Consider the following 71,108-nt stretch of genomic DNA (forward strand, 5'->3'; position numbering starts at 1 on the left):
TGAGGACAGACACCTGCTCCTGTGCATGCCTTCTCCTTGCGCGGTCCCCTCACCGCTTCTGCCATTCAGTGCTGCCCATGCAGATCACAGCAGGTGATGGAAGCTTCTCTGGATCTTTATTGACAGATGATCCCAATGGAAGGACTTTTCCGGCTCCTCGGCAGCGTGCTGGGTTACGGCCCGACTGGCGTCCCAGGGGTGAGCAGTCTGTCTGTGCTGAACTCACAACCTCCGCCTTGTTTTTCTGTAATGTATTAATCTCACTTGTAACTGAATCTTGCTGCTAAGGTCTTCAAAGACCAATAAATGAAGTTGAAGAAGCAAAAACAACCCCAGAGCCATCAGAAGTCATGAAACAACTCCTGGACGAACTGCGCAGAACGCACGGTGGGTATACTTTACTCAGAATTAGCCGTGAGGTTCGGCATCCAAAGGTTTAGGTACTGGTCTGGACAGGCTGTACAGCAGGAAGGGATCAATCAGAGCCCCGCTGCATCAATGCTGGTGTCACACCTTGCAGCTGCCAGAGAGATGGTGCAGGATTTGTGTGGCCACTTGTGGTTCAAGCCAAGTGCCAGGGGCAGCTGCTGGGATGGGGCAAATGTGGCTGGTGCTGGTGCTTCCAGGAAGGGCAGGAGGGCCTTGCAGAGGAGTCTTCTCCAAAGGGCTGTTTCCCCAGCTGGCCTGGCTGCAGCTTCTTCCCGTTCTCTTTGAAGGACGGCGCTCAGCATCACCCAACATTTTGCCCACAATGTGCAATGCAAACCAGAAGGTCACGTGTGATTTCCTGGTGTCCCAGCAGGGCCAGACGTGGCTGTCGCTCGGAGCACTGCTAGGTGCAGCCCCAGAAGCCCAGCCCTGGTTTCTAAACCTTAGCCATGCCTTTGATACGTCTTGCCCTCCGAAGATACCAATCTCCCTCATGGGGAACGGTTCCATCTGATCCAGCCCTCCCTCTTCCTTTCTCAAGAGACGAACCGCGAGGCTGTGCAGAAGGAGGCGTTTCCAGAAGGAAGCCGCAGCTCCCTGCCAGGCTCTGGTGAAGCAGCAGAGGCGATGCCAGCCGCTGGTATGCCAGGTAATCACTGTCGCATGGTCAGGCAGTGTCACCCATCAGGATGGGTGTGTGTCAGCAGGCTCTTCCCCCAGTGCCTGCTCTTGCACGTCACCTCGCAGCCAAAACACAAAGTGCTTTGGGCTCGAGGCATCTGGGCCACGTTCTGCAGATGATAGGGAATGTGACTGTTGCACAAACGCACCTCCCGCTGTAGCTGCAGCCCAGAGCTTGCCCGGAGTCCCCAGAGGCTCAAGGCACAGGAGCAGCACCAAGCGGGATCCCAAAGGAGATCTGAGGTCCAGAGCGATGCCCTGACCGCCAGATCAGGCAGGGGCTTAGAGGGAACCTCCCCGTCCCCCTGCATCCTCTGTGCCTGAGCCGTGCTGAGGCTTTACCTCTCGTCTCTGCTTTCTGACAGGGCTGCCAAGGCCCGAGGGTTACCAGCCCAGCAGCGTAAATGAATTCCATAGGACGAACTCAGGTACTGAGCGGTCTTGGTGGGGTCCCTGAACAGGAGACATGTCCCAAAACCTGGGAGCGGCTGCAAGCAATGCCCACGCAGGAGAAAAGGCAGACGGGGACAGCAAGGCTCATGTCCCTCTTGAGAGGGCCAGACTCCGTCCCCTGCGCCTGTGGGAGCTGGACCGGGGGGCAGAGCTGGGGCTGGCAATGCCTGCTGCAGGGACGGCTTTTGTCCGTGTCCCTCAAAGGAGCGACTGGTCAAGCAGCTGTGCCCCCACCATGCTGTCCTTCTGGCCTTCTGGGTTTTGTTTGGTGGGACAACCTGTCTCAAAGGGTGGGATGGTGCCTCCAGGCAGCAGCACTGAGAGAAACCAGGAACTTGCTGGCCATATTGAACGTGCTGCAAGCTTAGCAGTGGTGCACAGGATGGACTAACATCTTGAATTTCTCCTCCAGATGTGGTCGGCGAGAGTACCACAGGTGCTCCCAATCCCCAGGGGAGTGCAAGTGTTTGCATCCCTGATGTTATGCGAAAATTCTACACTAAAATCAGGATAATAGCCGTGTTTACTGTGCCACTTCCATTTCTGTTGCTTTTCCTCATCGTCTGGGAATGCATGAAGGCAAAAAAGTGAGTTATTGCTTTTCCCCCCACTGCTTCCTTAGGTGGCTGCTTGTACCACAAAGAATTTCTAGTCAGGCTGCTGTGGAGTGGCCAGTTACTGGCTGGGCAAAGAACTCTGCTGAGGATTCTGCTGCTGTCAGATGCTTCAACTGGCCTCTTAATTCCTGGGCCGCCTTCCCAGGAGCCCGCTCTGACTGGGGCCAGGCTTAGCTCAAACTGACCCTGCCTGGGCAAGAGCAGCCCCAGGACTGGCAGGCACAGGCAAAGCCAGGGCAGGAGGAGAAGGAGCAGGGGATGAGATTGCCCAAGAAAGCCAGACACTCACTGTCACCTGCTCCTGAGCAGCGAACCTGCCCAGAGGAATCCCTGTGCTCGGTGGTGCCATGAGGTGCAGGGGTCCACCTCGGCCCAGGCCGGCCAGCAGCTCAGGCCGTGGTGCTGGGGAGCCTTGCCAGCTCTGGGCCGTGCTGCGGAGGAGAGGCCCTGTGTCCCGCCTGCAGCTGAGGCCTCAGCAGCCTCCTCTCTCCACAGGCTCCGCGGTGCAGATAGAGAAGCTGGGCGACAAAAAGGCGGCTGCCCCTTGTTTTGTGGCAGAAGGACCAGACGCTGCAGTTTCCCTGAGAGCTACATCCAACAGCAGCTGCCACTGTTTGATCCTGGAAATCTGGAGTGTCCACTGTCACCACAATCCTCACAGTCCTTCAGCCCATACCCAGCAGCACCGCAGTGGCAGGACCAGCCCAGTGGCCCCCAAGACCAGCTGGAATCAGAACCAGGGTGTCCGGCCTCTCCAGAATCACCACAGCCTCCAGAACCATCACTGGCTCCGCTGCAACAGCAGGATGAGAACAACGGGACACAAAAGACAGAGTCAAAATCTGTGCTCCCACCGTCACCGCTACCTGGATGCCTCCCCAACCTGTCCTCAGACGCCCCGCAGCAGCCGAAGAAGCCGAGTGTCCTCAAGCGCCTCTCGTGCTGCAAATGAGTTCGTCCACCATGTCCACAGCTCCCCAAATAAAGAGGGACTTAGGTGTTGAACATGTGTCCATGTGGTACCAAAATCAGACCCTGTGAGGCACCAGTGTTGGGTGAGCTCCAAGGCCTGGGCACAGCTCTGGATGCCCTCAGGGGCAAAAGGAGATGGGTACGGGGCCCCCCACACCAGCCATTTTGCTGCCGCAGGATGAGGTGACACAGTGCCAGACCCAGAAGTTGCTCGAGGAGTTGCCACACTCGAGGAGACTGTCCCATAGTCAATGACTGGATCTAAAACTCTCCTTCCCCCATCCTTGCTTACCCAATGAAAATTCTCAGTACCCTTAGAAACCCACCTTAGAATTTCATGTGGAAACCCACTGTAGAATTCACCTAGGCCCAGCCTGGGGGCAGAATCCAGGTGTTCCAACCCAGGCTGCCGAGGGTCCGTTTGCTCTTTGGGCAGTCACTTTTGCCTGTAACAGTTTGGAGAGTCAAACAGTTTTAACGCTTCTCACGGGAAGTGTGGGTGATGGTTGTTCCCTCCAGTGCTTTGCAAGGCTTCCTCTGCGTGCCGGAGCTCTCCCAGGAGGGAAACTTGGGCCAGTCCTCAAGCACCCCGTGGGGTACAGAGCAGTGCGTCCATCATCTCTATGGCTCCTGTGGCCTCTCAGCCCGTCCCCAGCAGCCCTGCAGTGGTGAACCAGCCCCATGGCCTCCAACACCAGCTGGAATCAAAACCAGAGCTTCCATCATCCCCACAGCTTTCATGTTCTCAAGCCCATCACCAGCTGCCCTGCAGTGGCAGGACTGGAACAAAAACTCCAGCAGACGTTGCAATCAACACCTGCGCACCCACCATCGCCACAACCTCCACATCCCCCCAGCCTGTTCCCAGCCCCCCTGCAGCAGCAGGACATGGATGATGGCCTTAAGCAACAGATGGAGGTCAAGCCAGCATGTCCAAGCTCCTCACCACCCCCAAGTCCCCCCAGCTCGTTCCCAGCCGCCCTGCAGCAGTGGAAGCTGCAGAAGCAGCCCAGTGTCTTAAGACCCCAAAGTGCTGGAGATGAGCGCATTCCACCCCACAGCTCCCCAAATAAAGAGGCACTGAGCTGTTCACAAGCGTTTGAGTGCTGCCAAAATCAAACCCCATGAGACAGCACTGCAGGTTGAGCTCCACACGAGGCTCAACCCTGGACGCCCTTGGGGTCGGTAGGAGCCAGGCATGGGGCTCCCCACAGCGGCAGTGGGGCCACCAGGCCATGGTGCTGGGGAGCCTTGCCAGCTCTGTGCCGTGCTGTGGAGGAGAGGCCCTGTGTCCCGCCTGCAGCTGAGGCCTCAGCAGCCTCCTCTCTCCACAGGCTCTGCCATGTAGAGGCAGCAGCCAGGCGGTCTGGAACATGGCAGCCACCCCTCATTTCAGAAAAGAAGACCAGGCAATGTGACACTTTTGAGAGGAATGCCCAAAACCAGCAGCTGCTGTCCCTGCTTGCAAAACTGGCACGTCCTCCATCCTTACAGCTCCTGTCTCCTCCCAGCACATCACCGGCTGTCGAGCAGCAGTGGGAGCACAACAACATCATCAAGAAACTTATGGACTTCAAGTCAGCTCGTCCGCACTCCTCTCCACCCCTGTGTCCTTTTGGCCCATCACCATCTGCTCTGCAGGGACAGGACCAGGATGGTGCTCTGCAGCACCAGATTGGCATCAAGGAAGCACGTTCAGCCTCGTCGCCACCCCAACGTTCCCAGAGCCCATTCTCTGCTGACCTGAAGCTATTGAAGCCATGGAAAAAGCCCAGTGTCATCCAGCTTCCATAGTGCTGCTGACAAGTGCCTCCACCATCCCCACAGTTTACCAAATAAAGGGGACTGATCTGTTGCACAAGTGTCTTGGTCGTACCAAAATCAACCTGCAGGCACAACCCTGCATCCCCTTGGGGTCAGCAGGAGCCGGGCGCTGGGCTCCCCCCACCAGCAGTGGGGACACCAGGGGTGGGGGATGGGCATGGCCTGAAACAGTCAGTGACACCAATGTGACCGACACACGGTGCGGGAGGTGGTGACAGGAGCCCAGCCTGGGCAGTCGCACGGAACGGTGAGGGGCTGTGGGTTGAAGCAGCGTTTGTTGCAGTGGGGTCATCTGGCCATGGACCTTGTCGAATGGGATACCCAGATAAAAAGGAGAAGCTGTCCAGAGCACCTCTACTCTGCTGGAGGCTGTCCTGGGGAGCCCTGTACCCCTGAGACCCCGGATGAAGCCAGGTCAATGGAGGAGTTTGCTTTAGTCGATGAGGACTGGGTTAGGGAGCAATTAAATAGTCTGGACATCCATGGGTCCAGATGGGATGCATCCGCGGGTGCTGAGGGAGCTGGCTGAAGTCATTGCTGGACCGCTCTCTATCATCTTTGCCAAGTCTTGGGAAACGGGAGAGGTGCCCGAGGATTGGAGGAAAGCAAATGTCACTCCAGTCTTCAAAAAGGGCAAGAAGGAGGACCCGGGTAATTATAGACCGGTCAACCTCACCTTTGTCACTGGGAAAGTAATGGAACAGCTTATCCTTGGTGCCATCTCAAGGGATATCAAGGATAAGAGGATTATTAGGGGCAGTCAGCATGGCTTTTCCAAGGGTAAGTCATGCTTGACCAACCTCATGGCCTTTTATGAGAATGTAACAAGGTGGATGGATGATGGCAGAGCAGTGGATGTGGTCTACCTTGACTTCAGTAAAGCCTTTGACACAGTCTCCCATAGCATCCTCACAGCTAAGTTGAGGAGGTGTGGTCTGGACAATAGAGTAGTGAGGTGGGTTGCAAACTGGCTTAAAGAGAGAAGCCAGAGAGCGGTGGTCAATGGTGCAGAGTCCAGTTGGAGGCCAGTATCTAGTGGAGTGCCTCAGGGGTCAGTACTGGGGCCAATATTATTCAATATATTCATTAACGATTTGGACGAGGGAATTGAGTGTACTATCAGCAAGTCTGCTGATGACACTAAGCTGGGAGGAGTGGCTGACACGCCAGAAGTCTGTGCTGCCATCCAGCAGGACCTGGACAGGCTGGAGAGTTGGGGGAGGAATAACCTGATGAAATTTAACAAGGGAAAGTGTAGAGTCCTGCATCTGGGCAGGAACAACCCCAGGTTCCAGTATAGGTTGGGAAATTACATATTAGAGAGCAGTGTAGGGGAAAGGTACCTGGGGGTCCTGGTGGACAACAGGATGACCATGAGCCAGCACTGGGCCCTTGTGGCCAGGAAGGCCAATGGCATCCTCGGGTGTATTACAAGGGGGGTGGTCAGTAGATCGAGAGAGGTCCTCCTTCCACTCTACTCCACCCTGGTGAGAGCCCATCTAGAATATTGTGTCCAGTTCTGGGCCCCTCAGTTCAAGGACAGGGAACTGCTGGAGAGGGTCCAGCGTAGGGCAACAAAGATGATTAAGGGAGTGGAGCACCTCACTTATGAAGAAAGGCTGAGGGAGCTGGGTCTCTTTAGTTTGGAGGAGACTGAGGGGTGACCTTATTAATGTTTATAAATATATAAAGGGTGAGTGCCACGAGGATGGAGCCAGGCTCTTCTTGGTGGCAAACAATGGTAGGACAAGGGGTAATGGGATCAAGCTGGAACACAAGAGGTTCCACTTAAATTTGAGAAAAAATTCTTCTCAGTGAGGGTGACAGGGCACTGGCCCAGGCTGCCCAGGGGGGTTGTGGAGTCTCCTACTCTGCAGACATTCAAAGCCCGCCTGGACACCTTCCTGTGTGACCTCACTTAGGCGTTCCTGCTCCAGCAGGGGGATTGGACTAGATGATCTTTTGAGGTCCCTTCCAATCCCAAACATACTGTGATACTGTGATATGAGCCTGACAAGCAAATGTACTTGGAGGCACAAAAAAGGCCCTCCCTAATTAATGAGTTGTTTCTTGTGGCCTGTACAGAGTGTGTCAGAGCAGCCAGAGCTGGCCAAGAGGTCACTGGCTCCTCCACCACTCACATCACTGCTGTAGATCACAGTGTCACAGGAGAGCACTCGGGGAATTGTCCCCTGCTCACCTTCCTCCCACCTGCCATCCTGGGCTTCACCCACAGGCCAGGGACCCTAGGCTGGACCAGCTATTGGTCTTGAAAATCTCCAGGGATGGGGCATCTACCACCTCTCTGGGGAACCTGGGCCAGTGTTTCACCATCATCCTCACAAAAATGTTTTCCTCATGTTCAGTCTGAATCTCCCCTCCTTTAGTTTAAAACCAATGAGATGGGGTGGCCAGTTTGGCCATATTTACAACTGCATTTGTCAGTCAACCAAAAAAAAAAAAACAAAAAAAAAGAGCCCAATTCTACAATATCCATTATTGGGACTGCAGGAAGGTAATTTTTCAAATGCTGACGTCTGACATTAGATCCATCTAGAATTATCTTTCTGAAGTTAATGATATGTGAAAGTCCTTGTTAATTATAATGATTTAAACGATCCTGAGCTGGCTTCTACACTCTGAGTGAATAACACCAGGAACTGGTGCTAGGTATTTGGAGCTAAATATTAGTCATTTACAGAAATGAATAAAAGTACTTGGAAAACAGACAGGTTCTTGTTTAACTAATTAAATATCTCAAACTGAACAAACTGTTTATCCTGCTATCTGGCATTCCGGTCTGAGTCCAAGGGCTGTAATCAAAAGGTGCAGATATGACAATAGCACGATTTGTCTTATTAGATAAAAATACCTCTATGATGTATATTGTAGATAGTAAGATTTTCATTGATTATTTTTTCAGTATTATTATTTTACATCTATTTATGCAAGTTTTCACTGAACATAAGTATGGACAGAATTATAACCTCATTAAGTTTTAATAATTACCTTCTCTCTTAAAGTAAGATAAGTTTAGCTAATAAGATAAAACTCTGCTCTTATTCAAAGCACTTTAAAAGCCACGATCAATTTTTGGTTAAAAACACTTTAAAGCTTCCTTAAACAAAAAAATATAAAATAAGGCATTGATAAGTTAATACACTTAATGTATTTCTCTACTGCAACATCTTTTAGAAACATGTTGGTGACAACTATTTAGGAGATCTAAAGGAAAAAATCATCTGTTGACAACAGTAGACCTCAAGATCCATCATTCATTATTACTCTTAGTCTTATTTTAAAATTTCTAAAAGAAAAAGGAGTTTAATAAGTTCAGTCAATATTTATTTTCTACAAGGTAAAATCAATTAACATTAATGTAAACACACTTAATACACAAATATTAACACAGTCCCTTAAACCTTTGTGTACCATGGCACTGAACTTATGGCAATCGTGTAACTTGGAAATAATGTTGCCTGCGGCTTCTAAATTAATAAATGCATTTGAAAACAAGAGAAGAGTTCACCAAATAAAAGCGTAGTACCTGAAACCAAATGCTACAGTACGGTCGCACAGGAGCTGTTCTTTAGAACCGTGTAGATAAACCAACTCTCACTACAACTCCATCTAAAAAAGTAAAATGCTTTGTTAATAACTACTGTTACTTAACGTTAGGTAAGTCATGCCAGATAGCGCAAAATACAGTAGCTGGAAAATGCAAAGTAATTTGGTAGGCCCGTCTAATTCTTCAGCACAGCTGTGCAGAAATCAAGCGGGACTCTCTGTTCCTTTGTCAAGCCTTTTCCTTTTTTCTTCCAGTGTTTGTTTAAATACTTTTTTCAGGGTACTGTAAACATACGGTCCATTATCAGAATCAAAGCTTGTCTAATAAAAGGAAGAAATTTAAAATTAGTTGTTACATGGACATCATACAGTGAAATGTAAAATAGACGACCAACATTTTTTTAAAAATCAGTTTTAAGATGTATCAAATAATGTGTTTCGTGATGGAGCACTTAATGCTAACTATGTCAATTTTACACTGACCAAACATCAAAAAATAGGAGAAATGTCATGACTGTTTTAACAGATGACCCAGCTGTAGATTTACAGGAGATTCAGAAGTAATATGACAAACATTCTGTGCAAATAATTTCACCTGCTGAACCTGAGAAGCAAACAGCTCTGAGCTGAGCAATAGTAAGCATAACCTGTCACTGTTATTAAATTGTTCCAAAAGCAAAAGTTATTTATCCATATCCTATATTAAGAGCCCAAAACACAACTGAATTGCAACATCATTTCAGAAAACTATTTAATCTGTTGGAAAAACTCCAACTAGTACAGAATCTGCCAAAGCCTTCAGTAAACTACTCCCAGTGATTAATGATTCTCAACAATTAAAAATTATCTTTTCCCTAATTTGAAGAAGTCCATGGCTTGGCAGTGATCCAGAAAGAGATAAATGAGACTAAAAGACCAAGGCTGTAGTGACAGAATTTAATTACATTTAGAATATTTCCTTCACTCTATGTGTGAAGCAATTACCGTGACTTCTGTCACAGAGGCCTGCTCTGTTGATCCACCCTTCATGATTTAAAACAAATAAATACGATGCCACGGACAAATGGTTACTTGCCTTAGTGAAAGCTCTAATAGCACGAGCAAGTAAGGCCTCCTCCACATCAGCTGGTAGCATTTGCAAGTTCACCACACAGTGTAAAATACAAAGGATGGTCTGACACTGCTCCTGGTGGGCAAGAGGAACAGCAGCTCATTAGAAGAAATATTTGCAAGAAAAACATTTAACTTTGAGTTTTTCTTAATTGCTGTTTCAATATAAGACTGTGCCCCCTCCCGTACTGAAACCTTCGGGTGTAGGAGTTGGGAAGGGAATTTTCACAAGCCTAAAGAGCCTCTACATAATTATTTCAGTCGTGATGGGAGAAACTCTTCTCTTGTCGTGTACCACAAGCTGTTCCAGAAATTTCTAGGAGGTCAGGCACGCAGCTGAAACTTATTTTTCAAGGTCCCCTACAGCAACAGCAGCATTCATAAGAACTGGCATAGAAAAAGCGAGATTTGATCTTTTCAGTCGAAAATTTGATCTTTTCAGTCCTTAACTAACATAGGATGATCTGCATCTCTCTCTGTCCTACCAACCCTCCTTCACCATTACAGGAAGCTCGCAGAAAGACACCTGGGCAGTGCTAGCGAGGATGCACAAAAGGGGCAAAAGTATCTTTGTGGCTGCTCGTTCCCATCCCATTTCCAGGGGAGACAGATCTCCGACTGGCAGGTCACTTAACAGTGAAAATTAAATTAAAACTTGAGGGATTTCTGGGAAGAGCAGCTAAATATGCACCACTACACCCAGGGGACTGACTGGCTGGAGAGCAGATCAGCAGGAAGGAATGTGGGTGTCCCAGCGCATACGAAGCTGAACGTGAGCTGCACAGGCTCTTGTGGTGAAGGCAGCTTAAGAGCATCTTGGGCTGCATGAGACAGTTGCCAGCAGGTTGATGTAGGTGACACATCTGGAGTGCTGGCACCAGCTCTGGGCTCCTTGGTACAAGGACACTGGCATACTAGAACTAGTCCAGGGAGGTGCCACAAAGGTGATTAAGGGACTGGAGCATCTGTTTGGAGCAGGGTGGCTGGACTAGAAGACAACCAGAGGCCAACTCAACTGTTCTGTGACTCTGATATAAGGTAAGATAAAATAAACATTTTAAATAAAACCCCCTATAATTATTATTCCTTTCCTATCTGTTTATAACAGGTGTCAAGCAATTATATTTTTATTTAATACAATCAGAGAGTTACAACTCTGACAGAATTGAAGATGCTTCAGGAACAAACATGATGTTTTCAGATGAACTTGGGAATTCTGAATGTTCTGTCATGAAGATGGGGACTGCACAGAAAGTTCTGACCACCTGATTAGAAGCTGTATTCTTGGATATCCAGAGGTTGTTAAAAGGGGCCCTATTTTCTTCATAAATATTTCAGAAACAAAGAATCCCTGAAAAATTAGGAAATTAATTTGTGTAATTAAGAGATCGAGAATAGAGAATTTTCTTTTTTCATTTACCTCACATCTAGCCCTTTGGGGAAAGCACAATTAAATAATTTGGATCAGAAGTACCTGTTTTTCCTAGAATTAAAGAATCATAGTATCACAGAATTACTTGAGTTGGAAAGGACCTTAAAGCCCATCTAGTTCCAACCCACTGCCATGGGCAGGGGCACCTTCCACTACACCTGGTCTTGAACCCTTCCAGGGATGGGACATCCACAGCTGCTCTGGGCAACCTGTTCCAGGGCCTCACCGCCCTCACAGTGAAGAACTTCTTCCTTACGTCTTATCTAAATCTCCCCTCTTTCCATTTAAAGCATTTATCCCTTGTTCTGTCACTCTGTGCCCATGTCCCTCTCCAGTTTTCTTTTAGGCACCGGAGGCTGCTCCAAGCTCTCCCCAGAGCCTTCCCTTCTCCAGGCTGAAGAACTCCAACTCTCTCCACCTGTCTCCATAGCAGAGGTGCTTTAGCTCTCAGATCATCTTCGTGGCCTCCCCTGGACCCTGTCCAACAGGTCCGTGTTCTTCTTATGTTGGGGGCTCCAGAGCTGGATGCAGCTGGACACCGTCGGCTTTCTGGGCTGCAGGCGCACACGGCCAGGTCACATTAAGCTTCTTGTCAACCGACACCCCTAAGTCCTTCTCCTCGGGGCTGCTCTCAATCCTGTCTCTGCCAAGCCTGTATTTGTGCTTGGAATTGCCCTGACCCAGATGCACGACCTTGCACTTGGCCTTGTTGAACCTCATGAGATCCACATGGGCCCACCTCTCCAGCCTGGCAAGGTCCCTCTGAATGGGTCCCTTCCCTTCAGCATGTTGACCACACCACTCAGCTTGGTGTCATCAGCAAACCTGCTGAGGGTGCACTGGATCCCACTGTCCTTGTCATAGAATCATAAAATCATAGAATCATTTCAGTTGGAAGAGACCCTCAGGATCATCGAGTCCAACCATAAACCAACTCTAGCACTAACCCATGTCCCTAAGAACCTAATCTAAATGCCTTTTAAACCTCTCTAGGGATGGTGACTCCAGCACTGCCCTGGGCAGCCTGTTCCAATGCCCCACAGCCCTTTGGGGAAGAAATTGTTCCCCAGATCCAACCTCAACCTCCCCTGGTGCAACTTGAGGCTGTTTCCTCTGCTCCTGGCGCTTGTTCCTGGGGAGCAGAGCCCGACGCCCCCTGGCTCCAAGCTCCTTTCAGGCAGTTCAGAGATCAGAAGGTCTCCCCTCAGCTCCTGTTCCAACTCCCCAGGTCTCTCAGCCACTCCCATCACACTTGTGCTCCAGGCCCCTGTTTCTAGTACCTCAATGTCCTTCTCACCAATAATGATGTTAAACAGTGCTCATCCCAATATCAACCCCTGAGGAACGTCATTTGTCACTGGTCTCCACTGGGACATCGAGCCATTGACCTCACCTCTTTGAGTGTGACCATCCAGCCAATTCCTTATCCACTGAGTGGCCCACCCATCAAATCCTTGTCTCTCCGATTTAGAGACAAAGATGTCACGTGGGACAGTGTTGAATGCTTTGCAGAGGGATTTCAGAATACAGAAGGCCTGACTTATGTAAAGGAATCTGGCCTGGCTTCTGAATCTTCAAAGTGGCAAATTCTTCCTGTTCCTTGCCCCAGCTCTTCCAAAGCTGATGGATTTGCACAGCAAGTGATGTTTGCATAGCAAATCTGACAAGCCTTAAGCACAGCTGCCAGATGTGACAGTAACAAAAGTCATACATCAACTCACAGAGAAAATGCTTCTCATCTTTGCCTCTGGATCTCAAACTGCAGAATTTGCAGGGAAATATGCTGAATTTGAGCTTCTACTGAATAGTGTGCAAAGACAGTATCTGGTATTTTTCTTATAATATTCATCATTATAATATTGATTAAAACAATCTTCATTTTGATCTTTAAAGAGATGAAAGTTGCTTTCTAAAACCGTGATTCTCTTGCCTAAAGGCCATAAATAAATAGTTTGACACAAATTAACAAAATATTCTTGGCAGTTAAAGAATAAACTGACATATATAATATCTACCTTTCTCAGTAAGTAAAGTGCATCCTGTGATTCTGTGCAGTTTTTTGCCAGCATGTCAACATCATCTGTGGATATAATAGGTTCTTTCAGTTGCTCTATCCAGGACCACATCAAGTTACAGAGGATAAAAGGATCTCTCTCGGTACAGATTTTATCCCAAGCTCCATCTCGAGAGTTCAGTTCTTTCTTAAAAAAACAAAACAAAACTGAAAATGCATCATCTATTCACTTTTGCTAACATTCCCTTTGATTACAGCAGTACTTGGCTGCTTATGTTCCAACAGAAAAAGATTTCAGAGTTACAAGAAATTATTTCTATTTTTTTCCCAAGCGTTAATACTACTCAGCAGTAATACAAGCAATTATTTTAAACAGAAGGATAACAGCGAAGCTCAGAACCTCCCAATTATCTACTAGAATACATAAAGCAGCTTTGGATTCCAACTTCAAGGCAAACATTGCTGGGAGGATTGGGTTTTGAGGATAAACAGTTAAGTTGCTACTAAATACTTTTACACACAGAATCCTCCGATCAGCACTGGCTGAAAACAACACAGCTCTACCTGAAAGTACGTAGCACTGTCATGCTTCCAGCAGCCAATCACAGATGATTGCATCCATTTTCATTAGTTAGCAAAATAAATGAACACAACCGGAAACAATGTTCTAACTTCCTCCTAGAGACCAAAATTTGTAGGTGCATTTTGCTTGCACTTGAAAGAACTGGCCCATAACTGACAAGTAAAATAATCTCCTGAAATAGAGCATAAACCCACGTCCAGATGTGCCATTTAAAGCGCACGGCGGCGTTTTTGCCATTTTAGGAATTAAAACTAGGTGAAATATGCAAAGCCCATAACATTGAATAGAGTTCAAAATTACCTGCCACATTTCTACCTTCTGCTTCACTTCATCCTCTTCCAGAAATTCATTTATGTCTGCAAGTGCTTTTGCTGCCAAAACTCTTCGGGCTTCCAAACTTAATTCTGACTGCAGAACAATGTGTGGAATTGCTTCTGACACATCTTTGCTGCCTTGGCTTTCATATCCAATGGAAAAGTTCACTTTAGAAGAAGAAGAAGAATCAGAGTCCTCAGAGACATAGACTCTTCTGCTATACATGTTAGTCTTGCGGTCTTTTCTATGACCAGTCTCATTGGTAAAATTATGCCCTGGCGTTTCAGGTTCCCTGGTATTGTGGATAGACGCTAGACCTGAAGAAAAGGTTCTACTGCGTTGTACTTCTTTGATGGAGTTCCTTCTGTTATAAAGTGAGGATCCATCTTTTTGTCCGTCCAAATTAAATTTACCTTGACTCCAGAACATACACGTATTACGCACTAACACTTCTTTGTTTAAATCCAGCTGCGGCTTTTGTTCGCTAGTGGCAGGACATTCCTCACCACTATTCTGCTTAAGTTTGTTGCACAGCAATATCTGAGCAGGTACTGTCCATGCAGTTTCTCCTTGTTCTAAGAGAAACTCAGTTCTCCTTAAATCTGACTCACTGTAGCTTAGACGTCTTCTCAGATGGGTAAGAGGCTGAAGGCATTCAGCATTCCTTTTTTTCCAGAGAGGATCACATTCGTGTCCCAGGGAGAAAAGAGAATCCTGTGTCTCAAAAGTGGAGGAGTGGGTGTGGGAGGACTCCGAGGTGTCACTGTCCTGCCTCGCCAGTTCTCTGTCGAGCTGCGTGGACACCAACTGAGAAACGGTCTTTTCGATTTCAGCTGAGAGATCTGGGATATCCAACAATTCTGCCTCGATCACTTGTCTGTTTTCAGCCAGGTCCAGCAACAATTTGCAAACGAGGTGAACAAGTTTTGGCACATGTTTGAGATGCCTGCTCTCGTAGCCGTGGAGCAGGTGTCTCTGACGGGTCAGGTACTGGGACAGCGTCACCGTGTGTGCCTTGGGCTCACAGCACGCAAATACGTTCCTCAGAGGAACCAAAAACTGGGTGAACTCCCTGATGCACAACAACTGCCCTCTAGTCTGAATAGAATTAGGCCTTTTTGCTCTGACAAAAAGAATTGCTTGATCAGCACTCATTCTTGTTGCAAAAACTAAGTAGCAAGCTATTAGAACACCTGGAAAATATTAAAACAAGCATTAGTCGAAGAACTATCAGACTAAAACAAATAGGTGGTGGAGCTATAGGATAAAAATATAGGCAAAGATCCAGGCCTTATATCCCCCATCACATGATGCTGTTAGGTAGGTACAGTTGCACAAAATGGTTCAACCTGTTTTCTCTACACTCCATGGAGAGCTGGTTCCTGACCGCAGCATCTCGAGGAGTTCCACCATTTGTGACCGCAGGAGCGATGGTGGCTTCTCCAGCAAGGACACAGGCACACAGGGCAGAAGTAAATGAAACTGCAGCCGCTCCACCAAATCTACCTGATCTGACAATGACTGGCAGGTTTGTAAATAAGTGGTAAATACTGGAAAATGAAAGTGTACCAGGCTAGTTTTTCCCAGCTGTTCCACTTGAATGTAACAGGGAATTATTATACAGATTCAAAAATTCTCTAACCTTACAGGTTACTGTTTTTAATACACTAAAACTGATCCCCTCCTGCCATTCAAATCATTTTCACAAATTCATTTAGTGTTTTTAACCATTTTATAGATGTACATCTTGCAACGGTATAGAACCTAAACAAATGATTGATAGTTTATAACCAGGGATTGTTTTGCATTTGTAGAAAAACCATTCTGCTGACCTCGCAGTCGAGCACATACCCGTCCGACCAAGTCCTGCATGGCAATGGACGGCGACCCTCCCTTCCTGCAGCGCGAAAGCCATGACTTTCACCATATCAAGTATGGTAGTGAGAGACGCCACCCCATAGTCCTTCCATCCAAAGTTATAAAAATAAACTGAAATAAAAGGGGTTAGAGTTATTTTCTGTCACACTGAATGTGAAATTTTCAGTCCTATATGCAGAGGAGAGATGACTAATAATAAATGATAGTACTAAAATTGCTTAATGATCTTGGAATCTGACTACATATTGTTTGCAAGGGACTATTTTTCCCATTTCAGAGTACGCTTGCTACTGAACTTTGATAAATACATGAAGGCAGCAAAGATTTGTCAAACTAAAGTTGAGCTAGAATGTAAAAGGTGTAACGAAACTGAGTGATTCATACAAAAATTACTGAGCTATATATAGGTAGAGGGTAATTTCTTTTTCCTTTTAGAAATAAAAGCACTTCTTCAGTCAAAAGCTGTTTCTTACAGAGAGGCGCTTTTTCTCATCTCACCATAATATAAAAATGCTGTCAATACATGTGCCCTCAAATGAAATAACCTTTTACAGTCTAAATAAGAAAACATGAACTGTACCAGAATGTGAAACATCATTTGCGTTTTATATATTTCTTATATAACTGCTTTTAACACACAAGAATTCAAGTGAAAATGCCTTTAAGTGCCAAAATCAATAATTAAAGAAGAACAGCAGGAGTGAACTTACTTCCAGCCTCCATGAAAGCTTCAGGAAGGTAGGTGAAGCCGCTTTCTTGTTCCAGCGGATTCCCACAGCTCGCGTGCTCCCCAGGACGCTGAAGGTTAATTATGGTTTTTATGTCACATCTTAGGGAAGGAATAGATGAGTCAAAGTATTATATTCAGCCAAGATCTAATTATCCCATATTTTCTGAAACGCATTTATTCTTAGTGGAGAATAAATCTTTACCTGTATATTATTAAAACATAAGGATCTTTATCAACAATCCAAATCAATGCTGAAAAAGAAAATGGATCAAGAATTACCTTAGTAATACCTACAAGATATAATGATTAAATTAGTTACCTTTCAAATTGTTCAATAATGTTGTATTTTTCAATTAATTCTGTTGAGGGTCGAGCCATAGCCAGTATGTTATCTGTTATCCTGAGAAATTAGAAAAGCAGATAATAATGTTGTTGTTAATAATTTCATGGATATGAACCTACCAAAATAAGAACATCATGTTATTTTCAAGAAAGACAGAAATACCTTGCTGATTAACTAGAACTGATTTTTCAACAAATTGTACTATCATATATTGCCACTAATAAATCCTGTTAAGCTGATGCAGATGTGTCATATCAAAAGACCATTACTGGAAGGGTTCAAAGGCCAGGTCAATGACATATTAAAAACATTCATTCAAATAGAAATCAAGACTCAGATCCCTGTTTGGCCAGTTAATGCTTCTGAATAGCATTTGCCACTACAAGAATATCAATAAAGTGAATATTACTGAATATAAATATGCTTTTGATTGCACACCTTTCACTATTTCACCTTCACTAAGTTATTTTACTTTTAAATTCTATCATGAACACATTTTGATACCTATTTTAACCTTAGTGAGAACTGTCTAGAACCCAGAAAAAGCTTTTTGTAATTCATGAGAGATAAATATTTATCCTTTTGGATGTGAACCAAACTTAAAAACCAAATAACAAGCAAACAGAATTCCCTCCTAAAATGTAGTGGGCTATGTACAATGGCTATTATGGTTTGCTGCTAAATTGTAACTCTGAATCAAACTATTATATTTTATACTTGACTCAGCGGTAGGCGAGTCAAAAAGAAAAGCTCATTATTTTACTTTGACTTCTCTCTTGAGATAAATACAACTGATGCAGCTGCATTTAGTGAGAGCAAATGCTGCTGATTACCAGGAGGAGTAGAGCCCTTTGATGGCTTGCTCCTGGTCGCTCCAGCGCGCCGGGTTCTCGTACTTGCACGCCCGCCCGCCGCAGGCCATGGAGCACTGCATGTGGCCGGGGATGACGTGGCGCAGCCGCTCCCCCACCTTCGTGTATTTTGCCGTTGGACGCCTCGAACTTCCTAGAAAACAGGCAAAAAAACAGATTTAGTAAGAAATTAATCTCCACCTTAAAAGTATCGGTTTGACCTTAAATCCATGAAGTTGCAAACAGCACAAATATATGGAATATGTATGGAAGGCTCGTTTTTCAACAAAGACTTGAAGAAAGGATTCTAAGGGAGAAAAATTGCAGGTTGTTTTTTCTCACTGCAATTGGGTTTTTCTGATGAAGCGAGAGGTGTGTGATAACAACAACAAAGTCACGATCCTCTTCCACCTGAAATCAAACATATATTAGCCATATACTTGTTGTTTGTGTGAATGTGTGCTTCTATTTTGTCTGTCTCTTATAACTGAGCTGTTACAGTGAAAAGCATGTATTTATCCTTGGATAAGGAATCACTGAGCAAAATATAAAATACAGGAAAAAAAAATAAACCCAGTATTTTATGCATATATACAAAATATAGTTAACAGAACAAAAGTATATTGATTAAATATCAATAAAATATCCAGAACTGCCAACAGCTTTAAGGAAAAGTACTTTACTTTTTTTATCAGGAAAAGTTGCATCCAGCTCCTCAGGGCTCAGCGACGATACCGCCACCATAACGCGGTGAGTCGACGATGAGAGCACCTCCACAGCCGAGCTCCGGCGCCTCTGGAGGATGCGGAGAAGCGGATCGGAGGAAGAATGTCTCCGACCCTGGAAAAAGTTGCTAAAAATGCTCACTGCTGAGCGCCGGCGGGGAGAGCCCTGCATGGCTGAGCACCCCGCGAGCAGCCGGGACGGGCGCCGCGGACGCGCTGCTGGCACGGCCAAGTTGCTCAGCGCGGAGTTGCGGCGAGCGCATCCTCCCGCGCATCCCTCAGCGATGCTGTCGCCATAGAAACGCGCGGGGAAGGCGCTGCCACCAGCCGTCTCCCCTGTGTGGGACAAACTGTGCCCGCTGCTGGATGCAAATAGTTGTGTTTCAAGCAGATAATTTCGAAAATAGAGAGGGAATGGCCCAAGCGGTTTCCGTAAACAATGTGAGTATTTAGGCGGCCGTCAATAAGGTGCATTCAGAACTCGCGCAGACGCAAAACACGAGATTCAAAAGAACAATCAAAATGTAGCTGGAGGCTCTGCTTCTTGAGAAATCTCTAAGTCAGAACATTATACTCCCCCACCTCTCCGTTTAACATTCCACAACCACCTCTCCTCCTCCACTTAGTTGCTCCAAAATGCATCATTAGCTCTATAATGATTGGGATTAGTGTGTTCCTGCTGCAAGGGTTCAGTACATGATGAATTGCAGACTGTTCGCTCTGGACCATTCATATCTTCCAACAAAACACAATTTGTTATTCAAAACAAAAGGCCTGTTTTTTTTTCAGGGTACAGCTTTTTTATTAAGCAAAGCTGTTAGCTCTACAGACTGAGATAAAGCAGATTATGGGGAGGAGAAGATGTATCAGTTGAGTGCTTTAGGCTTTTGAAGGTAGATATTAGGTGGCAAATTGCCTCCCACTTTGCTCCCAGCGCACTAAGGAGAATGAGCTGGCCAGAAAGCTTGCAACGCTCTCAAAAGCACAAAAATATGATGCAACTGTATGGAGAACAGACTATAGCAATGCTCAAAAAACTTTGTCATCCCACTGTCTGTGCATTAGACTGCATGTTAAAAAGAGAGAAACTTGGGATATTAAAAAACCTCGCCATAGGTTTATTCAATAAGCAAATTAATTGCATTGCATTTTCCTATGGATACCATCGTCGGTCGGTGTCTGATGTTTCTTTTCGTACCATGAAAACAGAAACTCTAACAGAGAAACTTGCATGAGAGAAAGTGCTCTTCTCATAAAAATTAATCAGGCAAAAATCTACTATTTCTTCTAGCTACTGAATAGGAACCGAGTGACTGAACTTTGAATCCTGCAGCCCAGGTCCTAGGGAGCCACAGGAAAGTTTGTGGTGGGTACCAGGCCTGAAAAATCAGTGGTGATGTCATATGAGAAAATGTTAAAGCTGATTAAGTCTATTAGAGAGCAGTGTAGGGGAAAGGGACCTGGAGGTCCTGGGGACAGCAGGGTGACCATGAGCCAGCACTGGGCCCTTGTGGCCAGGAAGGCCAATGGTACCTGGGGTGGATTAGAAGGGGGGTGGTCAGTAGGTCAGAGAGGTTCTCCTGCCCCTTTACTCTGCCCTGGGGAGACCACACCTGGAATATTGTGTCCAGTTGTGGCCCCTCAGTTCCAGAAGGACAGAGAGTCCAGCAGAGAGTTCAGCGCAGCCACCAAGATGCTGAAGGGAATGGAGCATCTGCCGTGTGAGGAAAGGCTGAGGGAGCTGGGGCTCTGGAGCTGGAGAAGAGGAGACTGAGGGGTGACCTCATTCATGGGGACCAATATGGAAAGGGTGAGTGTCAGGAGGATGGAGCCAGGCTCTTCTCGGTGACAACCAGTGATAGGACAAGAGGCAATGGGTGCAAACTGGAACACAGGAGGTTCCACTGAAAGATGAGAAGAAACTTCTTCATGGTGAGGGTGCCAGAGCCTGGCCCAGGCTGCCCAGGGAGGTTGTGGAGTCTCCCTCTCTGCAGACATTCAAACCCGCCTGGACACCTTCCTGTGGAACCTCATCTGGGTGTTCCTGCTCCGGCGGGGGGATTGCACTGGATGAGCTTTCCAGGTCCCTTCCAACCCCTGACATTCTGGGATTCTGGGATTCTCTTAGCTGTTGTCTCAAAACTCTGACTGTTCCAATTCAACAACAAAGCTGATATCAAGAGGTGAGGAAATATTTAAATGTGTATTTTAGGGGTTGGGTGGAAGAGAAAGGAAGGAGATGAAAAAGGCTATTTCAAGTCCTACCTATACCCAGCAAATATGAAAAATGTTTTCTAATTAATTACACTGCTTTCTTATATTTAATTATTTTTCCCTTTATTTTCACATAAGCTCTTCTTCAGTATATAACAAATTATAGTGGAGCCAAAAATGAGCAAAATAAAATGCTGCACACCATTATTTTCCTATTGAATCTAGCAAGATTAGCAAGTACTCAGCCAAAATAGTAAGAAAGAATTACATCCTATAAGGGTTTAAATACTGCATTAGAAAGGGGAGTTTGTTGAAAGCATGTGTTTTCAGAGAGCTGGGCAGTTTCTGAACACCAAAATCACATCATTCCTTCAGCTAAGTGCACTGACAATATGAAAATTACAGAAAAGCTCAACATATTAACGCATTGTGGTGGTGATAAAGCAGCGCAGCTTGGTTTTGTTATAGACATTTTATAACTGGGGATAATATTTCTGGGGTTTTTAATTTCCTATGGAAAACATTTTTTTCCCAGATTTTCTCTAAGCATTTTTTATGAATGGTGTATCAGAGAAAAATTATTACCTGAACTCATATTTGCAAGATACAGACTGCTCTTCAGCAACGAAGAATACGGCAGTTCATTCTGCAGCAAAACTCCTGCAGCCATTGCAGTACCTGTAGAAACAGTAATATGTTCATTGAACAGTTACAACAGAAGCTGAAAAATGCAAAATAAAGCTGAATATGTGGCTATAGAGTTGTCAAAGGCTTGAGATCTGGGAGTCAGACACGGATTGTGCTTTCTTTTTGCTGTGCAGTCATCTTAAAATTCAGCAGTTTCACTGCTTGTTCTAGCAATTTAAAAGTTTAGTTAATTGTGTGTTTCTGGCTCCAGAGTTCGGCTGATTATGTACTTTATGTGTTTTATATGGGCACGAATCACTCAACTAAAAGCATTTCATGTACTGCCGTCTTGATCTTCTCCAATCCTTAAAACTATAAACGTACGACATCTCGAACTGAAATCTTGCAAGAGGCAGTTGCAGCAAAGCTAACAATATCACAACAGCGCAATTTCCAGATCATCTCATTTATAATTTTAGTTGATACTTGCCAAACAGACCATCCACAAGTTATACGCTTTCTCTGCTCTCTTCTTTGCTTTTAGCCTGTTGGTAAGTTTGAAGTCGTGTATATGAAGATTCTCCTCTAACAAGAAAACTGAACACAAGAGTCTGTCTACGCATAAAAAAGGTTCTTCTCATGTTTTACTATAATTTCTGATACAAGGTAAGTCCTGTTCTGAAGACCTAAAAAGCTAAAGGAAAGCTGTGAATGTGAACCTATTAATCAGTCCCTGTGATATTTAAATAAACCATTTACAAGGATCTTGAGTGGAAATTCTTACCTGGCATATCACTCTGTTTTTCTTATCTATACAGGAAAATAGTTACAAGTATAACAAAAGAGCTTTTTTTTCCCACCAAACTAAATATGTCTCTGTTGCACATGTAACTGTTGAAACTTTTCTAAACAGACAAACCTTAGGTCCCAAATTCTGCAAAACCAATATCAGGATTCAGCAGCATAAATAGTGTTTGAAAAGACAGATCTGCTAAAAAAAAAAACCCACACAAAAATAGGCATGGTAAGGATTAGATGGTATAACCGTCCTGTGCTGTGTTGAAGTGTGGTGTTAACTGCTTGCTGTTCATTGTCCAGCTTTATAATTCTGCATAATTGTTTTAAAAATAGATATTTAAATAGGCTCAAATAGAATTTCATTCGTTCAGATATTACATTATCTACCACATACTTGCTTAAATTGAAATTATTCTTCCGACAAAGCTAGTGGAGTTTATTCTGCATCAGAGCCGCCTAGTGCAGCTCTGGCCTTTTCAAGGTGCTTAAAGCTGGGAGCAGAATACACACACACATTAATAACTCTTTAATAATGCAATATCACTCACCTCAAAAAGATGAGAATTACATTTGTTTGTGAAAGCCAAAAAGCCTTTTGAAACTTCAGTGATGCTCAGAAATGCACTTCTAATGTAATTATAGTAATAAGAATATGAATTAAAATGCATCTTAATAAAGATTAAAGGGTATTTGGAGCATTTTCTACTCAGCTACTTGACCATCTGACTCTGCAGATTTAAAAGTCAATTCCTTAATAAATAGACAGGAATACTTGTATATAATTGCAAGCTCCAAAATGTCTGGGTTTTTTTTCCAGTGGACTTTGAAATCAGTAAGGGAAATAACTTTATTTCATGCCCAGGAATTCTTTTTAGAGTTAATAGAGTTGAATTAACACAAATTGTTGGTTTCTATTTCTCAGAAAGTTATCCCAAAAGAGTCTGAATAATTTGCCCAGATAACATACAAACACTTGAAAAAAACATCTCATCACAGGGGCAGCAGAAGCATCACCACTAGGACTATTGAGTTCTCCTATTTCCTTGTAGTCAAGTGTTAGAAAACATGAAATATACATATATATATACATATATATATATATTTAACCAGAATTCAGGCTGACAGGGATTCTTAACTAAAAAGGGAAGAGATGGACATTAATGCAGAAGATAATATACCTACAGTATCACAAAACACTAAAATACTGGCAAGATTGTTTTGAATGCCAGAGGTGGACAATGTGTTCATTTGCTGTGTAACAAATTAGACCTCTCTTAATTTGATTTCAGAAGACACACCAAATCCATATTTCCTGTTCTCCATAACCAGGCAGTTCCAACCGACTTCAACATTTTGTCTGTGTAGCTTTCAGTTTGCTGCATTCACTTCTGACAGGTGTTTTAAATTCCAATGTGAGCAATTGCCTTATATTTATTTCCAAAAAAAGAGATGAGATGGTGGAAATAAATAACTTTACAATATTACACTCCCTCAAACAGCTGTAAAATGTTGTAGTTTAGGTTCAGGCAGCACTATTTCAGTGTTGATGTTACTAGAGAGGGGCATTCCATTCCTGCATAGATAAAAAGTGTTTAAAGCAAATATAGTGCTTGGGTAAGAGAAACAACTCTCTCCTGATTCTTCTTTGTACCATATATTCTTAGTTTTTAAAAGGTCCTCTTCAGCATTTTGTTCATTACAGGAACACTTGAGGGATGCTGGGGAAAAAACCAAGCCTGTCAAGTTATCTCGGGTCATGTTCGTTACCAGCTGTTGGAATCAGGTGCCCTGTGGGAACCGCGACCCCGCTTAACCAGACCCGCTCCCTTATCTGGGGCTGCATTTCTATTGCCATGACAGCAAAGATGCTGGTCTTCTAATCCCCGTTTCCCAATTGCAGAAGTGGAACAGTGTCTCAGGTGATGCTCTATCTCCTGTTCTATCACAGGAAGCAACGTCACTAAGCGTGGGCAAACAACGCAGCTAATGAAACCGCACTGTAGTAAAAATAATGCCCCTGATGCTGGTGGGCAGGAGTAAATGGCAGCAGCACATCACCCAATGAAACAAGGCTCTCTTGAAATCATGATGCACCATGTCAAGCACTAAGGGGGATGTTTCAGGAGTCCCCCTCCAGGTATGGATGTTGTACTTGTTTTGATATCTGCATGTATTTTTGAGGCGGGGGCGAGGGTCCACTTTTGAGCATACTGATTCCTAACAGAAAGGATATAGCATTTTTTGTTTCCTGTTGCTTGCACCATTCATTCACTTCTTGCATTTGGTAACAAGAAAGCGGCCAGGGAACTGCTGCAGAGAGTCCAGCGCAGCCACCAAGATGCTGAAGGGAGTGGAGCATCTCCCGTGTGAGGAAAGGCTGAGGGAGCTGGGGCTCTGGAGCTGGAGAAGAGGAGACTGAGGGGGGGCTCATTCATGGGGATCAATATGGAAAGGGGGAGTGTCAGGAGGATGGAGCCAGGCTCTTCTCGGTGACAATTAGTAATAGGACAAGGGGCAACGGGTGCAAACTGGAACACAGGATGTTCCACTTAAATACAAGAAGAAACTTCTTCCTGGTGAGGGTGCCAGAGCCTGGCCCAGGCTGCCCAGGGAGGTTGTGGAGTCTCCTTCTCTGCAGACATTCAAACCCGCCTGGACACCTTCCTGTGCAACCTCATCTGGGTGTTCCTGCTCCAGCGGGGGGATTGGACTGGATAAGCTTTCCAGGTCTCTTCCAACCTCTGACATTCTGGGATTCACACATGCAGAGAGGTGGTTTTCTTGCAGAGAATGGTGTGGGCATGCTGCACTGGCAGGTGAGATCTGCTTCCACTTTCAGGAGTCAAGCAGCCTCTTGTCCACCTCCATTGCCTCTGGAATAAAAGCACTTCTCTTTGTGACAGGGTGAGCAGCAAAGTGCCATGCAGCAAGTGGGACAACTGGGAGATCAGGGCTCCATGAGGAAAGAGGTTTTGCAACTATTAATAACTGCTGGGCAGGCTGACTAAGAGCACCCTGGCTCCTGTCTTAGTGGTTCACAGGCACGGGCTGCAGCGTGGACGCAGCAAACGAGCTCTGGGGTTACAAAATTAGCAGCCGGTTTAAGCGTCACTCTGCCTTGTAACAAGGAAGATTCCTTTCTAGTCCTTCAGGATCTGGAAATCAGTGGCTTCCATACACTGGGCTGAATTTTTGCTCCAGAATGAAATGCAAGAAAGGAGCAATGTCTAATGTTTTAGCAGCCAGAAAACAATTATAGAGCCAAAAAGTGATGAGATGAGATGATGGTTGTCCCACTCTACCTTAGCAATTAAGATGGTTTTTTAACAGATGCAATTACTATCTTTTACTGCAGGACATGTTTTCAAAACAGAGAGATGAGCTTGTTTTCCAGACTGGAATGATTCCAGCTGGGGCAGTTGAGCTGCTGGCACGAACAGTAATCCCTTTGTAAAGCTCCCACTGCATTTCTCTCCAACTATCTATGAGCAGCAAGGTCCCATCTCTCCAATTCACGTGGATTTGCTAACTGAGAATACAATAGCAGACCACGCATTTCGAAAGATTTTGTTCGCTTATTAACGTATTAACATGAAAAAATCTTAGATAAGCTTTCAATTGTAAAATATCGGTGCAAAGAAAAGCTATTTTAAACCTCAAATATATTCATACAACAGGCAAGTGCTGAGGCTTATGCCTGTCACATAAAATGAGGAGGGTTGTTTTCACTATTTTCTTGTCTTCTAAAGCGAGTTGTTCGCTCCCTGTTGCAAACATGTAAGTCAATACCCAGCAGCCAAATTTTTAAAGGAAGGCGGTGGAGCACAGACACAGGTAAGGGCTGTGTTAGCTCGGTACCAAAGCACTTAGGTAACCCCACTAAAATTCCCTCCGTGGCCTGATTCTACAGGTACTTAGCGTCCTGAGCAGCTTTGCGTTTGCGAGCCGTCCCAAGAAGTCAACAGGGCACTGGGCTAAACAGAAGATCTTACGGGACAAAGTATCATTTCCAAAATGCAAAGTTCGGCAAACTGCACTAATTAAGACGTTTTAGATAGATTATAACTAAAGATAACTCAGATAACTAAGACCGAGCCAAAAAATGATAGTGTAAGGAGGACTGTCTCTATTTAATGAAGTGGCTAAGAGCTACTACTTGGTCCCTAAATTGAGGCTTTAAATCTGATTTTTTAAGATTGGCAGATCACGAGACTTTTTAATAGAAAAATCTTCTAAATTTGTTGAGACAGAATTAGTTACTTCTCCAGGAAGCGCTGGTAAATGAAACCATGTTTTAAATTACAACAGACTATCTAAATTTAACAGTGTCAGAAATAACTGAGCACTTACTGCTAAAATTTTGTAAAACTTGTAGCTGATTTTTGTTAAACTTACTATGAATGAAACAAAATGCAAAGTTTGTTGTTCTAAGGTACAGATCAGTAAAACAAGTTCACTGATAGTAGATATTTCACAAATACTTGAGCTATGATTAACCAAAGGCTTGAAGGCAGTTTTAGTGTTGAGCGCACGTTTCGGCAGGCACACACCTCAGTTCCCTGGGCTTATTTCAAATGGGAAATATTCACTACCTATAAGCAAACACCAAAAAAACAAACCACATTGACATAGGACAAAGAGAAGACCTTACACACCAGAACAATAGTACAGCTATTGTAAAACTCCACTGGGACCACAAGCAGAACTGATTTCTTATTTCTATATGTGTTCTTTCCCCTTCGGGAAAAAAGTCCTCACCATCCGTTTTACTAAAAGGTGAACGTCATTTAATCATTAAGTGTTCTATTTACAAAGGACTGTAACTACTTTCACGTACAAAAGAGACAAAAGAGTATCATTCATTAGATGATTATGTAGCTGTCGGTCTGGTGATTCACTATTTGCTACTCTTTTTTTTTACAGAAATAGCAAGAAACTGCAAGCTAAACTGATGGACAGGTCTATAAATTGACTTGATTCATGTTATTTAAGTCACATCAGCCTTCTGTGATAGTGTTAATGCAATAGTTATCAAAAGTTATTTTAAACTATCTAGAACAGGCTGGAAGCCAGTAATTACTATTGATAATTGTAAAGGAGATGGTGTAAAATGAATATATTAACTGTTCTACAAACAAAGCTGGTGACTCAGATACTCTTGATCATGAATACCATGTTTACTAAGAGACTATCAGACTTGTAAGGCTGACTACATAAAGAATGAAACATCGTCACTAATGCATTTCAACAGCATTCAGAAGTGGAAAGCTTTTAAAAATTAACCCTACAAATTCGAGGAATTATTTTTAAATCTCAAATAGTCAGAGCATAATAAATGCACATGAGTTTTCATAGAGTTCATATAATTTCAATTTAACACCTTACCTGTTACCCTGCAAAAAGAATGCGTGATCGCTGACCCCTTCATTGTTGCGGTACCGACAACAAGGAATATGTTGTTGGCAATTCACATTTTACAGTAGCGAGGCTGAATGATGCCGCCACGGTATTTCCTGAAGTTAATTGGATTCGGGATGGTAATCTGGGAGGAGGCAGCAACTATCTTTTCTTATCCTAAAGCTGTATGAGGAGTGCCCTACGGACCACGCATATAATCACCCCATAAACTGCTTCTGTATCTGCCCCGATTTTAAAGGGATTGAGGCAAACAGGCCACACCAACCCCAAGTTTTAATAAATGAATCTTCCATCTCTTTTTTTTTCTGCTCACCTCATTTTCCTTTTATCAACAACAAGTAAATATCTATATCATAGAATCCCAGAATGTCAGGGATGGGAAGGGACCTGGAAAGCTCATCCAGTGCAATCCCCCCCGCCGGAGCAGGAACACCCAGCTGAGGTTCCACAGGAAGGTGTCCAGGCGGGTTTGAATGTCTGCAGAGAAGGAGACTCCACAACCTCCCTGGGCAGCCTGGGCCAGGCTCTGCCACCCTCACCAGGAAGAAGCTTCTTCTAAAATTCAAGTGGAAAATCCTGTGTTCCAGTTTGAACCCATTACCCCTTGTCCTATCACTGGTTGTCACTGAGAAGAGCCTGGCTCCATCCTCCTAACACTCACTCTTTATATATCTGTAAACATTAATGAGGTCACCCCTCAGTCTCCTCTTCTCCAGCTCCAGAGCCCCAGCTCCCTCAGCCTTTCCTCACACGGGAGATGCTCCACTCCCTTCAGCATCTTGGTGGCTGCGCTGGACTCTCTCCAGCAGTTCCCTGTCCTTCTGGAACTGAGGGGCCACAACTGGACACAATATTCCAGGTGTGGTCTCCCCAGGGCAGAGTAGAGGGGCAGGAGAACCTCTCTGACCTACTGACCACCCCCCTTCTAATCCACCCCAGGTACCATTGGCCTTCCTGGGCACAAGGGCCCAGTGCTGGCTCATGGTCACCCTGCTGTCCCCAGGACCTCCAGGTCCCTTTCCCCTACACTGCTCTCTAATAGGTCATTCCCCAACTTATACTGGAACCTGGGGTTGTTCCTACCCAGATGCAAGACTCTACACTTTCCCTTGGTATATTTCATTAAATGTATTTAATTGTAAATATATAAATATATTTCATTATATGTGTGTGTCTGCATGCATCCAAGAACTAAGCACACAGCTAAGAAGATTGTGAAGTTACATTAATAACAGCCAAACTCATCCATTCATGTTGAAATGTCATTAAAAGATCCTCAATGAATGTTTCACTGTTATCTGTGGTTACAACCTGAACAAAACTTTTTACTTCCCACCTAATAAAGTCCAGAATGTCACTGAAGTATTTACATTGAGTATACATGAACTGCATTAAAAGTATCTCAAAAATGTAACAAAAGTTCATCTGAATGTGAAGGATGCAAAGACTTCATTGATTTGACTAATACTAGCTAAAATTAAGTAATAAAACAAGCTAAATGAAATAGGATGCAATATCAATGTCAACCACTAAATATTTAAAAAAAGAAGTTTCCATCTATTTCCATTGCGTGTCTTATGAAAAATCATAGTATTAATTAAGTGCTGCTCACTACTCGTTATTAAAAATGCCTCACAATTATTTAGAAACAAAATATTTGTGTAAGCTTCTGTGGATGGGATATGTGTATTACTTAACCAAGCAAGGACAGCAACTCAAGGCTGATGCCTACAACCTTATTAATTCCAAAACCACCATCTTAATTTTTGCTAATAGAGATGGAGCATACAATAGGACTAAATGGTTTTGTTAATTTTCAGAAATATTTCTGCAGTCATATTTCACTGGTTTTTGCTGTATACTGCTCATAAATATCAGAAGGAAGAATACGACTACTATAGAAAATCAATTTACTGAGCACAGAGACAAATTACCAAGGTAGTCCTTAAAATTACACGTCTAGTTTCTTACTAATCTTGCGAAGACAAAAAGCCTCACGTGCATGAATTAAAGTGCACCCACTCATTTTAGTATAGAGCACACATCATTTAGGGAAGTTTGAGCAAAAACATCCTTAAATAAAAATGGGGCTTCAAAAGATTCGTACTTAATTTTGGAAAACACACTAAGGTACCTCAGTACTTAAAAACCTGAGCAGATTGTGGAGTCTAAAATATTACGTTGCACATTCTTGGGTTTGTCACATAGTCATTATAGAAACTAGAGTGTAAGAATGATGACTAAATGGACACATTTTTCAAGTGTCAGCACACAAAAAATGGTTAAACAAATGGAGCATCTGGTAAAATGTTTTGTAGGAGGAAATGGAGGAAGTCAGCATTTTTTTTAGTTGACTAAAGAACAAAGAGCAGCTTTGGATAATTAAGAAATATTAATTAAATTCTTAATATTAGCATACTTATTCGGGGGAAAGTTTTAAATGCTCATATTTGAGAAGCTGTCACTGACATACTTAAGTCTTTATTTTCACATGGATAATATAATAACACTCTTCACCTACTTGATTCTGGAAGGGGGGTAATTCGTGGGTGGTATGGATTCTCGGTGCAACAGCCTGCTGCTTTGCTCTATCAATTCGTAGCTGTTAGAGGTTTGCCGGGTTGCTCCTCATATCTGTTCCTATGTTTGTACCCACTGGTATTAACAGCAGTTTATTCAGCCGAAGAACTGTTTTATTCTGTGATCCACAAAGTTCAGCTAGTTCCAGGAATCGGTGCCAAACATGTTTGTTGGAACAGGCTGTGTCATCATATTTTGTCAAGACAAGGCTTTGTGCGAACGGAGAATGATTTTTTGGGGGAGTCAACCATTAGGTTGAAATAATTTGCCATTTCCAAGGAAAGAATACAAAGAGTAGGTGGGATGCTAGTGACTAAACTAATAACCTTTATCTCTCTAGGCTTGGCATTTTCCTACTAACACAAAATGAAGAATCCCAAATCCTTTGGAAACTTCTGTTGAACTACGCCATTTAAAGACACTAACAAGCTTTTTAGGTAAGTAGAACAGGATCACTCGGCTCCTGGCAGCTTATTTCTCTTGGGCTGCACGGGATGCCTCTCAGCGACTTTACACAGACTTAGCAAATCCACCTGTCCTGTGACCTCAGCTACTAATTTAGGCAGATAGAAAACTGGCCATATTGTCTCATAATGAGCTGGATGCAATTAAAATCTTTGACTGTTGCTTAGACTGCATTGTTCGCACTGATCCATAGACAAAATCAAGACATCAAATTACCCTAAAACTTAAAGTTGACTAAAACCTAATTTACTTTAAGGTTCATTTTAGGTTAGTACAAACCATACATGTAGATTCCTAGCTCACTTTGGACATTTCCAGCTTCACCTTTCGCTTTTTGCTCTTCTAGTTTGCATAATGAAAATCAATGGATGTTGCCTTATTTTCAGCTTGTGTAGAAACACTGCAGAGGATGCTTAAGTTCTGTGCAACTTTAAAACTGTATGAAATGTTATTAAATACGTTTTTCTAAGTTTTGCTTTCAGATTCGTGTATATCTCTCTATATATTTCTGTTCCTTAAGCACAATGCATCCCACTGCACATCAATCAGGAAAGCAGGGTCAAAACCTATCTTTGGTAGACCCTGACTACACCAGCAGTGTTATAGTTGTAAAATAAATATACATGTTTAAATAAATAATACACGTTTAAATGCTTAATGAGAACCCAGAGCAGCAGCTCACCTGTGATCCCTGTCCTCCTTCATCATGTGTCTGAGAGCTCCTCTTTTTCTGTTTGTTCCACTGCTAGTTAAAATTGCCAATAATGGACAAAATGGAAAGGTAGTGAAATGTTAGGCAGAGGCAGCATAGTAATAAAAATATTTCAATTCAAAAGACAGTTCTAAAACTGAAAAATTGCAATGAGTACTAATGACTGGTCATCCGATGGACTTGCAATGCAAGAGGTGACTAGAAGCCAAGGAAAATAGTCTAGAACCTCATGAAAATGACAGAAAAATCACGAGTTAAACTAGATACACATATAAAAAGGGAAGCAGAGGTGGCACAGAGCCATAGTGACCCCATCTTGCTCTGATTTGTGAGAGCTCATTTTCTAAATATATGATATGGCTGCAAAGCCCTTGTCCAGTAACCATCTACTTTTCTTGTTAGCTCAGTCTTTGAAATAGCTGGCAAATGTCAGGTTGCTGAAAAACAGAGAAATTAGGAAGAAATCCTTCTTTTATAAATTTTACAACTCCCGCAGAGCTAACATATATTAAGCCAGTTTGTGGTGACTGTTGCAAAAGCACCACTTAATGCACACAGAATTTCTAAGAAACGTAGGACCTGCCGTGGGTGTGCGGAACAGTTGTCAACTTTATGCACAATAAAACTTAACTGTTCAAAAATGGCAGACTAGGTAAAGAGGAAACGTTAAGAAAATTAGGTAGACCTAAGGTAGTCGGTCTTTTTAGGCATTTTATCATGTGTTTTTTGCTAAGGAACAAAATGGTCAAGCTCTGTAACGCAGGGAATTGTTTGAATGAAGAACCGAAGGGGTCAAAGGAATTTAATATAAGTGGCCAGAGAGCAAGAGCTGCAGATGGCTGTAACTCCATCACGTTTCTCTGACAGGTTTAAGTCCAGGAAATACTCCAGAGTAGAGGAAAATTGAGGAAATAAGTGTATTTTTACGTATTTTTCTAATTTCCAACATAAACAAGCTACCCGAAACCATCCTTCCTCGGACAGATGGAAATTCAGCAAACTGTTTCAAACTATGGGCACGTGGTCTTCAACTATACATGGCCGCAGCAGGAAGGGACTGAGTTTGTTTTGAAATATACATGTTGTAAGGGGTTACAGGTATTAATTACCCCGTACAGGTGAACTGGCTGAGCAAGAGCCACTCTGGGCAGCTTCTGCAGCACGGCAGGAAAATATCCAGAGAAATGGGAATACATAGCCAGAAACTGGGAATATATTTACCAGCTAGTACTAAAAGATACAAGCAATCTCGTACTTTATCTGAGCACTTGCAATCCATACTTTTTGTATATTATTTGTAGCACATTCCTTCCCAGCGGCCAGCTTCATCCAGGTCAGATTGCAGCATTTCTACTCATGACTCCTCTCATTTGTGATTTTACCGCTATTATTAAAAAACACTCATACTGGTATCATTGGTTTTACAATTAAGTAAAGCATTTACTCAAACACATAGAAGAAATGCTATCCAGATCAACTCATGCTGCCACCCAATTGCTCACTCAATGAGAGAGGATTACACTGCTAATTATATCTCTGTGATGATATTCTCACAGTATCTGACCCTGAAGACCATCTCCCTAACCTATTTAGTCTTTCTTGTGTTACACATAAACTATTGATGAAAAAAAAAGATATAGAGAAATGGTTTCAAGCAATACATAACTGCAGATGCTGAAATTTATTTTGTATGTATTCTTTCGGGATTAATTACTCCACAGATGTGGCGCTCAGTTTTACTAATAGAAGCACAGACCAACTGAAAACACGGCTCTGAAAAAAGCAAAGCAAGGGAGCTGTGCAAAAACACTTAAATCCAGATTACTAATATATCAGCTAAGCCTTTCTTTTTCTTAATGTAGTGAAGAGTGTAGTTACAGTTTGTTGGCGAAAGCAGCAACAGCTACACTGAAAAATTACTGTCCTGCGTTTGGATTGAAGCATGTTCCATGTGCATATCTGTCTTTTCGACTCCAAAGGGGGCTGCCTGAGTATTTGAGGGTGATGAAGCGATGATGAAGATCGGGTATAACTGCTAAGAACAGAACACTGCTGCAGGGGGTGCCTGTTTCCATGGCGGGTAACAGAGCCCGGGCTCCACGCCCTCGCTCCCTGGAAGACCCAGGCCTTGCTGTGGGTTAAATCCCGCAGGATTATTGAGCAAAACCCGATTACCCGCCCCCTGCCCGGGACTCCACAGCTGCGGTCGGTCGCCCCGCGGGGTGTGTGTGGGTGTCCGGCTTCTAACAGGGGCCTCTGCTCGGGGTGACCCCGCGGGAGAACTTGGTCACTGGCTAAAGGCAACTGGTTTGTCTTTCTACTCCGTGCTGAGCGCAGCGCAGCCGCTCACCTCAGCCGGGGGGCAGGGGCCGCTCCCCGTGGCCGTGGCAGCGCCCAAGCCGCCGGGCGGGCCACCAGACAGGAGCCCTCGGCGTGCCGGCGGAAGGAAACGGCCGCGGCCTCCGCCAACGGGCGTGCCGCGCTGCCATGGCGACGGGGGCGGGCCCCGGGGGACGGCGGAAGCGGGGCGAGCCCGCCGGGCCGGGAGAGAAGGGGCTGAGCGGGACGGTGTCCCCGCCGGCGGGGCCGCAGGGGCGCGGGGAGGCCGCCGGACCCACCTGGCTCCCGCCGCGTCCGGCCGCCGCTCCGCCGCCGGCGTGGGGAGAGGCGGGGCCGGCGGAGAGCGCATGCGCGGCTGCAGGGGGAACGGGTGAGCGACGGACGGAGCTTTTGCGCCAGACCGGGCAGCGGTCCCTCCTGCGCTTCCGTGAGCGCTCGTCCCTCTGTCTCACCTGGAGCATTCACTGTGTGCAGGGCTGGGGACACAGGAGAAAAGGAGATAAAGCTGCTGGAGAGTGTCCAGAGGAGGCTACGCAGTTGGTGAAGGTTTGGAGGGGAAGCCGTGTGAGGAGCGGCTGGAGTCCCTGGGTTTGTTCAGCTGGAGCAGAGCAGACTGAGGGCAGAGCTCATGGGCTGCAGGTTCCTCTGCAGGGAGCAGGAGGGGCAGGGCTGAGCTCTTCTCTGTGACAGTGACAGAGCCCAGGGAATGGCAGGAACATGTGCCAGGGAGGGTCAGCTGGACATGAGGAAAAGGTTCTTCACCCAGAGTGCTGGACACTGAACAGGCTCCCAGGGAGGTGTCACGGCCCCAACCTGACAGTGTTCAAGAAGAGACTGGACAACGTCCTCAGACACACGGGGTGACCTGTGGGGTGTCCTGTGCAGGGACAGCAGTTGGACTCCATGATCCTGATGGGTCCCTTCCCACTCAGGACATTATATCATTCTATGATTCCCTTCTTATATCCCTATTTTATTTTCTCTCCTGTGAGTAGTATAATAACATAAGGCTTACAACCCCACATGTGCTACAAAACTCTCATGTTAATCCTTTTGCTGTTAAGCTGTTCACCAATTAGGCTTAAGTACTAGAAATCTTTCTGCCACCAAATCATCTGCTAAATGGGCCGAACTGCGAAATAAAAGGCATTGTTTTTCTTGTTTACAGACCTCGAGTATTGTATATACTGTTCTCTGTATATACTGCGTCCCTTCCAACTCAGGGCATTCTATGATTCTAGGAGAAATGGCTGAGGAGCAGCTGGTACCCCTCTTACCACAGCGTGCCACCTCCTGGGTGCTGCAGCGTGACTACGCGGAATCAAAGGTGACTCGATGTTCATTTTCTTCCCAATCAGAGATGCGCAAGGGGCTGGTGTCCCCTCAGCTGCCTCTGCCCAGGCCAGGAGCCAGGGCTTTGGCCTCTCGGAGCTGCTGTGTGCTCAGAAATACAGCGAACAGCAGTAAATAAATTCACTGACACAGCATTGTGAATCCTTCTTAGTGGTTCAAGTTTGGGGTGTCACTGAAAATTTTCAAAACATGGTACCTTTTGGGTAAATCATGCCCTACAGCTGCTCTGTTGGTTCCATTGTGTCTCACTCATTGAGGGGTTTAGCGTTGGTGATGATTCTATGCCAGACATTGGTTTGAGAGGCTTAGTTAAAGTGGTTTTTTTTAGCATCTTTAACAGGCACAGAAGGTAGTCTTGAACAGAGTAGAATAGGTTCATAATGGCTTATGTTAATACTAGAGTTCAATACACAGTTCCTGATTAAAGGAGTAATAAGAGCTGTAAACCTTTGGGGTGTATTAGCGTGCTTGGCTGAAACATCTGTCTGCTGGGTAGGAAGAATGTTTTTGGAGTGAGTGTCCTCATAACAGGTGTGAAGTTCTGGTTTTCAAGATACTTGCAGATTTTTGACGTTATGATGTGTCCCTCTCATTAGCTACGTTAGTATGTTAGAACATCGAATTAGTGTCTCTAGTATATCGTATAAATTACATAAACAATAGCAGCAGTTGTGTGGTTTTAACTTACGTTTTTTAAAGATAAAAACATTGTGGAACTTAGTGGAAATGCTTACCTTCCCTTCACTTCCCTTTGTCTCTTCCTTTTCTTTCTCCTAAGCTGAAGGAGCTGTCAGCATAGGAGATGCAGGGCTTGCTTCTTGAAACATGTCAGTCCTTTTAATACTGAAGTGTCTTAAACATGTCATGTTTTTTGACAGCATTAGCATACTGCATTTCCTGGAGTAACTGATTTCTAAACAAGCAAGACAATCTCTGTGTGACTCTTAACCTCTGTCTCCCTCTAAAAGACTCGAATGTGGTTTCTGTTACCATGTCTACCTGTCAGAAACTGTTGCTAAAGTTTACAAGTTTCATTTTTAAAATTAACTGCAGGGCTCATATTGAATGCTTAATCCTACTGCGTGTGATTGTGCTTTTGCCATCAGTTATAATTCTCGTGTGTTTAGGGTTTTGCTGGCTCAGAGCTGGAATGCTGAGCACGCCATGCGATATCTTTTCCCAAAATTTGTGTTTATCATCACATAATTACCTGAATAAACAAACTCCCTGCATACATCAGAATAAATTTATAGAATTCATAGAAGAAAGCATGAAGTTTGTCGTGTTGTAAAGATACAACCACAGAGGTGTACCGTGCTTTTTGAAAAGAAGCACTGGCTTTGGTCTTTTATGTCTGAAATAAGGAAAAAGCTCAGGTGTTCACCACGCCATGTCTTTGATCCGGCTCGTGGGGATATTCCGATTGGACACAAGAGAGAAATTTTTCCTGATGAGAACAATCAGCCATTGCAATAATCTCCCCAGGGAAGGGGTGGATTCCCAACGTTGGACATGTTTGAGATTCAGCTGGACAGGAGGCTGGGCCTTGTCTAGGCTGGACTTTGCCGAGAAAGCTTGGACCAGGTGATCCTTGTGGCTATTCTATAATTCTATGATAAGGGGTTTTTGGTTCAGAGGGTGAACCAAAACTGGCAGAAAACACACTGAGGTTGAACATGAGATATAGGCTCCCAGATACAACCAGAAAAACATTTTTGCTTAGGGCAACTCAATAGAGTATAAGGAGGGAAAGAAGGAAAAGGAAACTTTTTTTTCCCCCGGAAGTTTGATTTTGCTTTTGAGTTTGATGATAATCCTAGGAACACAGTGAGATTTGCTAATACCATAGGGCCAAGTTCAAACCTGATGCAAATGGAAGAACTGAAGCTCAACCTGCCTACCCCAGGCCTGAGTTTTGCTGCGTAGATCTTACAAATCTCACCTGACTGGAACTTATTTCAGATCAGCACATGCCACCTGGTGGCAAATTCACATGATGCATCACTTCTTCTTCCAGCTCTGTAAAAGGCTTTATTCTTTATTAAGGTTTAGGCCTCTTTCGATATTCCTTGGATTGCTCGGGGTGCAAGGCGGGTTTCATCTCCAGAGTTCCTGCACCTCATCTTGGCAGCTCCTGCGTAGTTTGGAAATCCCACCTGTTCAGCGTGGTGGTGTCTTGCACCAGGATGTTAGGCCAATATAAAGTGTGCTTTTCAGCAAGGTGTTCTAAGTGCTTTCCGATTCAACGGTAGTAGCTAGCTGAAGAATAACTTTATGGGATTAATCTGTGAAATAAGGTATTGTAAAGAATATGGAACTTTTACCTTTAACCTGTTATCTTCACTTCTGCATCCAAATTGTTTGTGGTTGCACAAGCGCTGGGTTTAAACACTTTATTCCTCTTTTCTGCCATTCTGCTTGCTCACTGGGGCTAGCAGTGTTCTTTTCCAGCATAAACACAGCCTTTGCAAAGATGATTTTGGCTTTCCCTATGAGCCTCTCATTTGCACTGTTCATGCAGGCACATCATGCGTTGTACAATATCTGTCTTGTTTGTGATGAGCCAGTGTGAAGGGAAGGGAACAAAAGGCTACGAGGGATAATCAGCAGATGCCATGAAACAATGCCAGTGAAAAATATGTAAGCAGTTTTCATTAAAGGAGAGAGAAGAGAGCTAATCATCACCCCCCATTTTACAACAGCACCTGTAAAACAATGGAGAAAGGTCTGAGTGTCTTGGGTTTTGAGTGGCTGTACTTTAAAATAATGATGAAGAAATTTTATAGCCAAAGTCTACAACGTTGTCTATGGTGAATTCTTTCCCAGATCAGGGAATACAGGGGCTTGGAGACCCTCTTCTCCCTCTGCATGTGGTGCATGTGCTCCTTCCAGAAAGATGTTAAAGATGTTAACCTGCTGCATTTATTTCAGTAGTCTGCTTTCATCATTCATCTGTGTGTAACAATTTTACTTTCTAAAGCAAATGCTTACATATTTTTCATTTTATAAAGCCTGTAATGGTTGAAGTTACGTGCAGCTCTATAGCTGTGAATTAATATGAACCACAAAGGAGGAAAATAAATTTTAATAGGATAATATAGCAGCTGGAAGTTTGCAGGCAGCTAATTTAAACCACGCACCCTTACCAGTCTGCCTTGAGCTTTAGTAAGAAATAAGTGAGATGTAGTTAATTCCGATCATAATTCTAGCGGTAATTTTTTTGATGGTTAAAACTTATCAGTCTACAGCTTTTTTTTTTAATTGCCACATCATAATTTTTCAATTGAAGGGGTTTTTCAGTGACTTCTGCATTAAGTTGAGTTTGTTTTTAAGACCTAGAAGTAATAAATGCCAGATCCCCTGTGATGCTCAATGAAAATTCAGATTCATATCTGTACAAAATTTGATCTGTTTCTTCAAATCAATGACTGCTAAGGCCCACTGCGTGCTTTACAGCGGCTAATTTGCTGCCAGAATGGGTATTATCTGTCTCTCAGATTAGAAAGTTATTAACTAAATAATAGTTCTCTTTCCATCAAATGAGAACACGGTGGCACAATGGAGTGGCTGCTCCCTGAGGGAGATGCTGGAAGAGGAGGGATTGAAGCACTGAGTTTGGGTTTCTGGTTGGTTTTTCTTTGATCTGGAAAGAAAAAACAAGGATGTGGAGGTATGGTTTACTTTTTAACAAAACATCTGGAGCAGCGAAGGAGCAGAGTGAGGCGCTGGGTCAGTGTGAACCTTTGGTTGCCCAGACAGACCAACTTGCCACCGGATTGCTGCAGGAAGAAGGCACAAAATGCAGATCAAGAAAACTGAGCTGCAGAAACGAAGTCTTGTGATTTCTGACCATTAAGTCACTGACCAAAACCCAAAGAACCCTTGGGATGAGTTAGACTTTGGCAAAGATAACGTATTGGTGCTCCTGCAGCTGGGTGTCCAGCGGGAAGGGGCAGCTCTTGGTAGTGTGGAGATATTGCTGAGAGCTGTATCGCTAACAGCGCAGCGGCCGCGTTCCAGCTGCAGCTGCCTGGTGATTTGCATGGTGTGTTTAGCTAGGATTTCCACTAAGTCCCATCAAAGTCCCTAAATAAACCCATCCCTAGGAGAGGAAATGGGGTGTTTGTGGAGGGGCGGTTAGCCAGAGTCCTCATCCCTCTGTTCACTCTGCAGGAATAGGAGTGAAAACCGACACGGTCCAGCTTGGTGCCATCAGTGCTGTCATCGTGTCGTAAAGCTTGTCTTGTGTCCTGCTGCGCTGGGTTCCAGAAAGCTGTTCTGCAAATAACAGTCAAATGTATATATTGGAATTCTGCCTTTCGTGATATGATAGCGGGACAACTTGGAGTGATTTTATGAGCTCTGCGCCATGCAAAAAAGGTGAGGAGTCAGTTTGCTCCAGGCTCACAGCATCTGCAGGATGCTGCAAGGATTCGTATGGATTGTCAAAGAACGAGGGCTTGGAGCGTACGTTGTACGATAACCTCATGGACAGAGCCTCAGGTCATGCATGAATGCAGGACATTCAGAGAGGTATATTTCAAATACATCTTCACCACTTAAAGGGGAAATAAGATACTTCAATGCATTTATCAGAGGACAGTATATATTGCAAAAGTAGACTATTCCGATTTTAAAACAAATTTGTTTTGACTGTCATCTTGTCTACCACCCATGAACATTTTTGCAGGTAAAAACAGATTTGGAAGCTGTCTGTCCAGAGTCTAAACTGACAAGCGTGTGCGTTCCTGAGGGAACGGCACGGACGCTTGTTTCTTCAGGGACATAAGAAACACAGTGTGACGGACCCGTTTTGTCACAACCTACTGTCTTGCAACTGGGCTTTCCGATTCTGTGGAGTTATTTTGTTTCTAATTAAAAATAGGTACTTTAAAATTGTAATTGAATTCAAGCAAACTGCATTTGATTCAGAGAAGCAATGGAAGCAATAAAAAGAGTTTTAAAAAAATCAGTTTTCTCGAGATTATTTGCTCAGCTCTACTATTAATATTGTTTTGTTTGCCAGATTATGATCAAAAACATTTGGCAGGCAAGGCTCAGTCAGGAAAGTGAGCCAGTAAAGTTGAGCTGTTGTCCAAATACATACAGAAAAACTGTTCTTTGGCGTGGAAAACAGACTGTTTACAGAAATAATAAACATGCCCTCTAAAATTATGTTCCTTCTCTCTAAAATCATGGAAGGTCACAAGACTTTGACCCTACAGAAGGAGCATAACACTTTATGAGACTTCTGTCAAAGCACGTGATAAAAAATAAATACGCTGTAATAAAGCCGTGTCAATCTGCTGGCTCAGATGTGCCTTCCCAGCTCGTTCTGTGTCTTTGGGATGTGTTGCGCGTACAGCCATGCAAAGGCGGCCCATCTGGAGGGGATAGCAAATCGATCCATTTTCTTGACATATCAGTTGGTGTAATTAACTTTTGTTTCATCTCCCAAGCAAACCTTGTAAACAATAAAAAGTCAAAAAGTGTCAAAGTAAAACAGAATTTACTGAAAAGTATGATTTTCAGAAGTTCTGGTGCGCAGAGCCACGAAGATGCTGAAGGGAGTGGAGCATCTCCCGTGTGAGGAAAGGCTGAGGGAGCTGGGGCTCTGAAGCTGGAGGAGCCTGAGGGGTGACTCATTCATGGGGATCAATATGGAAAGGGTGAGTGTCAGGAGGATGGAGCCAGGCTCTTCTTGGTGACAACCAGGGATAGGACAAGGGGCAATGGGTGCAAACTGGAACACAGGAGGTTCCACTGAAAGATGAGAAGAAACTTCTTCCTGGTGAGGGTGCCAGAGCCTGGCCCAGGCTGCCCAGGGAGGTTGTGGAGTCTCCTTCTCTGCAGACATTCAAACCCGCCCGGACACCTTCCTGTGGAACCTCAGCTGGGTGTTCCTGCTCCGGCGGGGGGATTGCACTGGATGAGCTTTCCAGGTCCCTTCCAGTCCCTGACATTCTGGGATTCAGCTGCTGCATAGAGCCCCAGATGCTGAGTCCTCTTGAGGAATAAGACACTCTTTATTTGGGTTCCTTCTTCCTCCTCTGTAAAGCTCTTTGTTGAAGTTCTGATGTGTAAACTCCAGGCATGAGAGTGAGAAATATCGCTGGTTCTTGAGAGCCCAAGGAGAACAACACGGCATTCCGGTATCATTTGAAGATCTTCAGTGGGGACTGTCGGCTGTTCCTGGCGCTTCTCATTGAAAAGCAGTGACTGACAGAAATGTTCTGGTTGTACCGGCCATAAACTAAAATAGTTGCGGGAATTTCCCTGCAAAAGCTGGTCTGGGACGGTCCAGCATCAGGTAGGATTTACATATGAGAACAGGTGAGCGAACCACTAGACTTTTTCACTTGATAAATATTATTTGCCAGCTAAGCACTGCCTGCAAGTAAGAGTCTGTCTGTAAGCCTGATTGTACTGTCACATCTCTGGGACCTGCTTATCAGAAAAGTCTGGCACCACCGAGGCAGAGAGCACAGAATTCACAAGAGACAATATTGGAGTTGCAGGAGGACAGTTTGAGTTACAGGTTGCACATGAGAATCTCTATTGACTACATAGGGAACCATGGAGAACCATCTTTAGTAGGTTAATCTTTGTCAATAGATCCCCTTCTTCCCTCCTCTAGTTATTTTTGCATCCTTGCATTCAGCCCAGGCCTGCCCTGGGCTCCATGCTGTCACCAGTGTCTAATTTGAGCTAAGTAGTAACAGAAAAAACAGTCAAGAAGCTACAACTCCATTTTCGAGGGCAGTGCAGACTTGCAGCCAGTGCTGCCGGGCTCCCTGTGGAATTTATGGACCCGCTCAGTGTCATACAACCCTTAGCCTCTGGCTCCCTGTTGTTCAGAGGAAGCAAAAGTGTTTTCCTACTGCCTTCCTCAGTTGTCTTGATCTTCCTCTCACGTACAGAACAAAACCAGCCAGATGATCCCTGTTTTGGAACTCCACCAGTACAGCTTATACATGTGCGAAACATAAAAGACATTTAAATTTATAAAGCTTGAACTCAGCTTGCTGAGGGTGAGTGTGCGAGTGTTTGGCTTTGAGTCTCCTCCCTGTCCCACAAAACAGTTTAATCCAGAAAAAAAAAAAAAAAGAAAAATAAATAAATCTTGACTTGCTGGTAGTTTAGATTCTGTTTAGTTATAACTCACAACCCCAAAACATATGAATTAAGTTTAATAGTTCATAAATTATACAACACATAGCACATACTGTTGTAATCTGTACTGCACATAATCTATATGAAGTATTAACACCGATGTCTAAACAAAATACAAAGTCACTATAGGCAATCTTAAACCTCAGCTGTACAGTTTTTCTGAACTACTTTGGCTATAGACGTGATTTTTCACCCCTCTACCCTCATATGGTATTAATTCAATTGTTTTATATGTTATACATGCGTAAGAGCTAGAAGGGATTTCCTTAAACAACAAACATTGAGGATGAAAAGGTTGATGTTTATAAAAATGTCAAACTTAAAGGCTCTTCCATAACTTGTTAGAGGATTGCTATCATTTAAGACTCAAAAGCCAGTCATTCAAAGAGTCCTCCAGAGAGAAAAACTGGTCCTGAGTTTCCACTCATGGTCCCTCAGCAGAGCACCAGCAGCAACCACGCCGAAGGAAGCCCGGAGAAATGTGGATGTAGTTAAAAAGATCCAAAAGGGGCTACAGGATGATTGAGGTCTGCAGCACGTAGCACTCAATCGCTCTCGTGTTCGGCTTGTGCTCAGAAGCTCGGTGTGAAGCAGCTCCGAGCTCGGCGCAGCTGATGTTCCTGAAGTGGTCTGTTGCTGCAAGGGGTCGTAAAGTGGATTTGTGTGTCACATCTGCCTGTTGCTCTTCCACAGGCAGGCTGGCAAGGTCGCGAATGAGAAACCTTTCGAAGACATAGGGTTGTCTGAGGTCTCTGCCCTTTATCTGCAGCTCTGAGTGTGTGCTGGAAGGCAACGTTCAGCCTCAGGGTGAAGTGGTGACAGACCCGCTCCCTCCCTTAATCACATAAAACATTGCAGCCAGCATAGGTGGAGTGTGTGGTGTGGGTTTAAGAGAAAGGGTGGTCATGTAGGAGCTGCAAAGCAACCCCAAACTTGGGAAACCTCTGTCCCAGTTAAAAATGGGATGCAAATGCTGTTGATGATCCAAAAGAGCCAGTGTCTGAACTGTTGGTTGTGCAGATGTGTTGATATTGCCAGTTGCATACACAAACTTCGCAGAAAAATATTATTATTAATTACTGTCATTGTTAAAATCTCAGCTTTTGTGTGCTCATGTTGCCATTCATTGAAACCTGTTAAGTAGAATTTTCCCTTTTTGAACCAAAATCTTCTGACAGTAATGACTTAATCACAAATGACCTTTTACTGGAACTTTATTTGGGGTCAGCAGCGGATTCCTCTGATTAAGCTAAGGGCCTAATTCTCTTATGAAAACTACAGGAAAGATTTGTAATAGTGGTATTGTACTGCTGAATCTGTCTTTAATATTGAAGTGTTCCTTTAAGTCTGTTGTTTCATGAATCTCCCCCTGTTACACAGGCTAATCACAACACCAGGTTGGAAGGGACCACAAGGATCACCTGGTCCAACCTGTCTTAGCAAAAGCCCAGTCTAGCCAAGATGGCTCAGCACCCTGTCCAGCTGAATCTTAAAAATATCCAAAGTTGGGGAATCCACCAGTTCCCTGGGGAATTTATTCCAATGGCTGATTGTTCGTGTCATGAAAAATTTCCCTCTTGTCCCCAGTCAGGATTTCCTCAGGATATTGCACCTATTGCCCCTCATCTTTGTATTCTACAACTGCCCGAAAGGAGTTTGTAGCATGGAGCATGTTGGTTTCTTCTCCTGAGTAGCAAGTGACAGGAAAAGAGGAAACAGCCTCAGGTTGCACCAGGGGAGGTTCAGACTGGATATTAGGAAGAAATTCTTCCCCAAAGGGCCGTCGGGCATGGAACAGGCTGCCCAGGGCAGTGCTGGAGTCACCATCCCTGGAGGGGTTTGAACAGACATGGAGATGAGGTTCTCAGGGACATGGGTTAGTGCTGGAGTTGGGTTATGGTTGGACTCCATGATCTTAAGGGTCTCTTCCAACCAAAACGATTCTATTCTATGATTCCTTCTTTCTATTTTCTTCTGTACCAATATTCTACAGTTTCCTTTTTTTGATGTTTTAATTGCAAGCGGAGTAATTGTTCTCAACTTGTATTTAACATGAAAAAAGAAAGAAAGAAACAATAGCAACAAAAAGGTGCCAACTATCCCACTCCTCTCTCCACCTCCCCCATCTGTGGCTGTTGGGGTGAGGATGCGGTGGCCGCGGGGACAGCCCAAGTCACGATGGACCGACTGTGATCCCCAGAGGATCCAGAGCGGGTCTGTAGTGCAGAGGTGGCTGCTGTGAGGCAGCAGAGAGGCTGGAGAAAATGAGCAGGGAAGAGCTGTTGAGTAAGGGAAGGAGGGGACAGAGTCATACTAAATCAATCCGTGTGTAGTTCAGACAGATAAGTATCTGTGGGTTCGTTGAATTTTGTATTAGAGTCCAAAAATGTGCACGTGTCATAATATATGTATGGAAAGCAAAATTGTTTAAACTTCTTAAGCAGCCATGGCCATATATGGGTTTGAAATTTAGTTCTGGATGTAGTAAATAGAGATTTGCTGTATCAGATGTAAGAATTGCAGTGCAGGCAATGTAAGAATCAGTTTTCGTTTTGCCTGAGGTGGATAGCACATCTCTTTGTGGTGACTTCAGTGTGAGCAAGGTTTTCCCACACAGAATTCAAAATATCTGCAATGAGAATAAAAGACCTAAAGCACAGTCCAGGTTTTGTCTGAGAAAGGCCTGGAAATCAGAAACCACTATTGCACTTGTTGTAAGAACATTGCTCTTTCTTAATGCTAATTTTAGAAAGCCCTATAACTCTTTTTAATCATCCATTAGAAAGGAGAGGAAATTTGTTCCTGCACAGAAGAATTTGTAGGTGCATTATAGCTTTCAGGGTGGTAATAAAGCCTGTATATGGACTCAGGGTATACCCTGAGGCTTGTTGGTTTCAGGGTAATTAACTTCTTCATGCAGATAATTCCAGTTGCATGAATGATAAAGGACTCTCCCAAAATCTCATGCATTCAAGGGGAATTTTCTGTGTACAAATTTACTTTTATTAACATTGCTTCTTTTTAAGTATTTCATTAAAATATGACCACCCTAACTCCCTGATTCATTCTAAATTAGACTGGTCCGTGAATGGTAATAAGAAAAACACAATTCTTCCAACGGAAGTGGGATACAGGAGGAGAAAGTTGACAATTGTAGTAAAATTTACCCTTTCCATCTTCCATCCCAACGGAAATGAATCTATGGGACAGACTTTCCATAGATGTAAGCATCACCATGTAGTGGGTTTAATAGTTTTATTTAGCTTTACCCATCCAAAGACAGCAATGTAAGCCAGGGAGGGTCAATACGGGGTGTGGGATCTAAGATGGAGTGAGCAGGGCATGTAATCCCCATCTGCCTGAGCACACAGAGAAAATCTGGCTTGATTTTACTTGCACATCCTTCTGTGACCTGGGCTGGTTTCAGAGTGGGATGCACTAAGCAAAACCTTGGCATGAGGAGTCATACAGAGAATCTTCACACAGGTTGGCTTACAACATCAGGGGGAGATTTTGACCAGGACACATGTACCCCGGGAAGTTTGGGGGCGTAATAGGAAATGGCATAAAACCCACTCTGTGAGTCCACATGCATACACCTGCAAACCGGTGCCACCAGCTTCCTGCCATCTCTCATGAAAATCAGGTTTTTTCAAGCCCAGATCCCACTCCCATTGGACCGGGGACACAACTGCCACCAATATCAGCTGGATCAGGACCAAACCTTGATTTCCCTTTGGTTAAATCTGTCTCATCAGCATGGGGCACATGAGCTTGGTCACGGGCCAGGGCTCCCTGCTCAGGTGAAGATGAGGAGAACAAGCCCCTGAGCATAGGTACCTCTGTTAAAGATTTTAACCTTGTGTACTGATTTATGAGCGAGACTCCAATAAGAAGTTACATTTCTAAGGATCCCTTGAATCTCAGCCAAGCTATGGGGATTAAAACAGGTAAAGACTCTTAGGAACATAAGCAGCATGCAGAAACTCTAAACTGTGTGGCACGATTTTATTTATTTTTTTTAATTATAGCCTGATGTTGTAATGATACTCAGTTTCTGAGTGTCTCATGTCTGGGAAGCCGTATATGTTTAATCACCATATGTTATTAACACTGCTCGCAGCAGGTAACACTTGCCTGATTCACTTCAGTCCACAGGGCTGATGTTTCCAGCAGTGCAGGTTTCAGCTGCCCCAGATCACTTGACCTGTCAGGCGGAATATCTGCTAAAAACAGGACCCATTTGGGAGATTTCAGACACCTGGTTGTTCATTTTTACAACAATTTTATTAAGTATTTTTGGTGGGTGTGTTTTTTTTTGGTGAGCCCAAACTGCAGACCCTTCTCCAGTGCCAGGGCCATTAATTTCTAGGGAAATTAGAAGAGATTCTGTTCCTAATCCCTATGGCAGGGGCACTTTATTTTTTTTGTACCCATATTTTAAAACAAGATACACATACAAGTCAAAAGTGTGTTTAAGAAATAAACCAACAGAAGAGAAACAAACCAACCCATCATCACTTAATTGTTTTATATTGTTTGGCATTTAATAAAAGCTATTTTATGTAATTGGCTAGCTAACTTATGGGGTTTTAACTAGCCGTAGTGGTGCCTGTGAGAGACTGGGAAGTCAATATTAATATTAGTTTATTATGTATAAAACATCTTGTTATTTTTAAAAGAAAATGTTTTAATTAGCCATTATTGCTTAAAATGACTTAAACATCTCCCTGCTGATCTATAAACCAAAACCGTCCAAATCTGACACAGTACTTGAGAACTAGGAATCAAAACTGACTGGAGGCTAACTGTAAAACTGAAGAATGTAGGGATTTTAGTCTGTTTCTTCACTTTTAAAAACTGAAGGCCCCAGCTCTGCACAGATGTGGTCATTAGCTTAATTTTATGAACTATAAACAGTCTATTCCAGTCACTCGACTGTGCGCACAGTGAACAACCTGAGCACACATTGAAGTGTTTACAGCACAGGACCTAATGTCATATCATTAAGGGCATCCTTGATTTTGCAACAGATGCAGGATTTGCTTGAGTTTAACCTAATATGAAAGTGATAAGAACAATTCATTTTTTTCTCTCTGAAACTAATTTAGCATCTAGAAATGGATAGTACAGTCACAGGTGCTGTTTCACATTGAGTGTAATTATTTACTGAACCTCTGTTTAACTTTTTTAGATATCTCCTAACCGTCGTTTGCAAAACACTTTTGTTACCTGCAGTTTCACAGGCGCAGCTCCACATCCATAACTCTGTTTGTGTCTGTGCTGTGCAAGATCAATTCTGACATGAAACCCTGCACGTGGAGTTTTGATGCTGATCGTGACCAGAGGCCAAGGCCTGCACACATCATCGTGGTTACACATGCTGTCAACAAGGGAAAGTACGATGTCACTCATCTGTTACCTGGGACACTGTTTTTAGGGGTTGTAGCCACCACGTTTTTGGCAGTGCAGTTTATACTCTGAATCCCAGAATGTCAGGGGTTGGAAGGGACCTGGAAAGCTCATCCAGTGCAATCCCCCCGCCGGAGCAGGAACACCCAGCTGAGGTTCCACAGGAAGGTGTCCAGGCGGGTTTGAATGTCTGCAGAGAGGGAGACTCCACAACCTCCCTGGGCAGCCTGGGCCAGGCTCTGGCACCCTCACCAGGAAGAAGTTTCTTCTCGTATTTAAGTGGAACCTTTTGTGTTCCAGTTTGTACCCATTGCCCCTTGTCCTATCACTGGTTGTCACCGAGAAGAGCCTGGCTCCATCCTCCTGACACTCCCCCTTTCCATATTGATCCCCATGAATGAGGTCACCCCTCAGTCTCCTCTTCTCCAAGCTCCAGAGCCCCAGCTCCCTCAGCCTACAGATCTCTTCATAATTAGAAATCAGTCCACAGAGAAAGAAATACTGTCCAGCCTGAAACCTAATCACATTGCATCCCTCACCTCGTGAACTAGGGAAAAATTAAAACTAATAAATAAAATTCTAAAATCTTATATGAAAAAAGAAAAAAAAAAAGGGAATTACCATGTTTCACAGTGTGCATCTTACTGTCTGCGCTCTTTTGGTGTTCTGCAAAATAAAGAACGTCAGGGAAAAGGTGATAGAGTGGGATGGGTGGGTCCGTGGTTGTACGTGGCAGAGGAGTGTGACCCTTGGGTGTGTGTTGTCCCCAGTGCTGCTGGTGGTGAGGGACATTGAATGTGTGGGGAGGTTTGCATTTTGTGGGCTATTCTGTTGGACAGAAATTAAACATATTCAGACAATAGCAGGTTTAGGGATAGTTTCCTTACACTTGTAAAGCTCAGAAATGGAGGACACCTCTTTGTGAGTGCTGTCGGAGTGTGTGCAGCAGGGAGGGCCGGGATGTGCCTCGTATGGCAGGGAAGTAAAGGGGCTGGAGTGCAGTTCCCTCCCTCAAAGCTAACTGCATTCTCTAAACGTGACTTTCAAAGATAATTAAATAGTCAAACTGCCTGATGAGGCCAGGTGTTTGCAGAAAATCGTTTTTAGAGGGATACGTGTTTAAATGCTGATGAAGCTTTACTCAGCCATTAAACATAATGTATTACTCAGGGCTGAGCTATTCCCTCAGCCCTAATGCTCCTTCCCAATTAGCCTGTGATGTCACGTTTTCCACTCTCTTCGTACCACTTTGTGGATTTCCTGGCTGTTAAGTGCCATGAGAAGAGAGCGAGTTGGGGATGGCTGTGACTAATTCCCCTCCGCGGACACCCGTGGGAAGGGCAGGGGCTGCGGGAATGATGTTCCCGCAATGGCATGAGGGTCACCCCCGCTTCTCCGCAGCTGGGCGGGGGGAGGCCGGCGGTGGGCACAGCCCTGCGATCCGGTACCTCCGGGCTGGGCCGGGGGGGAATCGGGGTACCGGGTCCGCCCGGCTGCCGCTTCGCTTCGTCGGTGGGTACGGACGGTAGGGATGGGGGCGTGATATTGGAAAAAAAACGAGAAGTGTTTGGGTTTGACATGCATCGAGAGATTTGATGCAAACCAAACCAAACCAAACCAAACCAAACCAAACCAAACCAAACCAAACCAAACCAAAACAAAACAAAACAAAACAAAACAAAACACTTATTAATTAATCTAAACGCCGCTGGTGGGAGCAGCGCATCGCCCGGGATGGCCCCGCCGCTTCCCCCGGAGCGGGGTGCGGGCCGGGGGACGCTCCCGCTCCTGGACAAGCCAGGGCTTGGGTTTGACAGCCTTGAGCTGTGCCCTGCGCCCCCAAACAGCCCTGCGGGGACCCCGAGCCTGAGCTCGGGTTGTGTCGGGTTCTTTCGCTGCACTCTGAAGTGGGTCGGATCGCCCCAGCGATGCTCAGAAGCGCGGGGTTCGTTTGTTGCCCTTTTTGTGTAAAAGTATTTCCCCGCTTGGGATGTTTCCCGAGGGACCCAGGAGGCAAAAGAGTTTTAATTTGGTTATTTTTTCGCGTTAGAGTTGTCGGAGTTCGGAGGGTATTGTGAGAACTTAACTGAGGGGCCGGTGATGTGCAAAATTCGGCAAAACTCTTCTTCCCATCAAAGCGGTGGTTAATCGGCGAAGCAAAATTACTCCTACCCCGGTGAAGAATTTTATACCACCGGGTGAACTTGTTTCCTTCTTCACAGCAAAAATTGTACTAGTTAGACTGTCATCGTTTTCTGAGTTACCCGGCCAAAATAGAGACAGTTATCAGGATACCTGAAGTGTAAAAGTAAGCAGAAGGAGCCTTTAAAAACGCATTCGCCTTTTATATAATATTAAAAACAGAAAACCGCCTGAATTAGATAGCTTGTGTTGGCAATTTATGAAATTAGTTGCATACATTTGTACAAAATTATTTTAAAATAGCTAACTCTAGAAACAGTCTATATTTCTAACAGTTATAAATTCTGTCCCTAGTGCAAGAAAAAAACCAACAACAAAGCGGTTAAATGAGGAGCAGAGAAAGGTGATTCCCTTCCACTAATTGGGGGGGAAAAAAGTGTATAAAATTTAGGGCCTGCAGCTTGTTCATCCAGTTCCTCCCCAAAGCCCCACGTATTTTGCTGAACTTCCACTCTGAAGTGATGCTGTTTATAAAAAAGAGATTATATGAACGGCTGAGGATTGTATCTACGGGACCGAGTGATGCAAAATAAAAGGGCGGGATTAGATGCTCTGTAAAAGCACGGGAAATTAGACAATTTCGGACACTCTAAGAATCACAATTTAAAAAATATTAACTGACGTTCTTTTAGCTATAGGATTTGCTTTGCAACGGTTTTAAATTATTGACTCTGAGTGCAGCCGGATCGTGAAGTCCGTCCTTCCTTTCTCACGGTGTAGCATCAAAATCATGCAACGCGAGCGTTTTCCGTCAACGTTTTTTGTTTGGTTTGTTTCTTAACTAATTTAGGGGCTGCAGGCCCGCTCCCGGGACCAGTTGCTGCTGTGTGATCCTCCCCCTGCTCACACAAGCAGCCTCAGGGCAGATGTTTCATAAGCTATCATATATAAAACCTTTAATTATCAAAGGTAATTGCTGGGAAGTGATACAAGGTCTGTACTGGACTGAACATTACATGCTCAGAGATGGTGAGGGAGGGTTTGAATATTTACAATTATCCATTATTTTGTTTTGCTTTGAAGAAAAAGAAAAGGCAAGGGTGGGAGTTGGTAATATATTTTAGGCGTACTATTTGTTTATAAGTGTGCTAGTCTCAGATGTGAGGTTGTTTAAAGAGTCCAATGTGGATTTGTCTGCTCGCTTGAATGTGATACAAATTCTTCTCACTTTACTCATAATTATTCTCTTTGTTATTTATTACAATAAGTCCAAAGACCTCTTTTGCCTCGGCCGTTAGATATCAGTGCCTTGGAACGAAAATACCTTCTGATCTGAATAGAGAAGATGGGCAAAAGATGGGCGGACAAAAAACCACATAAGGAAACTGGGAGGGTTTTTTTCGGATTTTTGGGGCTCCGTTAACCTCGATTCGGACTCTCCGGGGCGATGGGCAGGTGTGACGGGGATGCTGCTGGCTCCCAACACGACCACTGCTTTGTCGTGTGTCACCGACCCGCTGGCGGTCCGAACACTAAGAGTGATGTCTGAATAAGTGACAGAAGTCAGGGTAGGGCTAATACCGTGTTTTTCAGCTCCTTACTGTGTCACAGAGCAAGTGACATAATTTTAAACGGAAGAAACGTGGAGAAAACGGGGAAAAAAAAAATCGATGCCGAACTGCCCCGTACAAATGGCAGTGAACATTTGCAGCAGGTCATCTGGGAAGACAAGGGAAGTACCGAGCATGAATTAAATCAAGGATTTTGTCAAATGCAATGATTGAGTAGTACGGTGAACGGATTTAAATAGTAGGATTTAAATAAGACCAACAAGAGTAAGCGTCTCGGCCTCGTGTTCTCGATGGTTCTTTAGACGCCTCCACATATCCCTTCTGCCACGATTTAATTAAAAATACCGGCCCTCGCGTTCCGGTCCTCCGACGGTCCCAGCAACCGGGACCTGTGCAAAGCACATTCCCGGGGCCGCTCGCTGCCTTTGCTGCCTGCGGGTCCCCCCACGCGTGTTGCCGGCCGGGAACCGGGGCGTGGAGCCCGGCGAGAAGCGCTGGAGCAGGGACAGTGCGGGGGAGACCCGGGACGGGGGGAGCTGGGGGTGCCGGCCGGACCCCCGGTCCCCGACGGCCACGGAGCGCTGTTTGTCTGTGGGAAGAAACCGTCCATGGGTGACCCCCGTGGCGGCCCCGTCCTGCCTCGCTGCCCGCGGCTCGGCGGAGCGGGACGGGCAAGACCCCGCCGGCGGGTCCGCATGCCCCCACGCATTCCCCGTAGACCCCGGGAAAACGTGCCGAAATCCCCCTTTTTTTGTCGAAAACGATGAAGGTGAAGGCTGAGCTCCCCTTGCTCCGGGGATGAGCCCGACACCCGCCCCTCTGCGTGGGCCAGGTCCGTAGCAGAGGAGCGGCTGGGCTGAGTCCGTGGGATACCTCCTGTGGAAATCATCGACGCACGGTCCCTCGTGTCCGGTGCCGATCCCGCCGCGGGAACAGGGCATCCTGCCGGGGCTCCGCCGAAATCATCCCCCCTCTAATCCGTTCCTACATGTTCTGCTGGGGATCATGAGCGTTGGGACTCTCGCACATAAATCTTGCATGAAGTACATCAGTAACGAGTAGGGACCACTCAGTAATTATCTGCTGTTACATGACACGGGCTAAAGGGGAATTAAACGAATCCCATTGTACCGAGTAAAATATTCATTAAAAGGCTATAGCAGTCAAGAGTGACGCTTCGCTTCGTGCTGAGTTCGGTCTCGTTCCCTGACCAACTCCTTTCAGTTGTCACAGCAATGCGGCCGAGGCCCGGGGGGAGCCGGTAGCTGAGAGCGTCTGGCCAGACCCCCTCTAAGGGCAGCGCGGACCCACCTCCCCTCGGGCTGCGCCGGCTCCTCCGGGCCTGGCTCCCCCCGGCCTGGCTCCCCCCGGGCACCGCACGCGGGGCTGCCCCGAGGGCTCCGAGCCGCCGGTAATGCCACGGGCTGCGGCCTTTCCCCGCCGTGAGGGACGTGCGGGTCCATGGCCGGGGCCCCGAGGCTGGTCCCCCCGAGGGGCGCCGGAGCAGGGGACGGGTGGCCCGGGCAGGTGGCAGGGCGGTCCCCCGGGGTGGCTCCGTGTGTCGCCCCCTCCGGCCGGGAGCGTCCTGGGGACGCGGCTCCCCCACCAGCCCCGGGGATGGGGACAGGGATAGAGGCGAGGACAGGGACCGAGATGGGGACGGGCATGGGGATGGGGACGAGGATGGGGAAAAGGATGGAAACGGAGACAGGGGTAGGCATGAGGACGGGGATGGGGTTGGGATTGGGGATGAGGATGGGGACAGCGATAGGGATGGAACGAGAATGGGGACGAGGATGGGAGCGGGGATGGGAGCGGGGATGGGAGCGGGGATGGGAGCGGGGATGGGGCCAAGGCCGCGCTCTTGTTTGGGTGTCTGCTCTCCCGCGGCGGGTAGAAAGGCTTAATTTGCTTTATATGGCAGGGGATCAAATGCTCTGCTGTAACCTCTCGCTTCCAGGTACTCGCCCGCCCCGGCCCCTTCCTTCCTCCGCAGCCCCTCCCGCGCCCTCCCCCGCAGCGCTGACAGCCCCGCCGAGGCCGGCGGTATAATAGGCCGCTGCCCGCCGTCCCGGGGCGGAGAGTCGCTCCCCGGTGCCGCGCCCCGTGTGCATGAGGCGGTAACGGCTCCAGCCCGCCGCGCTGCTCAGGGCGGTCCCGGGCCACTCGCGCTGGGGGGCCCGCACCGGGCCCGGCCCGTAGGGGCAAGGGCAGGGTAGGGGGCGGCGGGGCGATGGGCAGAGCCCCCGTGGGGCGCCCCGCTGCCCGGCTGTCAGCAGCGCCGGCCGGGGGGCTGCGCTAGGGCGGCCGGGGCTCTCCCCACCCCGGGCGGCTACGAGGATGCAGCACCCGCTGGAGCTGGGGGCCGGGCACTACTTCCCGGCCGAAGCCTTTCCCGACCACCGCTCGCATCGCTACCGCAGCTTCATGATCGAGGAGATCCTCACCGACCCCCCGGACGCCAAGGGGGCCGCGCCGGCTGGGGAGCTGCTCAAGTTCGGGGTACAAGCGCTGCTCTCCGCCCGGCCCTACCACAACCACCTCGGTACGTCTCCGGGGGGGGTCCCCGAACCCTGAGGGGTCCCGCGGCTACGAGGGAGCGGGCTGGGGGCTGCGGGACCGGGGGGGGCAGGCATTTCCCGCTGATGTACTTGAACGCGCTTTAGAGCCGGTGCCCTTGAAGAAAACTTGGTGAATTTTGCATAGAAATATAGCCACCGGGCTTTGGCGGCCCTGCGCATCCCCTCGCCGTGCCGCGGGGAGCTGCCACCCTGGAGCCTGGCGGAAAGCTTGGTCCTAAACTGAAGAAAGCGGATTTACGGCTCCAACGCCGCCTGCACAGAACGGCCATTGAATTTCACGGGGAGACCGTTGTTGTTGATCATTTTTTTCCTATTTTTTGGAATGAGGTGTGAATCGCTACACAATGGGGTATGTATCTGTATGTCTGCAAGAGGCGGCACGGTGCTCTGCGGACACAGATTTAGCTGGAAATCCGGCATAGACACATTATCTATATACTAAATATATAGATAATATACTTACATATATAGATAATGTACTTACATTTATTTTAAGAGGGACCCAGCGTGCTCTATCCAGTCTGATACAGTATATAGGAAAAAATGCTGCGTATTAGTGACATAGTATTTTTTCCGGGTTTTCTTTCTTTTTTCTTTTTTTTCCCTTTTTTGTTTTGTTTTTAACGCCAGTGTTTAACATAATTTTTTTAAAGCCAGTATCTAATGTGTGATTGCGATAGGTAAGCGATCTTAGTCTGTGGAGATGTCGCTATTTATCCGTTGAAACGAACGGAATAGAAGGATCCCTATTTCTTGTTTTTCTTATACAAGAGAAAGAGAAAAGCGCCAAATCTCACAGCAAGGGAGCAACGTATATTAGAATATCTGAAAAGCAGTTTTATTTTCAAGATGGGCAGAACTATTTGCAACAGTCGACCAGATAAAAGTCTCTTTGTGGCCCGGGTTCAGCGGGACAAGGATCAGGCCCTGGAGCGCCCTGAATTTGGGACCAGCGCTGGGTTCGCGGGCCCAGGCCGGGGCGGAGGCGCCGGGAAGCGGCGGTTGGGCAGGGCCGGAGCCAACCGAGCCGGAACCAGCCGAGCCGGGACCGGGCAGCGGCCCCAGCCCGCCGGGGAGCGGAATGGCTGCGCGACCGCGGCTTGGGCCGGGAACATCCTCGGGGATGGGCTCGCTCCCTTTGGAAACTCTCCCTGTCAGCGTCTTCATTAGAAAATCGTGAGACTTCAGTGCACCAGGAGGAATATAAATTGTTCTCTCGTCCAAAGTGTCCTGAAATGCATCGCAAATGCTCGGGAGGGAAAACCCGGGACGCCCGGCGGGGCTCAGCCGACTGCAGCGGGCCCGGCTGCTGTTGTGTGGCAGTGGAGGGAAACGCTTTTCGATTGATTTAAACTATTTCCACTATTTTCCAAGCCATTCCGTAGTTAGCAACTGCCCGTTGAAGGCTAAAATGTACCGCGCAGGCAGCGGAGCCGGAGGGACCCGACCCTTGATGCGGGGGACTCCGCTCCTCCTCGCTGGGTCGTTGCCGGGAAAGAAAGAGAAGGGTCCGGGCTTCCTTGCAGGGTCTGATCCCCGGGGAAGACGAGGCACCCTGCAGCCCCGGGGATCCCCAGAGGCCGGGCCGAGGGCTGCCCGACGCTGACGGTCCTTCTCTCCCTCCTCAGCGGTACTAAAGGCGGAGCCGGCAGCCGTGTTCAAGTTCCCTCTGGCTCCCTTGGGCTGCTCGGGGCTGGGCTCGGCGCTGCTGGCCGCCGGCTCGGGGCTGCAGGGCGGCTCCGCCTCGCCCCATCTCCCGCTGGAGCTGCACCTCCGCGGCAAGCTGGAGCCGGGCCCCCCGGAGCCGGGCAGCAAGGCCAAGAAGGGACGCCGCAGCCGCACCGTCTTCACCGAACTGCAGCTCATGGGGCTGGAGAAGCGCTTCGAGAAGCAGAAATATCTCTCCACGCCCGACAGGTAAGAGATGCCGGACCCTCCGGACCGGGGATGGGATGCGATGGGACGGGATAGGGGCTCATTTTTTTTTTTTTCCGGCAAAAGGAGGAAAGCTACCAGCCGAGATGAAATTTGCCGGGCCTCACCGTCTTTCTCTCTCGCCCGCAGAATAGACCTGGCCGAATCGCTGGGGCTCAGCCAGCTCCAGGTGAAAACTTGGTATCAGAACAGGCGCATGAAATGGAAGAAAATAGTAAGTGTCCGAGTCCTGCCCTGCGGGCTCGTCCTTCTGCATGCCGACCCCGGCCAGAAAAAAAAAAAAACAACTAACAACTTACAGTCCTGACGTTTAAGGCCCGCATGGCCTGGGCCCCAGCCAGACGCACCCGGTCCGAGACCGTCCGGTTTTGCAGCTCGGCCCCCGGGTGCGAAGGGCGATCGGCGCGGCCGGGACGATCAGGACCGGCATCCACGGTTTCTCCCCTGGCCACGGCCCGGGCGCGGTACCTCGGCCTGGGGGACGGGGGAGAGGGAGGTTCTTCCCGCCTTGGGCGGAGGGCAGCACTTTTTTACCGGAGTGCCCCCCTCTTCTGCTCCCTCCCTGCCTCGCAGGTGTTGCAGGGGGGCGGCCTGGAGTCCCCAACCAAGCCCAAGGGCCGCCCCAAGAAGAACTCCATCCCCAGCAGCGAGCAGCTCTCGGAGCAGGAACGAGCCCGGGAAGCCGAGAAGCCGCCCGAGAGCCTGGGTTCGCCGGCCGAGGTCAGCCAGGAGGAGTGAGGGCGACCGCCCGGCCCCACCGCCGCCGGCCCCGGCCGCCCCTCCGGCCGCTGCCCGCCGAGCCCGGCGCCGGCCCCGCGAGTGTCCGCAGCCCCGCGGCGGCCCTGAGGGCAGAGGACAAGGGACAACACGGTCCGTGCTCACGGTCGCCTTCGGTCTCCGGTGAACTGGGCGGTTTTGGTCGGTCGCGCCTCCGTCTCCTGTTCCTCTCCGCGCCCGCGGAGCGCTGCACCATGGACGCTTGTATTGTGCGACGGCCCGAAGCGGCCAGGAGGACACTGGATCCCATCTTTTCACATCTGATCGCTGTCTAAAACCCTGTGGTGCCCCTAGTTATTCGAAAACTGCATTTTATGATCAGTTTTATTATTGCGAAGATATTTACTTTATTTCAATAAAGTATTTTATGAACTATTGCTTTGAATAATATGATGCTTTTTTTTGTTTGTTTTTTCTTCGAGGAGGTAGTTTAGAGATTCAAATCCAGGTTCGTAGGCAGGTTTACCGAGACAGAACAAAATGTGGCGTTATGTCGGCCGTTACGACCTAGCCTGTCCACAAGGGCAAGAGCCGCAATCTTTACTCGGGCAAATTTGATGTTTTCGCGTTTTATACACACGTCAATTGCTGTCAGATGTGTTAATTATATTCCGCACTGCGCATCCTAAGTTACGCTTGTTTAAAACGTGGCTGGGCAGGATGTCTGATAGCACACAACAGCGAGCGGCCTGAGTGAATTATTTTCAACCCGCAGCGTGGCCGAGACCGTCATCTCCCTGACCGGGCCCCGGCCGGTCCCGCACTCTCCCGACATCTCCAGTCGCATTTCCAGGGCTCTTTGCCAATTGCTGCGACATAGCATGAAATCGTAGCATTTTGCTTTTTAAATTTTATTTATTTTTAAATTGTCTTCTCCCGGTCCCTGCTGTACATTTTTTTTTTTTAATCGAGATATAAAACCGTAGAGTATCTACTAAGACGTGCAATTACCACCATCCTGCTAAAGAGCAGAAGCACCGCGGGAAGGGAAACGGGACCAGAGGCGGTGCTGGCGCGGTGCTGTGCGGCCGGGAGGTGACCGGCGGGCGAGTCCCGATCAAGCCCCTGCTGCAGGGGTGGTAATTAGGCCAGTCTCCCAATTTAAGGTGGTAATTAGCACCTCCCGGCTGCAGTCCCTGGGGAGCATTAAGGGCCGGCTGCAATAGCAGAGCCCCTGGGATGGTCTGTTTCTAACCCGACACAGCTCGGTGCTGGAGCCGGCTTTCTCTGAAACCTCCATCCCTCGATAGCGACACGAAGGCAGCGTCCCGGCGGGAAAGCAGCCGCGCTGACAGTGTTTATGGGCTTTAATTGAAAATAGCTCCGAGCCTGCCGCTGCTGAAGCCCTCGGTGGGCGCCGAGGTGAATTCGCGCTGAAGTCGTCCCGTTCCTGACACGGTTATTCCCGGTTTCTCTCATTTGCCTGTTCCACAACGCTCCAGGGGGTCCGGATCGCTGCAGCGAGGCGGCGGGTGAGGAGGTGAGCGGAGGTCCGGGGGGTCCCCCCTGCCCCGTCCCGGCTCGGGGGATGCCCGGGTGGATTCCTTTATTCCAGGTTAAATAAACTCCCGGGATGAGCGATTGAGTGTTTGTAAGCAGAGGATACGGCCATTGCTGAGTAAACAGGAAGCAAGTTCATACTCTTATACTAAAATGACTTATATATTTAAACAAGCAATTCCTTTGAAATTTTTTTTTTTAACCTGGGGACAAGAATTAACTTCGGGGAGGGGAAAGGTGGCGGGTGGGGGAACCGGGCGGGCTGTGGGCAGTACACGGGGCATGTTTGACTCTGTCGCTTCTTTATTTCATCTTCTGTCTATTGTTTCTGGTTAGGTTACAGGCTAACGACTTCAGCGCACGTGAAAACAGCAGCCGGTTTTAATTAAAAGGTAGATTCACTGGTGCGTTAACCTAAATTAACAGAACGACAAGCTGTGTCCGTCACCAGTGTTCAACAGAGATGTGGAAATAACCAGGCTTCAGTTATTATTATCGCGTCTACGATATAATGTTAATATTTTCTTTTCACATTTGAGTAAGTGGCGGACAAGTGATTATTTTTCACAGACCGTAAAGTGATTATTTTTCACAGACCATAAGGGCATTAAATAACGAAAATTATTTGATTCTTTTCTAGAGAACGAGAGAGAAAATCAGGGGCGCGTTTTCTGCTGAGCCGGGGCCGAGGACCGGGGGTGCGGGCTGAAGGCGGAGCGCAACCCCGGGCCGCCGCACCCCGCACCGCATCGCCCCAGTTCCCGGGAGCCCCGGGCAGCGCAGGCTGCGCACCCGCGCAGGGGCGTCTCTCTGGGGGGCTGCGTATCGGCCGCTTTGTGATTCCCCGCAAGACCCAGAGGAAAACTTTTTCTGCTGCCCCCCGGCAGGAAAGTCTCCGTCGGGCGGCTCGGGGGAGCATCTCCCCCGTCGTTAACAGCGGTCCCGGAGCCACCACCTGCGCGGGGCTGACTACGGGGAGCTCGGCAGAACGGAGCTTCCCTGCTCCTGCCACCTGCCCCTCTGCTTTTTCCTCCAGCAGAATAAACGCAGGTGGGAGATGACCGTCCATGAGCAGAGGCTCCGGTCGCGCAGGGCACCGCGGTCCGCGGACAGGGTGCGCTCCCGCTGCTCGGAGGATATTTGAGTGAGTAAACACGCTGTGAGTGAAAACACTGAACCTCCAGCAGTGAACCGTGACCTCCGGTTAACGGGCTCCGTGTTCGGAGCTGCTTGCCTAGAAACAATTTTTTTTGGTGGTAAGGACTTTAATGACAAACTCTCGCTTTGGAAAGAGCTGAGTGTGTCCTGAGCTGCGGAGCCCTCCCCACTTTGTCACTGGTGCTAATAGAACCCGAAGTCCTCTCAATCACGTGAGAAGTCTATTGGAAGTAACTGACAATAAGCTTGACTGGTGTGGTGTTGTTCGTATGTATTTTTTTAACCTTGTAAAATGTATATAGATATATATAGGTGCAGGTTGTTTTCTCTTAATGACTTTCTGTGTTATTTTCTGTTAAAGTTTGATTTCCCGTTTGATTTTCTTGCTGGGCTGGCTGATGTGGTGTTGCCCCTCTGAGCTGGGAGCAGAGCGGTCCCAGCTAGGTGTCACCTTGTCTTTGAAAAACAAAGGCAAGTGCCACCAGCTATTAGTGACAGCCCTTCAGATGCATTTTTATGATATCTGAGTGCATTTACAAACTGATCTTTGGGCATCAATAATCTTCGCTGATGGGTGAGTAACCATGAAGAAATTATAACAGGCCTCACCAGCACACGGGTTTAGTGCTGATAGATAATTTTTGTTAGTGCAGGATAATTTCATTTTCTAACTGTCTTTTACAGCTGTAATGAACGCGTATGGATGCTGTTAGGCTGTGATGGGCGATACCCATGTTCACAACAGTTCAGCAGCAGAGATGTGTCAGCCCAGATGCTCGGATATGTCGGACAGGAGTCGTGGGGAAGATTTGGATTAATTTATTCAGTGCTGTGATTTCTGCTCATAGCATGTTCTGCCCATGGGGATCACCTCTCTCTGCAGCATCTCAAAGAACCCGAGAAGCTGCCCACTGCCCCGGGGATCCTTTGCCAGTGCTATGTAATTCTGCAGCCAGTAAAGTATACGTGTAGCTAATATATGTGATATTTATTCTCTTTTCTGTATATAAATGAGCTGTATTGGTAAAACTCATTTATTTTGTCACAAATACATCCATGCTGGGGAACTCTATCATATTAACTACATCAGCATAGGTAAAACAGTATATGTTTTCTCCATAAACAAAGCAGAAGGGCATAAATTGAAGGCTGAAAAAGCAGCACCAAAAGTGTGTTCTTCTCATGTTTGAATGCTAATCGGGTCACAGTTAATCGGCAAACATTACAACGGTTTTCTGAACAAAAATCCATTTACATGAGTTTCCAATTCAAACATCCTAAATTCCCTTTTTTTGAAACATCTTGGGGAAACCTGAGAAAGGTTCTGCTTTTTCACCAACGTCAATTTAAAAATAGCTCCATGGAGCCAGAGGATTTTAAGATTAATGACACAGGGTTTATAGTGAGGTAAAAGCGCAGGAGTGCTTGTTCTGGTGAGGTGGAGTGGACATGGTGGGGTGAGGGGGTGTCCCGCTGCTGGGGGCAGAGGTGTTGCCCTGATTCTCTGCTCCAGACCTGTGAGGCAAGTGGAGATCTGCTCTGCCCTTCTGAATGCAAAAACTGATTCTATAGCAATGTCTCATGGGCATTTCCCACCAAAAAAACCCACAAAAGTGCAGTCTTGATGCTGACTGTTCTTCTCTGGTGGTTTGGGGGGAGGAACCACGGAGAGGATGGTGTGGGGGTGTGGAGGGATGCAGGGATTGCAAGAGGATGTGTGTGGGATGGGAGAGGATGTGTGGGGGGATGCAGGGTGGATGGGGGGAATATTGAGGGATGAAGAGGGTTGTGGGGAGGGAATCTGGGGGTTTTGAGGGGATGCGGAAGATGCAAGGGCATGTGTGGGGGGATGTGAGGTGGATGGGGATATGGAGAGATGTGGGGAGGATGCAGGGGGTGTGTGGGGATGTAGGGGTAATGGATGGGGAGGCTGGAAGTGGATGTGGTGAGAATGGAGGGTTAAGATGTGAGGGGATATAGGGGGACAGTGCAGCCTGTGCCCCTCTGGTGCTGCTAAAGTACGTTGCCTGTCACAATGTGTGTGCTGAGCTGAAGCTGGGGTGGGTTAGGCCTTCCTGGACTTGGGAAGAAAAAAGTTCACAACTATCTGGCACTTTTTATCACCATTTTGGACAAAAATGTAATGAAGGGATCGATATGACCTATTGAGTTCAGCCAAATTATCTGAAAATCATTAACCAGCACACGAAGTACAGTCGTTAGACATTTGTATTAACTTAAAACACTGGATTGAGGTTATTACAAATTTGGTTGTTTCAGCTGACTTGTATGACAGATAAAATCTAAACACTGGGTGCCTTATTCCATTAAATGGTGGAGTAATACGTAAATGAAGTTCAGGGCAAGTTCGCACTAAATGCACTAACATGGTCCTTGATGCTGCTTGGCTAGTCTTTTCCATGAAATCTATAGGAAATTTGCCAGAATCAAGGCTCTGGGGTATGGATGGAGTTACCTTACCTAGTGACTATTGTGTCACTAGGCAGCGGTTTTTGTAGCAAACTTTAAAAATACATGTTCTTACCCATGCAGCTCGGTGTTGATGGAAAAAGTCATTCACGGTCTTACACGGGTCCATCAGTTTACAAACAGAGTCCATTAAAACTTGATTATGTATAAAATGGCTTCTTCCTCTGCAAGATCCTCAAATCCACTGTTTATATTGCACCTATATTAACAAACTGCAAAATAAGCTTGTAGCGTTTCTAAACCATTTCTTTTTTTTAGGATGGGAATGTGGAAACTTTCCGAAATTGAAATGGCAAATGAATAAAAGAAGATTTGTGTCTAAAGGCTGAGTATTAGCTGGAACAAGAATATTTCATTTTTTCAACATTTTTTTCCCCCTGAGGTAAATGTGAAGAGTGTTAGGCAGTGTACATTCACTCTCTGAATAGAGGCTGAAGTTAGTGGATTATATTTAAATATGCAAGGATGAAACCCTTGAGTTTGCCTTAAAGAGATTGCCCACTGGGTTCAAGTACAGATATGCTTAAAACATGATGTCCTTTGTCACTCGTACTCAAAAGTTACTCAGGTATGACTCGCAGTGAAAAATTATGCAAAACCCAGTAATTTATGACAACTGTTTCCAGCCTGATATTTCGTAACTGTTAACCTGAAAACTCCCCTGTGCAGGATCCCCGAACCTCAGCGACATTCCATGAGGATAAAGAAAATAGAGGGTAAAGAGAGCCCAGAAGAGAATAGGCAGATGTGCAATGGTTATTCACACACCAACAACTGCGTGTCTTAGGAACTCTGACATCTTTCTGAGGCCACATTATTACAATAACGAGGATAAGAGACCCCCAAACACTACGCTGGGCCATTTTACATGAATTACGGTGCAACACTTCTCCAACTACCAAGTTTGTGCTTCACATAGTATGAATATTGTGTCAGGGAAGTGTTCTGGGAGAAAAATCTACACATGGCAGTCGATCCTGGCAAAATGCAAGTCTGACTTCAGCTGGCTCTTCAGTTTGAGCTAACTGGCTTTTTCTTTCTCTGTTGGGATTCTACTTGATTAATGCTGCTGGGTGCGCTTTTTGAGACATTTATTAAACATAAGTATTTGAGAATTTAATATAAACCCCAAATAATCTCAAATTATGTTCTCTCTTAATTATAGCATTTGCTGAAAAATGGAAGTGAACAGCATCTTGTCTAAATTTAAATAACCTTGAATACAAGTTTTTAAAAAGAATATAATTTGCATATATTGTCCTCTTCTCCTCTCTGTAAAATTGAAAGTGGGGTTGTTGGATATTCCTACTACTTATACAGAAATTCTCATAGGGACTGTTTAGTCAGTGCAGAATGCTGGATTATTGTGTCAGAACTTGCAGATGTTCAGAGCCTCCTCTCTTTTTAGCTCTCTGAGGCTTATGGTTGCCATAGGTAAGGTTTAAAGGGCTCTGTAAGTAAGTTTTGGGGTTTTTTGAACTCTGTGGTGTGCCATGAAATTTCCACGTTAATGAGTGTGGAAATATTCCATATTCAGATTTTATACTGTTAATTGTGGAAGTGACAGACTACCATTTGTTTCCCGGTCTGATGCGTTTCTCACTGGCTAAGTGTCAGTGTGCAGAGCATGCATGTAATAACTGAAAATGCCATGTTAAGCTCAGTGGTTATTTGAAACTAAAAGTAATTTTTCACTAGTATTTGTACTAGTAAATTACAAGTACTCAAATATTTGCAGAAAGCAAATGTGAAGCAGCTGTAAATATGACTGAATTTTCTTCTGAATTTTAATGAATATTTGTAGATTTTTGGCTAAGCTGCAATGTACGTATGTACGGGACAGAAAGCTTATAAATGCTTTACATTTACCAGTGTGTAAATTGCAGCTAAGCCCATCAGATTTAGCTTTTACGTCCTTAGTTTAAAGGGAGAAATACAGCCTAGTTTGGGGGAAAAGAACCCCCAAAAACAAAGCAGAAACATATCTAGAAAATCAGAAGCTTTAGATGAACACATGTATTAGTGGTCTGTAGCCTTCACTGCTTGTGGGTGAAAAGTAAGTGCTGTGTAGTTTAACTCTCTCATTTCCAGCCATCAGCAGCAGCACCCCAGGGTGTTCAAACATCATTTGAGCCAAATTTTGTATTTTCAGTGTGAAAGCAGGCTCAGTGTGAGCAGGACTTGGGAAAGAGTACTGGGTTTCAATGGGCTGTAGTCTGCAAAGATTTGGAAAGCTGGGTAAAGCAAGCATTGCCTTGATACAGATAATTTCCTGGTAGTTTTGCTGCTCTCTTACCCCTATTGGAACAGGAGATATATGGATGGTAAAACCCTACTAGGTTTCTGTGAGAATCTCGTACCTGTATTCCTAATGTTTAAAAGAGTTGCTGCTGTGATTCCTGCTCTGGATTTCTAGGACTGCCTCGAGCTTTCCCTGTGTCTCCGGTGCAAACACGGCCTGGGGGACCCAAGGAGCTAACGTGCATTGTGTGAGCAGTCTCATGAGCTTCCACCGAGCTTTTGGGTGCCCAGAAATGCTGGATGTGTGGCCAAAGCAGCTGTAGATGAAGTGTAAGAGTGATGTTTCGCTGCCAAAAGCTGCAGCGTTGGCAAGTGTACTTGTAGCATTCGCGTGGTCCGAAACGTCTACCTACTGTCTCCTCTACAGACTCGCAGATTCCTCTTCTCAAAAAGGATTATGTTTTCTGTTTTCCAGCCATCTAAACACATAAGAGGCATTTGCTTGTTTCCTTGCTTTGCACGGTAATGCAAGCAGAATTTTATGTATACCTAGTTTGGAAATTACTGTGCTTTCCTTCTAGCCACTGATATTTATTCTGCCAGAAGAGCCCTTTCTACTATGTCGTATGATATATTTTTTAGATATTGAAATTATGCTTAATTATAACTTCAGAACAGGATGCTTTTCAGAAAGAAAAGCCGATTATCATGAAGTTAAGGAAGAGATCTTTGTTGTTTGCTGTGAGTCTCTCGTAGCCTCTAGTCTATAAAAACATGTAACCCGTTGGGTTGTGTTTAACAGGGATGCACATGGAAATGCTGCCCAGAAACAGCTACAGCAGGACAAAAAAAAAAGAGCCTCTGTATTTTCTTGAACTCTCATTACTAAAGCAGTCCTAGCATATTTTTAGGGTATATTTATGCTATGCTAGTACTCAAGAGTCCCAGTCACGGACCAATATCCATGTTTCTGGGTGTTGCAGTGTCAGCTGGTTACACTCATCCCACTGCATTCTCTTTCTTGTATTGCAGTCCTTATTTTTTATGAAGAGCTTTATAAAAGCAACTGACATCCTGGCAGGACCTTTTGTAACTATGCTGTGATGTAATCTGTTGGTTGGGTATGGAAAAAATATTTAGGAAGAAAAGGTATTTCTTTGTAACTACGATTTTTGATTGTATATAGACCCTTAGAGTATCTTCTCTTAAATGAGACCAGCTCCAGAGGAGATGTTATCCATATATGAATGTGGAATAGCTATGTTTGAGTTGGATAAGAAAATACTACCTTTATAACCAGAGAGCCCATACTTGGCAGTACCCAAAACTGGGTCAAAGACTGTGGCACATATTTGTGTTTTCTGCCCTATTAAAATGAAAAACCCCACCGTATTTTCTTAGGCTTGGATATACACACTCTACAAGAATTCTCTTCTTTGACCTTGTGTTTACATATCTCACATTTTCCAGGTGCGTTTTCCCTGATGATATTTTTATTAGTGTATTCGTGGCAAATGTGTCCTTGAATGTCCACAAATCCTTCCAATATACATTCTGTTAGTGCATTCAATGCAGATGAAAGTTTCAAGGCAAAGCGGAACTTCTAGGGTTGAATATTTTATAAATAGAGCTGCTGTACCTGGGAGATGCAGCTTCTTTTCCCAGGAAAGAGCTGTAGGTTTACTCCTAAGCCCTTATATGCACTGATTTTGTAAAGAAACAAGAGGATTTGAAATAATTATTGGTATGGAATGGCATGAATAATGATTTTGTCTTGTTAATTTCTAATCAGAAATATTTTTCCCTACACTGCACAAGTTATTGGTCTGGGCCTGGCACAATCTTATTCATCGTATTCAGATCCCTTCAACTGCTGTTGTGCTGCAAAAGTTGACACGTGATGAAGAACTACTTTAACTATTAGAAAATTAGTAAAGAGAGAACTCCAGGGAATTTACACCCCAGGTTACACTTTCTCTCCTTCATTTCAGTCCTTTGTGATGTCAGTGTGTGCTGAAGCCACCAATTTTTGGTGCCCCCACCCTCACCACATCTCTGTCAAGAACAATATTTACTCGCAAAGAAGGGCAACAGTCAGAAAGACAAACTTCCTCAGATGAGGACCACAGTACCGGTTCAGCTTAACCATGCCCTATATTTGATAGCATTTGGTAGTATGCCTAGGAAAACATATAAAAAAAGGCAAGCAAATAGTGATGCTCCCCTGCATTACAGTTGGACTTCACAGTCATTTGTTGCTTAAGGCTTCCCCAAGGCACAAGTGAATATGTATATGAGCCTCTAGTATGCATTTCTTCATTTGTCATTTCCAGCCAAGTTGTCCTCGGTATATGCCAGACTGTCTGGCAACAAGTTCTGTTATCTATGCAATATGTGAAGAACTACAGCCCGTTGTTTGCGTTTTCAACTTGCCACCTGATAATTTTGTCTGATATACTTAAATGACGTGTTTTCACAAAGATAACAGCCTCTTTTATTTTTCCCCATGCAAATCTTGGGTTTGTGGAGCTCTGTCATAATTTTTCTCAGCTTTTTTTCTGCCTTTCCTCCACCTCAGTCATACCTGTTGGGCTGTGCTGAGGTTCATCAGGCTCTTTGGTCTAAAATATAGTGGGTTTAATTTCTAACTGAACAGCATCAGTGACGACATAGGCATGTACAGTGTTTCTTAAAGCAAGAACTGCTGGCATGGACCCTTCTGGTTTGTGTTCCTCCATACGTTTTATTAAGAGCTTCTTCAGTGTTCTGTCTGTAAATCCATGCCCACCCGTGGCATCTTAAAATCCCTATATCAGTGTTTTTGGAGCGAAACCCAGTCCTTGTGCTAGAATAATCCCTGCTCATGTAATCAGGTTGCCCTCTAATGGTTAGCTTTGATTCAAAGCACTCTCGAGCTTGCTGATAAGGGCAGGAATTTCAACTTTGGTTCGTCTATAGAGGCCTCAATGTTTTACTCTGCAAAGCTGTGGTCTACGTGCCAACTGGGTGACGGAGCTATGCTCGACAGAGGAAGAGGTGGAAACCTCTTCACATGTTGTGGTTGCAACCCCGTTCATTTATGAAGTTGTTTTCCTTTAATTAACTGTTCATTTGAAGAGCTGGAGCTCATTGATGTCCACGTTAGTTACTCAAATTTTGTGCTGACTGCTTAAAAAATGGGACTAAAACCAGCTAGAATGGGAACGTTTTCCCATGTGTCTAATCTTTCATTCTGTTCCTGTAGATTTCCAAAGAATTTGATGTTCTCCGCAGTCAAATGGCACAACTCCTCCACCAAAATCAACCAAAAGGGAGAAAAGATGGGAAAAAATTCCATTGCATAGGCAAATATGAAAAAATCTCCCTCCAAATGCTGGAAAAATGTTTTTATTTAAAACCTAGGGAATATGATATATTAAAAGATTGGTGAGGAAGATGGGGAATTTTAGCAAAGTAGAATATTTTTTGTATTGAGTGTTTAGTCAGGCACTGGGAAGTGGTAGCGTCCTGTGATTTCCACAAATATATTCTGACTGCAATCAGGTAATATGTTCAGACTGATTTTTCTCAGAAGATGTAATTGAGGAAGAAGACTGTGGGAGAACCAAATACAGGTTTCTCCTGTCGAGGGGTAAACTGCAGGTAATACAACTGAATGTTTGAAAAAAAAAAAAAAACACAATTAAAAATCTACCTACAGAAAAGAAAATAAGGAAGAAAATACTAAAATAGTAGTAGAAAAACCTTAACCAAAGTTTTGAGCTTATGGAATGAAGATTATGTCACATGTGGTTATGAAACCTGAATACTTTTCTGTAATAATCATTTTAAGAAACCCTTGAAGACCTGTGACATTGGGTTTTTTTATCAGGTAGTGTACTAGTGTCCTTGAAGTTAACTTCAGTTTTGTCATGGGATTTAATGAGGCTAAGATTTTACCTACCAGATCTTAACAGAAAAATCTTAGCCTTTATCCAAAATAAATGTAGTTTCTTTTCAAAATATGGAGACAAACACAATTCTTTGGAACAAGAAGTGAAGAAATAATACATAAGTACAGTTTTACTTTCCCTTCCTTGTATATTATGCATGCTTTTCCTATAAATTTGCCTACACTCTCCAGGTACACTCACACACACACATTTAAAATGCAGCAGCAAAGGTAATGTAATAACAGCAACTGAGTACATTGAAAATTAATTTAATTCCTAAATTATTTTAAAGAGTATTTATGAGAACTTAAAATCAAGGTAGAAACAGTGGAGTTGCCTCAGCAATCTGAGTGGCAAACTAAAGATGTTTTGCTTAGCAATAGGTGGATTTTTATTTGTGCTTGATAGGAACATATTTCTGCCTGTTTATGTGTGCTGTGTGACTTTTTCAGAATTCCATCTCTGGATCTCTGCATATTTACACATAACCTGAGATGTCTTATTCTGCAGGTAAAATGTTACTTGCCAGATAGGAAGCTGCTTGGAAACTATTTCTGTAGCAATGAGGCATCGGGCCTGTCCAAACCAGCGTCCCTCCTGTCCTTGGTAAACCACTCCACCTCAGCAGACACTTGGAAAGCCCAGAGCTCACTTCCTTCATACCAGAAAGAGGAAAGACATCTGGTTTTCTATTACTCTTTATAATACATGTCTCATTTTATTAATGCCTAATACATGAATGGCCAAAAATTCAAGTTTAGTTGATTAACACAGATGTTAAAGCCAGAATAGTTCCAGCATTGCACCTGAAGATTTCAGTCTGGGGTCACCCCTGGGTGGACGTGCTGCCACTTTTTAACCTCGTGCAGCAGAATCACAGAGTGGCTCGTGGTGTAGGCTGAAGTTGACACCACCTGTACTAAACCTGTAGGGAGAAATTTTGATGGTGCAAACTGTCTTGGAGGCTGAAATGTATGATGGAGCCAAGTAATGCCACTGCAGAAGGTGGTCAAGTGTGGGCTTGCTCTGCAGCCCATTTGCAATCTATACATGGAGAACTTATCTACAGAGGGTTTACACCCATGTGTCTCAGAGCACAGACTGGCACTGAACTGAGGCACGGAAATGACCTTATAATCCTTGAGATTGTGAAGAAGATATGTATTTACAGCACTGGTCACACGGGGAATGATTTCACCTAAAATGTGTGCGAATTTCCAGTAGCTGTGAGCTTGGTTAAATGCTGTAAAGTGCTACATATTCATGAAAGTTTTAGGAATGCCTATAAGTATTCATAACCTGTCCATGAGAAGGAGGTTCTTATTACAGTGAGTTTCCATAGTCTCCACCTCCGGCTCCTCCTGGTTGCGCCTGCTCAGTGATTGTGAACCTGGGTCTCCTTCTCTGTGCATGGTCACTTTTGGCCTGGTGTGATGAGTTGGTTGGGACTCAGACTGCTGAGTTGGTTAGAACTGGCGTATCTCCTGTCCTGTGCTCAAGTTTCTGTTATACAGTTCACTGAAGGATGCACCCAAGGTTTTTTGTCTTTGTAAGGCCTGTGAAGTCGTCAGCAAACTCCTGTTTCTCATACAACAAGTTACACAAAGCTAAGCAAGGCTAGGCAATTGTGATGTGGGTTAAGGGTTAGCTCGCTAAGTGTTAGTTCTCTAAGTGTTAGGTTTTTTAAGTGTTAATTAGTTAATTGTTAATCAGTTAATTCCCTGTATCAGAACCTTGCAGAGGTTTCCCACAGGGAGGGCTGTGTTTGGGACGTTGGCCAACAAGGCTGAGGCTGTTGAAGGCTGAAGCCAAGGCAGAAGCTGCATTTGGGAGCCATACTGTTGCATCGAGATCGTGCTTGCACCCTGTAGTGAAATTTTTCACAGCAGTTCAGCATACTTCAGACGCCCTGTGTGCCTGGGAGCAGGCCCAAAGGCCACAGCATTTAGTGGAAATTTTGATGGTCTGGAGCACCAACAGCCTTCACCCGTTTGCAAGTGTTTGGTCTTGTCTAGACAAATAATACTGTTGCCTCTGAGCCTGCAAGCTCAATGGAACCATGGATGTGAATGTTGTTTAGAGTTTGATGGAAGGAGTGAAGATGGCAGTGCGGGGCCTATTTTTACTGAGCGACTTGCATAAATTTCTAATATGCTGTAAACCTCACATTCAGATTGAAATTTTGCAGTGCAGGGACACCCCAAAGTGATGCTGGATATTAGTGTATTAGAAAAAAAGAAAAGAGAATATTAAAAAGAAAATGGCTCCCTAAGAGTTTAAAGTGGGATTCTGGTTTGTGTTGGATCCTTGTCTTGTAAGCTTAGAGCAATCCGGTCCACCTGAAGGATCAAAAGTGTCCTCAAGCCCTTAAATATATGACTCGGAAATACTTGAAATGTGTTTCATTTTATGGTAAGTTTAATGTTTCTAATCTTGGTGCAATTTACAATTACAATAAATATCACAAAAAATTAATGTGGCCACTTCAAATACAAAGGAACGACAAAGTGTAATCTGAGGAAATTTTATCAACATGCAATTTCCTTAACAAAAACATCAATGTATCATTTCAGTATGCTGAGAAATATTTATCTTTTGGGACAGCAAAATCATTTGCAGAACGTTTTAACTGCTAAATAAATATTTTACTGGCAACTTCTGAGGCATCATAAATGCAGTCAATATAAACAAAGCAATGTGGAAACCAGCTCCAGCCCCAGTTCATGGCAACACAGGTCTCTGGGATGCATTTGGCTGAGCCTCAGCGTTTGGAAAGATCCGATTTCTTCCTGCTATTATAAGCAAGTTTGCTTAGTTTATTTGGAAGTTCTGGCAGTGGAAGCCACAGCGAGCTTTTAGTATTCATGATGCAGCCAGTTAGCGATTAACTGAAACCTTTCTTTTAATAGTTAATTTTATTTATTTTTTTTTTAATTGAATCCAGTGCTCATAAAAAACGTGGGATTTGTGGCCTTGGAGGTAGAGGTTGGTTGCTTGGCTACGGAACAAGAACATCAAGGCCGTGGTGGCTTCACCTTCCCCATAGGCCCTGGCCCATGTTTCACCTCTGACCATGTCTATGTTACCCATATTCTCTGACTGCCCAACTGAAATGGTAATTTTAAGGGTGGTTTCAAAAAGTTCTGCCTGTCTTCTGGAAAAAA

General features: G+C 45.4%; 2 protein-coding genes across 8 annotated transcripts; one reads left to right on the top strand and one right to left on the bottom strand.

Annotated features, from left to right (window-relative positions):
* Window positions 1–8,037: 8,037 nt before the first annotated feature.
* PTPDC1 (protein tyrosine phosphatase domain containing 1) lies at window positions 8,038–34,009 on the bottom strand. 6 transcript variants are annotated; one of them, XM_065845628.2, is made up of 11 exons: window positions 33,957–34,009; window positions 31,309–31,371; window positions 21,324–21,416; window positions 17,782–17,953; window positions 16,925–17,005; window positions 16,586–16,704; window positions 15,849–15,986; window positions 13,983–15,190; window positions 13,101–13,286; window positions 9,619–9,729; window positions 8,039–8,864 (listed from the first exon to the last, which is right to left on the bottom strand). In XM_065845628.2, exons 3-11 carry the CDS (start codon window positions 21,406–21,408, stop codon window positions 8,748–8,750), a joined length of 2,217 nt encoding a protein of 738 aa, XP_065701700.1. In that variant the 5' UTR covers window positions 21,409–21,416; window positions 31,309–31,371; window positions 33,957–34,009; the 3' UTR covers window positions 8,039–8,747. The 6 variants fall into 6 exon arrangements, with proteins under 6 accessions (XP_065701698.1, XP_065701700.1, XP_065701699.1 ...); XM_065845627.2 differs by having other exon boundaries at window positions 31,309–31,368; window positions 33,957–33,999; XM_071812999.1 differs by lacking the exon at window positions 33,957–34,009 and adding an exon at window positions 33,689–33,737 and having other exon boundaries at window positions 31,309–31,368.
* A 19,417-nt stretch (window positions 34,010–53,426) lies between these two features.
* BARX1 (BARX homeobox 1) lies at window positions 53,427–57,000 on the top strand. 2 transcript variants are annotated; one of them, XM_071812839.1, is made up of 4 exons: window positions 53,427–53,874; window positions 55,540–55,828; window positions 55,913–56,060; window positions 56,420–57,000. In XM_071812839.1, exons 1-4 carry the CDS (start codon window positions 53,670–53,672, stop codon window positions 56,582–56,584), a joined length of 807 nt encoding a protein of 268 aa, XP_071668940.1. In that variant the 5' UTR covers window positions 53,427–53,669; the 3' UTR covers window positions 56,585–57,000. The 2 variants fall into 2 exon arrangements, with proteins under 2 accessions (XP_071668940.1, XP_065701993.1); XM_065845921.2 differs by having other exon boundaries at window positions 55,976–56,060.
* The last annotated feature ends 14,108 nt before the right edge of the window (window positions 57,001–71,108 follow it).

The sequence above is a fragment of the Patagioenas fasciata genome, chromosome 10, assembly GCF_037038585.1.
Source record: "Patagioenas fasciata isolate bPatFas1 chromosome 10, bPatFas1.hap1, whole genome shotgun sequence".
Lineage (NCBI taxonomy): Eukaryota > Metazoa > Chordata > Aves > Columbiformes > Columbidae > Patagioenas > Patagioenas fasciata.

Coding starts and splice junctions, on each gene's coding strand:
- BARX1 (XM_071812839.1), top strand. CDS start 53,670: ATGCAGCACCCGCTGGAGCTGGGGGCCGGGCACTACTTCCCGGCCGAA. Junction 53,875..55,539: donor GCCCTACCACAACCACCTCG/GTACGTCTCCGG, acceptor CTCCCTCCTCAG/CGGTACTAAAGGCGGAGCCG. Junction 56,061..56,419: donor GCATGAAATGGAAGAAAATA/GTAAGTGTCCGA, acceptor CCTGCCTCGCAG/GTGTTGCAGGGGGGCGGCCT.
- PTPDC1 (XM_065845626.2), bottom strand. CDS start 18,696: ATGCAGGGCTCTCCCCGCCGGCGCTCAGCAGTGAGCATTTTTAGCAAC. Junction 16,705..16,924: donor ATTATTGAACAATTTGAAAG/GTAACTAATTTA, acceptor TCCTTCCCTAAG/ATGTGACATAAAAACCATAA. Junction 15,191..15,848: donor TGCAGGACTTGGTCGGACGG/GTATGTGCTCGA, acceptor AATATTTTCCAG/GTGTTCTAATAGCTTGCTAC.